This window comes from Dermacentor albipictus, chromosome 7, assembly GCF_038994185.2.
Source record: "Dermacentor albipictus isolate Rhodes 1998 colony chromosome 7, USDA_Dalb.pri_finalv2, whole genome shotgun sequence".
Lineage (NCBI taxonomy): Eukaryota > Metazoa > Arthropoda > Arachnida > Ixodida > Ixodidae > Dermacentor > Dermacentor albipictus.
In genome coordinates, this window is record NC_091827.1 from 79,239,667 (window position 1) to 79,311,755 (window position 72,089).

At 44.3% G+C, this 72,089-nt stretch overlaps 1 protein-coding gene and 1 long non-coding RNA gene across 2 annotated transcripts in view; one reads left to right on the plus strand and one right to left on the minus strand.

The window, feature by feature from the left end:
* The first annotated feature begins 5,357 nt into the window (after positions 1-5,357).
* LOC135898995 (protein obstructor-E-like) lies at positions 5,358-35,720 on the plus strand. Its single transcript, XM_065428250.2, has 4 exons — positions 5,358-5,483; positions 8,461-8,658; positions 27,982-28,190; positions 35,543-35,720. Exons 1-4 carry the CDS (start codon positions 5,441-5,443, stop codon positions 35,579-35,581), a joined length of 489 nt encoding a protein of 162 aa, XP_065284322.1. The 5' UTR covers positions 5,358-5,440; the 3' UTR covers positions 35,582-35,720.
* Positions 35,721-51,780: 16,060 nt separating this feature from the next.
* LOC139047515 (uncharacterized) overlaps positions 51,781-72,089 on the minus strand; it is a 28,056-nt gene continuing 7,747 nt past the window's right edge. Inside the window, exons 2-3 of the long non-coding RNA XR_011507186.1 lie at positions 61,515-61,623; positions 51,781-53,386 (exon numbers count right to left, since the gene is read on the minus strand). This is a non-coding gene — a long non-coding RNA (uncharacterized lncRNA). The remainder of the gene's footprint in view (positions 53,387-61,514; positions 61,624-72,089) is intronic.

Below are 72,089 nucleotides of genomic sequence, written 5' to 3' on the forward strand. Positions count from 1 at the left end.
CTGAGCGTGCCTCAAACCAGGAGCTTTGCATTGCTCACCGTAAAATGACGGTAAATTTTTGACATAATGCAGTCTAAAAATATGGACCGGTTCCGGGGATAGTGAGCCCGGAAGGTGTGTCGATCTCGAAAATGGCAGAGTCTAAAACGAAGAAAATAAAATAGATAATAGTAGACTTGATGTAAAGGCTCTGAGCAACATGAATGTACAGCATGTGCATAGGTGTGCAGCAGAGCCAGCAGGCGTAAACAAGCGCGAATCAAGAGCGGTTGACATTGAAGAAAGGAAGACAAGGTCTACTGGGGGAGACAGTGTTACCCAGCGGGGAAGAACAAACCACGTGATGCAGTCACCTGTCTTCCTAACTTGGCACTTGTGTGGTCTTCTTCACTTCTCTCTCTTAAATAGCTCATGGGTCTTCTTTGATCCGCGCAGCCGATTCTGAATCACGCTCACATTTTAACTAGACAGTTCGGCAAATTGAGTGCTTTGTCCGAAAATCCAGTGCTGTTTTCTGGATCACGTCACCCACTTTTCTATCACCTCTTTTACTCATCAGCTGTAGACAGTGGAGCGGAACAATGCAAACAGGTATTCGTTAGCCGCCATGTTCTTTATGATTTTGGCATACCAGGGTATGGAGTAATTGGTAGATAACGTTTCATTTGTAACTACATCTTGCTTTTACGTGCACCTACACTTCTAAAGCTACGTGCGGAAAGTGTTTTTTCCTTTTGCAACTACCGTTCTTCGGTGTAGCAGAAGTGAACATTCTTTAACGCAGAGGTGCGTTACAGTTATTGAGCCATCCTGCAGTGCAAGGCCTCAATATGCCTGAATAATTACGATTACGAGCGCTTTTTCTAGTCGCCCTTAAAAGTCGGGCTTTAACGCCAGCTTCACGTTTAGCAAGCAATCGCCTCTTACCTGGCTGATACCGGAATCGCTATCTCCCTCATGCCCATCAGCTCAGATGCTACCACCGCCACTGCCCGACTGTGGCCATTTCAACAAATATTTCATCCCTGCGCACCCGATGGAATCGCTCGCCTTCGGCCGTTCAACCCCATCGACGACTGCATCATCGCCCGCAAGGAATTTAAGCTGTGGCCACTCCGTCCTCGGATTCAGTGGGCACGGGAACATTGCAAGAAGCATGGCTCCTGATTTTCGCTTTGCTCCGATGCAGGTGTGTACGTTTTCCTTGTACGCTAAAAAAAGCGATGACATCTGCTTATTGCTGTTCCCGTGCCCAGGGGTGCTGTGTGAAACTGTGCATGATTGCTTTTCTATGGCTTTCCTACTCTTGTGTTCCGGCGACATAGAAACGAACCCTGGCCCCACCACTCGATCCGAATCCCTATTAGAAATTGAATCACTACCTGAAGACCCTGCAGAACAGATGACCGTAATTTTTCAACTGCTCAAAGATGTTCACTCCCGCTCATTACAAAGTTCGAAGGCACAACATGAGCTGACGACAGACATTAAATCCATTAAGGCTGGGCAGAAAAGCATCGAAACAAAAATAACTAACGTTCAGAAGCGTCTGGATGAACTAGAAGAGAAAGGGAAAGTTCTTGATACCTTCAGCCATAAGTTTGCAGGCATGCAAGAATGTATTAAAAACCTAACTGTACAAAATAAATTTTTACGAAAGCGTCTAGATGATATGGAGGACAGGTCACGCCGCGATAATTTGATTTTCCATGGACTAACAGATTCATCTGAAACTTGGCAACAAACTGAAAGCACACTGACCAATGCACTAACAAAGGTTCTTAACTCGCTACCAAACGACCCATTTGAGCGTGTTCATCGTTTAGGGATATTTTCCCCTAATAAATGCAGACCCATCATTGCGAAGTTTACCAACTACAAAATAAAAGAACTAATCCTATCACATCGCAATGATTTCAAGGAACAAAAAATTTCAATAAGCGAAGATTTTTCACCCGCCACTCGAACTGCGAGACGGAAACTTACGGAATTTGGAATTGGCCATCCGGGATCACCCAAATTTCGCCTTCGCTACAATAAGCTATACATACGCGGCAAATGCTTCATGTACAATCCTTCTAACGACACAATCGATGAAATCGAGCAGCCATCCGAACACGCGCCCCAAGGATCAAGCGCTTCGTCACATGGGGCGTCCTAGGGGCGCGAGAGGGGCAGTGGTCATTCATCGTCGCCATCTGATGTTACGATTCTGTATACTAACATCAGAAGTATCTTGAATAAGAAAACTTCTCTTTCTCTTTCATCGGCAATCGACACCTGTTCTGCGCATATCATCGCACTTACTGAAACTTGGCTATCATCTAAATTTCACGATAATGAACTCTTTCACAACGCACACCGCTTCGCAGTATATCGCAATGACCGAACTAATCAACGGGGAGGCGGCGTACTCCTTGCTATTTCGAAGGACTTACCGTCATCATGCATCTACACTAATAGCGTCTTGGAAAGTGTCTGGGCATCAGTTACTCTTGACCATCAGAAAATAATATTCGGCGTATGCTATCGTCCTCCTTCTTCTCCATGCTCGTTTATTAACAACCTTCATGACGAACTTAACATAATACACACCAGATTTCCATCGGCTTCCTTGTTTTTACTAGGTGATTTTAACTTTCCGAGTATTTCTTGGGTTACCCAGCCTCCCACGCTATCTCCATTTTCATCCGATGCCAGCGATTTTCTTGATTTATGCTCTGTTTTTTCACTTACCCAATTAGTCACTAATGCTACCAGAATCTCTGTCAACACAGCCAACACTTTAGATTTGATCCTAACCAATCGAGCCGACTTCGCTTCAGCCATCACCTATTTACCTAACATAAGTGATCACTCTTTGCTCATTTTCAACATTAACACTGCCTGTCCTAAACCTGCAAGAAAGAAAAAGACCATACTAGATTATATTAGAGCAGACTTCGATGCCATTAACAATGAATTATCAGTTTTCACTCAAACCTTCTTCAGAAACTTTAACGAACGCTCTGTGCAAACTAACTGGGATATGTTCACGGCCAAAGTTCACGAACTAACTCAAAAATATGTTCCAAGACGCACCATCACTTCTAATCCTCAAGCCCCATGGTATACCGCCCATATAAGACGCCTATCTAACAGAAAAAAGCGCCGTTATCGTACAGCCAGGCTATCACAATGTAACGCACACTGGGACGCATACAAGACTGCCGCTGATGCGTATATAACTGCGCTTAAGCAAGCAAAAGATAACTTCCTCTCTAACACTTTACCATCGATGCTATCTACCAACATTAAAAAATTTTGGCGCGTCATCAACCCGCATACCGAAGAATCTATTAACTTAACTGACGCGTCGGGTGACCCTATTCCGGCTCATTTATGCGCATCAGAACTTAACGAAACCTTTGTTCTCAACTTCTCGCGCACATCAAACACCAAACATCCCGTTCCACTCCGGTATAATTTCCCAACTATGCCTCAAATATTCATCGATTCATCTGGTGTTGCTAAACTTATTGATGCCCTTAAATTTCATTCATCGCCCGGTTTTGACAGCATACATGCTAAATTTTTAAAAAATACAATTGTCTACAGTTCCTTAATACTAACAAAGTTATTTCAGCAGACTCTCGATAGTTCCACTCTGCCAACACAATGGAAAGTCGGGAAGGTGGTTCCATTATTCAAGTCAGGAAGTAGAACATCCCCTATAAATTATCGCCCCATCTCGCTCACTAGTACTTGTTGCAAGCTATTAGAACATGTAATCTTCACTAACCTTGTGAACTTTCTCGAGTCTAATTCATTTTTTACACCCGCACAGCATGGTTTCCGTAAGTCATTTTCTTGCGAAACACAACTTGCCAGTTTCACTAACAAACTTCACCATATTTTAGATCGCGCATCAGAAGCTGACTGCATTTTCCTAGATTACTCGAAAGCATTCGACAAGGTATGTCACCGCTTATTATTTTTAAAGCTAACCCAACTGAATATCGACTACAATGTTCTGAAATGGATTGAATACTTTCTTCTTAACCGATCGCAGTTCGTTTACGCTAATAATTTTAACTCCACTTTCAGCGAAGTTTACTCGGGCGTGCCACAAGGGTCAGTGCTTGGACCCCTTTTATTTCTTATTTACATCAATGATCTCCCTTCCATTGTATCATCTAACATTCTTTTGTTTGCTGATGACTGTGTTGTTTTCCGCGAAATAAAATCCCCCGACGATGCTAACATTCTTCAGCGTGACCTCTCTAACATTTCTCGTTGGAGTAATGAATGGCTTATGGAACTTAATACTAATAAGTGCAAAATTATGCGAATATCAAGAAGTGCCAACTCTCCGCCTGTATACTACCTAAATAACGTTGCGTTAGAAGCGGTTACTTCATATAAATACCTGGGTGTTCATATTTCTACTGACCTTAACTGGACGCGCCATATTGAATACATTACTAACAAAGCTAACCGCATGTTGGGCTACGTGCGCCGTAACTTTTCCAAAACTCCATCTTCTTTGAAATTACTGCTTTATAAAACACTAATACGTTCTAATTTGGAATATGCCGCCGCGATATGGGATCCGCACCATGAAAAACTGATAACTTTACTTGAGCTGGTTCAAAATAACGCTGCTCGTTTTATCCTGTCCAACTTTAACCGTACCGCAAGTGTAACAAGCATGAAAGCTAATCTTTCTTTACCTTCTCTAGCATCCCGCCGGCAGACAATTCGTTTGAGCCTTTTTCATAAACTATACCACCACCCCATGCTACGCGATTCCCTCATTTCATTCCCCAGATACGTGTCGAATCGCATTGACCATCGTCACAAAGTTGGCATTGCAACATGTAACACTAAAACTGCATTTCAGTCCTTCTTGCCTCGCACATCACGCGAATGGAACCGCCTTCCCGCAGATATAGTCGACATAACTGATAACCAGCATTTTCGTTCTGCACTAGCTAACATTGTATAACAGGAAGATCATAATACTTGTTCTGTAATATGCATTGTATTTATTTATGTACTTCTGTTTTGTAACCACTCCCCTCTTTAATGCCTTTGGCCTTGAGGGTTCAATAAAATGAAATGAAATGAAATATGCGCCACGAAACGGGATTCTTCACTCCTTATTATTCAGTTCCCTCCCATCCTGCTGCAAACGTCTTCGTAGAGTTTACCCCTTGCCTGTATGAGTTTTCCGAAGCGCGTATCGCACACCGCCACCTCCTCTATGTGGAGACGTACACGAAAAGACTAGGTTGGTAAATGACAAAAAGCGGCCAGCATTCAAAGAAGGCTGGCTCGATTGAGCACAGGCTGCCCTGCGTGGCGGCTCACGCAAAACGGCATTCCTGATTTCCGGTTTCGGGCAAGGGGGACGGCGGGCGAAAACGTCTCTCATAGCGCTCCCGGCAACTACAGCGACATGAAGTGTGCCATCTTCTCTTTAGCCGCACTGCTAGGATGCGGTAAGTGACGACATTTATGTAGCAGAAGATCAGTTGAAAAAAAAATTTGATAAAAATAATTTTCAAAAGGCTGTTAAATTCTTTCTATGAAACAGGGGGTTAATATGTGGAACCTTACGTCTTCGCAATTTTCACAACTATGCAGGCAATACTGACATGCACAATTATTGTAGCTTCTACCATTATTAATATTTATCCATGTAACTTGCTTAGTTTCTATATTCGCGCGTGAATGTATTGTTTATTTCTCGATACAAGCGCTTTTGTCCTAGAACGTGATTTTTTTTTTGTCCAGTGTTTAGTCTGTAATATAAGGAACTGTAGCATGCTGTAAAAGATCTAATGATATTTTTGCGGTATATTATGCAGTATCATGTTTGTAGCCTATATTTCGAAAGTTTGTCACTTTGCGTGAATATCTTGGGCGGCAGTTCCACGCTGCTATGCCTTGTAATTGTAGGGAGCAGGGTGTTTTCCAAGCCGCATGCGCAGAAGTTTTGTCTGCCTTGCCCAACATGTTGCAATAAATATAAAGTTCTAACTGCAAAAGTGGGCGATCTGTGGTGCGTATGGGCATGGTATAGAGGGAGCTACAGACAAAACAAGCACGACGAGTACTGAAAGTTTACTTGAAAAAGAATAATCATAAGAGCAGTGGCAAGCGCAATTAGTGCAATCTGGTTCATATGGCTATTTACGGCTTCATTACAGCGGGCACGTTTTAAGATTTCTACTTAAATTTAATTTTTCAAATAAACCGGAAGTTTGTAGGGAGCGCTCGTCTGGTCTGTTCCTCTTTCTCTGCATCGTGTAGTCTTTACGGTTGTACCAACTACGACATCTTGCAGCAAGCATAAGCTTTTCTTTAGAAATAGTTTATGCACTGGCTGTCGTCCGCGCTATGGTAGCTGCTGAAAGAAAATAGGTAATGAATGGCCTTGATTGTTGGAATTGACCAAGTGTCAAAATGAAATCATATGAAAAGAATTCCCTACTGCATCGGAATTCGAAGAGTGCAGGTATTAGAAGCGGCCATCTATAAGACTGAGTACAGCTTAAGACATCTTTTTGTAATGCAGGCCCACAAGAAGGAAATAGGACGATAAAATGCATGGCCGGTTTTCGAATCCGGGAGGAGAAACTCGACAACAGCCAACGTGCTACAATATGTAGGACGTGAAATGTGACACACCAGAGAGAAACGCAGAAGCACATCCAACAAAATAATGAAAGGAATTTCAAGAGAGTCGAAAATCAGAAGCCCCTTAAGTTCACAATCATCATTCCATTCAGTTACACATACCTCCAGTTTTACTGATTATGTGCATGTAATTTGGTTAAAGCTAACTAAATGCAATAGGTAGAGTAGCCGTGCAGGCTTTTTCCCACTCGAATCAGACTAGCAAGGCACGTCATCATTTCTTTTAACCATAAATGCTCCACAAGAAGCTCATGCGCGATGCACGACTCGTATCGGTGTTTCAGCCTTTTGCCCCCATCTAAGTGCGGCCGCCACTGCAGAGTTTAGGCCCCGGGTCCTTGGGCTTACAGGTACAATGGCAGAGCCACCACGCCACCACGGCAGGCAATCACGCCTTAGAAAGCTTAGAAGCCTAATTTATGTCGCAGGTAGGGGGCTTTGTGGTCCAATTTTTAAGTCTTGCTCACTCCCTATTCGTAGTCGGCCCATTTGTTTTGCGGAGCGCGTTTGTGGTGTAAAATACACAAATGACTCTCCTCTCTCTATGATGCTGGTGCCCGAGACAAGCATCTACCGCGCAAGCCCACCGCACAGTGAGATGTTTGGGGCTACTATGCTTGCCTATATATCCTGAGTATGCGCTCTCTATGAATGCGGTCACGTTCAACCTTGGTCAAAAAAATCGAGTTACCCGATCAGCTTTTAAAAGTCTTTTTTAAATGTGTAGATTGTAAAACTCCCTGTACGAGGTTTCAACGAAAGAACGAGGCTTGCAAGGCGGAGTAAAATCATGTCCAGTGGCTTTTATACCCCCGCAGGTGGCGACCACAGTGTAATGACAGAATGCTTTAAGGGGAGCCTGAAAAGTTTTACACAATGTTGTACAAACGTACTGACTGGTTAAGTTAGGTGCTTCTGGTGAATAAGTGACGCATTTATGTCACCCGCGTAAAGCGTGTGCTAGTTATCAGGTTATAAAAAATGTACATCGTTACCCATCGTCGCGGTACCATTCTGCTGAGTTTTAAATCGCCAATCACCTGCTAAGTACGGGCGCCCCTGACACCAATTGTGCGGGCTATACGATTGCCTACCAAGGATGCCTCACTGAAACGTGGCGCTTCATTAAGCCTATTTTAATTAGCACACGTAGCACTGATGATTTGCGTGCCCCTAAAAATAAGTGCACACGCGCGACAAACCTACTTTCCTTGAAACCAGTGGCCCACTTCCGCCTGGCAACGCGGATCGCCTGCTACAGCTGTGGCAATGGGGCTGCTGGTAGGATGCGGAGGGGTTCTCCCATAAAGATAGCAGCAGAAATGTCTTTAGTGGTGGCAGTAACATGACCCACTGTATGACGCACGTCTTGCACTGCACGTGTAGGCAGTGAGTAAACTGCAGTGACTACACAGTGCAGACGCCAGCGTTGCCCACAAATTCACTGGTCAATGTCAACACCGAACTTATGTTCAACACACCGATTACTGGCAGTATTGAAAAGAAAGGCCCTTTCAGTGGTAACTGCTGGTTCTGCTTTTGTCTAGTCAATAGAAACGGTGGCCTGCAAAAGTGTTTCACAAGTCGTGACACAATAACTACCACTTCACATTTCAAGTTCATAAGCTGCAACAGCATAGATCTGATATATGCGACCTTATACGTGCATTGTTCACTGTGCGTTCTTATATTGGTACAGAGAATGTTCTAGATGTCGCAATATTTTCAGTGACTACTGGATAAGCTTCATAGATTAAGGAGCTGATCACGTTGCAGCCGCCGCGGAGTTCATCTGTCCGAGCGGAAACGGCTACTTCCCGGACCCGGAGCAATGCGACATGTACTACGAGTGCCGCCGAGGAGTGGCTACGCCAAAGCTGTGCGCTGACGGCATGGCATTCCACGACGGCAATCCGCTGTACGCCCGTTGCGACTTCCTCGGAGCAGTGGACTGTTCACGGAGGCCGTACCTGCGTGAGTTCCCGACGAGATTACTTGCAGCTTTTTAACGCGTTGGCAGTACCAGTGCCAAGGTGACAAAGTGTATGTGGGTGAAAAGTGCGAAATGGTAACCTGATACACACAGACACGCACGGGACCACTTCGCACTTTACACGCACATCCACTTCTGTCAAACGAAATATATACAGGGTGTTTCCGCGACCACTTTTATAAATGTTTAAAAGTTGCCTATGGTAGATATCACAATTCTAGTTCATGAGCTGGTCTACTCGAAGCGGCGGACAACACTGGCACAAGAAATTGAGATCCAAAATCGACTAATTAAAAAATATTCACTAAATTTTAACTAATTACATTATGGGCCATATTGCAATTTCAAATTGTAGCCGTGGAGGTAGCAAGGCGGATCCACTTGGAACGAATTTTCAAGACGACAGCAGTTTCGAGATATAAATTCCCGAACATTGCGTAGAAATGCATTGCCGTTCAAGTTAAACTGTTAAAGAACCGTTGTTCCATGCACTGGAGCACACAAGTAAAGCCTGTTTCACATGATGCGACTGCAACGACGAAAATCGGTGCTGTCGCACGCGTCGCAATGCGATTTTTTGAGGGCTCATTTCACATGATTGCGATTTCAACAATGCGACTGGTGCGACGCCCAGGGTTGCTTAGTGCCAGGTTTCGTGGCACACGCTGCATAATTCTTTTATTGTAGTGAATAAAACGTTTACACTATAATATTATTGACTTCTCTTGATTAAAAGCAAATAATATGTACGTTTACTAATTTAAAAACGTTAGTTAAGATTTGTTTTGGAGTGCGCGACGGCGGTTACTGTAGTTCAGTGCGGCATCGCACCCGTAAACAGCTGTTCGCAGGTGGTTCAGCGATTCTTTATTCTATGGTTCAGCGCTGTGTGTTGTCTTATCTACCTTCTATGACTGTTTCGTTCTGCCTGCGCTACAACAATCTACAAGATGACCTATCGACAAGTTCATATAGCTACCCTCACCGTATATGCAGTATTCGAAATTCGGCTGCCACGAAGTTGTCGTGTCAGCCCAACAAGGTCCTCGCGCTACCCGTGCTCGGCGTCAGCTTCTGAAGAAGTGATGCGTGTATATTGCCTGTCATTGCGCATATGTGGTGCTCCTAGCCATATTCTTACGCCAAACGCAACAAGAAGCACCAACCCGAACGCCCGTGTGTGCCCCTGAACGAAGCCTCAAACGATCTGTGTGATTACGACGTGGAATGAAAATTGTGTTGTGAAATTCAACCTTAGCGCTAGCCTGGTTCGTCCATCGCCGTGCTTGCGCTGCGAATATATATATGGGAGCCCTCTCTAAATATTTCTAAAGGAAATAAATATTATTATTATATTATTAATGTTATTAGATATCGTAGTTTCTTCACTGTAATTTATAGCAATCATCCAGATTTCTTAAGCTAGTCATGCATTTAACCTGTATTAGATCAACATTGTTACAACATGCTTGTGGGAGTCATTTCAAACTAGATTGCTCAGCCAGAGAAAGTACAAATGCAAGCCTCAATGTTTATTCCAATTTGGTATTCCTAAACAGATTATATTCGCAGAATTTTATGCCTGCTTGCATTTCCTGCAATTCAATGTTCAGATAGCCGAAAGCAAGCTGTAATTATTCATTTCGAAAGTGTTAAGCAATGACTATATGTCGAAGCTTATCAATGCGTTTTAGTTCCACGAACACAATTAGGTTTTCTCTCTCCCTCTCATTGACAGCCATGGAATGAAACCGTTCACTTTCATAAGTATCCGGATGCAAACATTCTGGAGTTTGTCCTGAGCATTTGTCTGCATCCTATAGTGTGCATGTTTGTATCAAGTTCTCGTGTTACAATCGCAGTGATCTACACATATTGTTATATTGCAACAAACAAATTTACTTCACTTCGTTTTCAAATCTGCAATGTGGCCATGCAGTAACGACTGCATTAATAAGCAAAAAAGAAAACTGCAAATTCAGTGTATGTGTTGGAATCTATGCGAAGTGAAGTTTTTGCCAAGTGGTCAGTTAAATGCTGTTAAAGTAACTGTGATATATACACTTTGTTTTATTTTCAACAATCCAACATGTCATCTTTTGCAAGGTTTGCTTATGCACCGCATAGGTCACAACCTTAATGTCATGTAATCTTTATGCATTACACTGTTCACAAACCATACCGAAATGCAAACGGCAGTTAATGTAGATGCATGCCGCGAGACATCAACGCAGTGACGTTTGTTGAGCAAGGAATGGTGCGAGGTGTATGCTGATGAATGAATGACGTGCTTATGTACTTATTTATTTATATACCTCGCAGGCTGCAATGTTGGAGTATTATGCAAGGGGGAATAAAAAAGTTGTTACAAAAGGAAGAAGGGCACTACATTAAGAAAAAAACCAGCAAAAAAAGCAGTACCAATACATTGCACCAACTAGCCCAACGTGTTTTACTGGCACAACATTATACAATACTTAACAAACAATAACAGAAAAAGTAACTGCCCATGCACCCTGTACAGACGGTAAACCAGCGAAGCTGAAATGTGCAGCCCCGGTGTTTATCACTGGGTTAATTGCAATGTTTTATTCAAGTCTTTCTATATTATTGGTTATCTCTGTGTTTCTTAATGAGGTTATGCACATGTTTGGATTGAGTTTATCACATTGTTTATTTGGAATGCCACACATTGCACTTCGCAAGATCACAATCATGGAAAGTGCAATGAGTAGTTCATTCTGTTAATCCAGCGGGTCCATCAAAGTCTTTCTGAATTATGTTACGCACTTGTGTTTTGCAATGTGTTAATCATAATGTCTATGACTCAGTTATGCACTGTAGTTACGAAGTGACACACCGGGGCTGCACATTTCATTTAATTAAATACAGGGACACATTTTCGAACCTATTGGGAAGTCGGAGAGAGACTGCTGCACGCGCGCTCTGCTGCTAGAGAGAAACGACGTCACTATCGGTCTAGCCAATGGCCCACCACACCTTTGCTGTGAGATAATAATGACATCATGATCTTGTCTTAACCAAGACGAATGCAATGGCTCACACCCCCTTAAGCAATGGCTCATACCACTACACTTGGGTTTTTGGGATCGGACCATGAGTGTTTCGCCTAGGCATACACAGCTTCACTGTAAAGAGAATGAACACCTTTCTGCTAGAGACCAATACAATCATGAGGTGTATTAACAAATGAAAGTTTATTGAACATGCCGAGTAAATGCTGTTCGACAAGCAATAAATCGAATTTACACAAAAAGCAGAAGCAAGATCTCATGTGTGTCCATACAGATCCCAACAGGAAATGCATCCATCTCTGAAAGTGTAACAGCGGCCATGCTGACACAAGATTCTCCCAGTGTATTTGCAACTACAGCATCCATAATTTCTCTAGGCAGCCGATCTCCACAGAATGCTAGCTTCTTCTTCTACAATGCACTCTCCACATTTGAGTGTGCATTGTAGAGGAAGAAGCTAGCATTCTGTGCAGATCGGCTGCCTAGATAAATTACGGAAGCTGTAGATCTAAAAATGCTGGGTTAATCTTGTCATCACGGCCTCCGTTAGAAATGGATGCATTTCCTGTCAGGAAACGCACATGAATTCTTGCTTCTCCTTTTTGTGTATGTTCAGTCTATTGCTTGTCAGCGAGCATTTACTCGGTGTGTACATTAAACTTTTGATTGTTAGATCATCTCGGTTTTCTTGTTTGTCCTATGTGTTCTCTGGTGCCATTTGCAGCCAGGCTATTCGTTTCTTTTTTTTTTCGTTAGACTGCAACAAGTCACTTTAATGGCCCTCATGATACCTTATAAAATCTTTTATTTGGCCAATGTAGCAAGAATGTACAGTGTGAAGCAGTAAGAACACGGTACGCTAATTTCTAATTAAAAGGTTTATTGTGAAAATGCAGTGATCTATAAAGGTTACCACAAAGTAGTACAGCAATAAAACCTGATAAAGACTAGTGCTTGATGAAACCAAACATAAAAGCAGGAAAGGGAGAAAATACATATAGATATACAAGTCCAGGGAAAAAAAACGTTATCACCAAGTGTGCATGTGGCTACCTTCCAGGAAATTCATTTTGTTCCCAATGGCATGGAACTGGAAGAATGTGCTTGCATAAGCAAGCTGTCAGTCCGTCTATTGGAATAACAACAGTGTTTCCTGAAAGGTGCTGGCATGCAGGATTGGCAATTGTAATGATTTTTTCCTGCACTTGGAATTTTTCTCTATTTTCATTATGTAGCATTTTTATTTATGTTTGGCTGCATCAAGCACCAATTTTTATCTAGCCTTCAAAGATGTCTTTCTTTTTCTGGGGAAAACTCGGGGAAGGCAGGAGATGGAAATTAAAGACGATGAGCAACATGAGAACAAGGTGAAAGTAGGAGCCAACGTTTCCACACGTGGACCTTGAAAAAGACAAGTCCATTTGTCGAAACGTTGGCTCCTGCTTTCACCTCGTTCTTGTTTTGCACATCGTCGTTTTTTTATGCGAAGCATATTACGAGAGCTCAACCCAGCTCCTCAGGCGCGGCGGTGTCGCCTTGAAACCACGTGACACCGTGACGTCACGACAGAGGAGAAGTGGCTTTGGCTCAACTCTTGCAAAACGGGCTGGGTGGGAATCGAACCAGGGTCTCCGAAGTGTGGGACGAAGACGCTACCACTGAGCCACGAGTACGATGCTTCAAAGCGGTACAAAAGCGCCTCTAGTGAATGCGGTGTTGCCTTAGAAACGAGCTGTTTCTAAGGCGCGCGTCTCTTGCTCAGGCGCACATTTCGTTGCCGCGCCGAACGCTGCTTTGCTCGACGCTCACCGCGTCCAATGTGGGGCGCGTAGTCGCTGCCCTGTAGCCCATTGTCTTACACCCCTTGGCGGGTCGACGGGAACGCTGTCGCGTTCCACTCTTGAAGGCGAAGCAGTAATGCATGAGTTGTTTCTTCGTCTAGCCGAACCAAATATAGCCAAGCAACAGCAGTTCACCAGGCTAAACAGTGGTTCAACAACTAAAATAAAGGCTAGTATGCTTCGCATCCTGGGCTTAACCTTACCTAAGCCACAGCCATTTTTTTCTGGTAATTTATATAACTCACCACATTTTTGCAAATGAACCTCATTTGAAAGTTAGTCCTCATCCATATCTAGTGACAACCTGTTGATACTGCTTCATGTTATGCACTCTTGCAACATTTGTGTGTGTGTGTGTGTTTGTGTGTGTGTATGTGTGTGTGTGTGTGCGTGCGTGCGCACGCATGGATTTGGATGTGAGATCAGGCCCTTGGGCAGAGGTATCATTCTTCTCCTGTGCAGCCTTATGAATTCATTAACTATAGTGCAACAGAAATGCGATGGACAGGAACGAAGTGAACACACGGAGCGCTTTGTTCTTGTTTGTTGTCTATCTGTTGCACTTTAGTTAATAATGAATACACACAAACTCATCTAGTTTTCAGTTATTATGTCAGGCTTATAAGCCCGCTTGTGTCCTGGAATATCTGCATGGCTATGTACCCTGTAATTTAATTTCTGGCCATGTCCTGACACGGCCCTAAATTAATCTCCTGATTTTCCTGACAATCTTGTGTGATGTGCAGGCCCAGACAGTTTCTGGTGAATCCATGCAGGTTGTTGTGCAGGGTGTAATCTGCACTACAAGTGCTGCTTTGATTGCTTTCAGTTCAGCTTTTATAGGTGTAGGATTACCTGGAATGGTACTCACTTATATGGGGTTTAGTTTTATGTAGTGTCATACTGCTGTTACACTGCTATTGCCAGATCAGTGTACTATATGTGCCTTATGTTTGCTTGCATCTTCATGATTAGCAACATCCTCTATGTGTTTTGCAGTTGCATATAGTCTCCTGGCCTAATTGTTTGCCCCCTGTATTCCACGGTATGGGCCTGTTGTGTTTCTGAAGGGAGGGGTAGTCGTCTTTGCATCTCATATGCTAGCTGGCATAGTATCTTGGGACGAGGTTCTGAGCTCTTGAGACAAACAATTTGTGCTGCAGGCTGCAACTCTACTCTGTCTAGGCGCTTTCTCATAGAGGTCTTCAAGCATGGTACAGTTGGAAAGACCTGTTATTACTGCCCGATGCCTGTATTCAATGAGTTGTCTTTTTTGTGTGCTGCTGGTAATTCATACCGTACCATACCTTGGACACAAGCACAGCATCTGCGATTTTCTGTAGTATCCACTCGTCCACCCCCATTATTTCGAGATTATTCTTTTCACCAGGTGTGGAAGTTGCGTCCAGGCATTGTATAATTGTTTCACCCACTTGCTGGCTCTGCTGTCATGGGCTTACACTAGCTGAGGATTTGTGGATGTTGACTTGCGGGCATATTTGTCCAGCTATGTGGATCACGATGTGCAATCTGGGGTAGTTCTTGATTCTAGTCTTTCTTTTTTTTCCGACGTCGATATGAGCTGACTTATCAGAAAGCGAGAGACCAGAGTGGCCAAGAAAGTCTGCAGTGTTGTCGAGGGCTTGTTGCATCATTCTTGATTTCTGTATAAGATAGCTTTCCGATAGACTGTAATACACCATAGGCTGTAGTGTTTCTTGTAGTATGCCCGTGTTGTTGGTGTGTGTGGGCCAAATGTACCTCCAACTCTCACCTGGAATTTTCTGTCTTTCAGAAAGTTACTGTTTAAGTGCTCTACCAGAAATGTTTTTGCTCATCGTTCCTCTTATTAGAGCAGCATGAGGTACTGCTGTTAAAAGCCTCTTCACTCTCTTCATTCTTTCATAAGCGGTATTACACAAAGTCCTGCAGTCAAGTTTCTGCTGCTTATGGCCCACTCATCTCTGCCAGAAGGGACAACTCTTGAAAAAGGTTTTCTTTGTGCTATGTGTGCGACGTAGTATGAGCATTCATACCTTGACATTTATACATCTGTAGAACCAGCTTCCTGACAGAGTACTTGCTATACCTGATCATGCTTGTTTGTGCAATGCTGTTGAACAATACATATTGATGCAATGAATATTTACACACTCGAATTATCACGAAAGATGGTTGTTTTACAATTCTGCCCTTTGCTTTCTTTTGGTGTTAGATTTTGCATAAGCATGCCCCCCCTCTATGCAATAGTATATTGAAGTGTAAGGGTTCAATAAAAGGTTATGAACTAAATCTAAGTGCAAGAGCTTTCTTCCTCACCTATGACTCCCATCGAAATGCGACTTCCATGGCTGGCAAATCAATCCCTCGCCTTGTGTTAGCAGCAGAATGCTATAGCCACAGTGGGGCAGGCGAACAAATTGAAGAACAATATTTCTGTCTATAATATTTTTTCTTGCCTGTATGCAAGTAAAGTTTGGAATAAGTTTATCATTGCAAGAAAGCCCAGTTTGTGGTCTTTTATTGAATAAACCACATATTGTGTATAGTTGAAATGCAGAAATTCGTTCTAAAATCCTCAGGTGATATATGTTCTTGCAAGTAGCATGGCATTTCATTACTTATAAAGATAGTAATCGCAGCGGATATCGTTATATGGGTTTACACACTAATATATGTGATCACAAACTTATTAGAAACTTACTAGAAACATGTAAGGCATGAATTTTCTGCACACTTGATCAGCTGTGAACGTGCAAGAACTGCTTGTACTGGCTGACTTCACTGCACAGTTTTGATTTACTTTTCTTCAGCGTGTCGTTTTATACTGTTTTCTCCCCACAAGAACACGCCGTTTGCCTGCTTTTCGCATTGTTGCACGAGTTGTACATAATTGTGCAGGAGGGTACGTTGTCACTGTGCCACTATAGCAAGCAATTTACTTAATCTACTAGCTGTACAGTTAATTACCTTGCAGAGCAAGTGTTCATACAGATGCATTAAGGATACAAAGTCCGCAACATAGTCAATGTTTATTGGTGTCTGTGCAAGAAAAAAAAATTTCTCCAGAGAAGAGGCGCAACTTAACGTGCATGTAATATTTTATTCAAGCCACGGATTCAATGCTATCATAGCAAATTCATTACGATAGCCTACGCTTTTGCTCTGTCAAATTTAATAAGAGGCAAGATAAGCTTTCAAGATGCATCGGGAAATTCATGCTTGAAAACCGACAAGAAAATGCGACTGAACGGTACCGCGTTCAGCGCAACGTTGAAACTTCGGGTACTTTGCTGTGTTGTCATTTGCCCTTGCCGAGGTTGAAATAATTCAAGCTGTTCCGTAAGCGCGATTTTTGCATGCTACTCAACAAAACATTGTAGCGACCTCGTCGTCTGCTGGGGATCCAACACCTCCTAGCACTGACAACTCGCAAAGGCGTACGAAGCAAACGTGAAAATGCACTTCATTTGCTGTGCAGAGTGTCAACAAACGCATAGAAATCGGAGAATGCAATCTGCGGTACAAGTTTTTTATTGTCCCTTCGCGTACGTACCTAATTCGACGATCCACGTCTCCGCGCATGTCGATCGAGACGCCATTTTCCAAAACAAACCAGCGAAATAGCTCCTTTGGCAGCTCTCCGCGCAATTTCGACGGAAAATCGCAGCGATCGGTGCGACGGTGCGACTGTGCGACCAACCGGTTGGTCGCAGCCGAAAATCGGGGGGTCGGCACTGCGACTGCGATTTTCATCGCAAACGACGGAAATCGCACTTCCGGTGCGACGAAAATCGCATCATGTGAAACAGGCTTAACGGGAACGTCAATGCATTTCTCTACAAAATTCGGGAATTTATATATCGAAACTAGTGTCGTCCTGAGAATTCGTTCCAAGTGGATCCGCCTTTTGAAGTCCTCTGCTAGAGCTTGTAAATTCCAATATGGCTCAGAAGAAATTAACTAATAAGTTAATTAATTATTTCTAGATAATTAGACAAGTTAGGATTTTCGTTTTTTGTGCAAGTAGTGTCCGTCGCTTCGAGTAGACCGGCTCATAAACTTTCATAAGCTTTCTGCCAAAGTCAACCTTTAAAAAATTTGAGCGCGCTCGCTGATACACCGTGTATACATATATATTGCTGCTGACAGTGGTTTGCTCCATACCACGCTCAGATGCACTTCGCTCCACGAAGAAGCAGGAGGTGTATCCAGTGAGCTTCTCAATTTGTTCAGGTTCCGCGACCTTAATATGTCCTACGTAATGATAACACATTTCACTCGAATTACCTGCCTAATCGGCACGGAATTTTCTTTGTTTGTGTAGTTATTCAGTACATAAAGCGCATCAATCAGGGTCCAAGGAGCAAAAGGAGCACAAAGCAATCAACGTTTACATGAAGTGTTTCACAAATATTGAAGTAAAAGGTCAAACAAAATTCACAATATTACTAAAGTGGGACAACATTTCAGTGTATACAATTCACTAAGAAGGCATAAGATATGCGAATATTTTCCTAACTTAGCCCACACGAATGCAACATTGCAGTATCACTCCATTATCACATCAATGCATTGATTATACATAATCGACAGCGCGTTATCACAAACTGCTGGCCTTCCGCAAAAGGATGTATCTAGTGGAATGCTGAGGTCATTCTCGAGCTTTATGGTGCTTGCTCGTTCAGTACAATGATAAAATTGAAACTAGCCTACGGCATCATACACCAACTTTAGCACTTAAACACACAATATATCACATGTGAAAGCTTGCAAATAGGCAGCATTCAGCCATATTTATTTCTTATTTTTCAAGGGAAGCCTTCTGCCAGAACGGCAACATGGAAAGCTAGCACGAATGTTGAAAATCTTAATGCCTTAATGAAGCCAGAGGTATGCGCAAGCAGTCTAGTTTCAAGTCTTCAAGGTACAGCGAATCGATCACGAGAAAGTTCGCCTAAAACTTCATTGGACATGCCGCCCCGACCGCCCTGTCGCGAAACAACCTCATTGTGTCGCGTATGGTTGGGCGCCACATTTACATATCCATCTTCATCCCTAACGGGAATGGCCAACAATGCGGTGTACACTTTGTACGGTAGTGAATACATATTTGAGCACCTTCTGTGCTACTGCCGTACCTTGCATGGTCAACGATGTGCTCTAAGAGCTAGACCCCGCCGACTGAATAATAGCGGAGTGCTCTCGGAAGAATCTGATATCACGCCCTAAGGCAATTTTGCATGTACCAGGGCAGAAAAACCCTGCTACTCTACTATGCTATATTTATGAATGACTGGACTCTACGATTCCTTGTAACAGCAGACATTACTTTGCGAACGACCTCACAATGACTGACTATTTTGACGTTCGTCTTTTTCCACCGTATCTTTGCACCCTTTACCCCTTCTAAAGTGCAGTGAAAGCTTTAATGATATGCTTATACATCCTTGCCTAATCTCTTTACGTTGCAGTCTTCGCTTCTTTCTGTTTCATTCTTCCGCGGCCGCATTCCGTGTAGCTTTACGTTGCATTAAGCGTAGAGTGTTATAATGCTTACCCCGCTGCATAGCGCACACGCATGCGTTTGTGTAGACAAATGTGCTTGGTTGAATCCTGCTCAGAGAAGCGGGATAATCAATGCTCCGTAGCACATTTCAGAGGTGATAAGTGCTATGGCGGCGGAGGGCTCGCTACTCTGACGGCATAGGCGTTTAAATTGGCTTTACTGGCTAAATGCGGTATAGCTAAAAGCTTAGAGCAGATCGTGCGTAAAGCGCACGAGAATGAGCCTTCTAAATAATAAAAGTGGCAAAAATAATATGCCAAACGTGCGAATATTTTTCAGGTAGCTGTAAAAGCAACTCCTCAAGCTGCAGTGGTGGCGCAGCGGTAGCTTTTCATCTCGCGACATTCCAGTTTTGGGACTAGGTCTCCTTTTTTTTTAATGCGTTATTATGCGGTCTCTAAAAGTGGAACAGATTGTTGAGGGTAAAGCCGTTCACATGGCGGATGTAAAGGGGTGATCAAAAAGCCTAAAAGGGGCGTATATATTGTATATATACCGTATATAGAGCGTATATATTGGCGACAACAGAAAGCGAATAGAAGCATCGATAACTTTCCAGAAACCGGATACATGCAGGCGCGGCCCGCGCTGTGCGATAACATGTGTTAGGCGGTGAAACGTGGTCGCCCGATAACGATAAGTACACGTGTCAATATATATATATATATATATATATATATATATATATATATATATATATATATATATATATATATATATATATATATATATATATATATATATATATATATATATATATATATATATATATATATATATACATGTGTGTGAAGGATATAGGTCTTGGGATCCGGTGTTTCATAAGTTCGATACAGTACAGGCGCGCGTAGCAAATCAACGAGAAATACTTCATTTCAGTGTCACGAAGCTCAATTTATACATCATCTTCTGAGGAGGATGAAAATTAAACACAAGAAAGACAGAAAGAAACAAAACGTTCGGCATCATGAATAGCGATGCGCTTACATTCACTCTAGTAAGAAAAAAAAGAAGAGAAAAGAAGACAGAGGGTACGTAGCCTATGGATAGCAACACGCGGGCATTCAGGGGTGCCCACAAGGCTTGAGCAATCGAACATGAAAAGAGGCAGCCAGTGGAATGAAGGAGAAAGAGGTCACATATTAGCAGCGATCATGCTAGGGGTCGCAGCTACTAGAAGTGTGATTCCGTTGTTCTTTGTTTGAAGTTACTGGAACATGTATGAGACCACGAAGACGATCAACACACCCCCACCTCCTTATATGACACTTTTACTGCGGTCTCCACTAGCCTCTCAGTTCCGTGAACTGCATGCTATTGCATTCTGCGCAGGTGGTATGTTTTGTGATTAAGGCAAAACTGTTCTTGATACAAAGTCTACGCGTGATTGAAAAATAAAATAAACAGTCGCGAAATACTATATCACACAGTCAATTAATAAACGTAATAAATATCAATATAGCTGAAGGGCGAGAAGAACCTTTAAATAATGATGCGTAAATAGACATATAGATTTCTAAACGTGCGATATACAGGGTGAATATTTTAAGTTTTGTGGAATTTAAGATTGTCCTGTTGCAGATAACATAATTGTAGTCGTTGAGGGGGAATATTCAGAGAGGCGGAGATTACTTGCACGAGAAATCGATACACTTAGCTAACTAATTAAAGAAAATTCACTAATTGTCTTCTTATTTATTTGCTTTGCGGTACATATTGCAATTTACGAATCGTAGCCAGCAAATGTGCAAGGCGTTCTCGCTTAGAATGAATCTTCAGAAAGACGCCAGTTTGGAGATTTACCTCATGAAACTCGCCGTATAACAATGTACTGCTGTTCCAGATCATTTTTTAAAAACACTCTGTTTTCTAAATTGAAGCACATAAGCAGCCGAAACGCCCAAGTATTTCGTCCCACACTTTCTAATATAATACATCGAAAGTGGTCTCATCACGGAACTCCATTTCAAGTGTATACGTCTAGCGATCTCACCGGCTACAATTCGTAAAGTGCAACATGTGCCGTAAAGAATTTGTTTAAAAAGTTAGTTGGTGAGTTTGTGGTAATCAATTGAATACGTGTTTTCATTTCTCATGCTAGTAATGTCCGCGTCTGCGAATAAACCCGCTCGAGGGCAAAAATTGCGTTTTCGGCAATAGGCGTTTTCCAAATTCTGCGAAACCCCCCAAATTATCCCCCTGTATTATATGCCAGATATAATCTATAGTAAATGCACAAATAAAGCATACAGAAAAATATTCATTGGTCCATCAAACTTGTTGGAAATCTTGGAAACATGCCTCTTGCTACTTGGTCATAAACATCAGCCTAAATATCCTTTCATTAGCTCCCCTAGAATGTGTGCTGCAATCGTGTGTTAGAAATGACTCGTGATCTTCTCGGTTGTAGTGAGTGCAGAACCCTCAAATGGAAATAGTAGCCTAAAAATTTTCAGCAGTGTGGCCTAACGTGTTCACGTGTTTGGAGAAGCGCAGCTGCGGTATAGATTTTATGCGTGAGTTGAGATTATTAGAGCTCAGCCCAAAAGATATCTCCATTTGTCCCATGTATAGTGCGCGGAAAATGTTGCATTCAAGGAGAAGTACAACTTTACAAGTCTTGCAGTTGTAGTCTACTTGCATTCTGAATGGAAATGAAGATGCGACGCTCATGGCAACATTCGCTCTACCCGTCACGTGGCTCAATTTGCAGAGAAGGTTTATGTATCGTGCGCAGCTTTCCAAGTGCTCCGTCTACACATAACCCACGGATGTACAGGAACAATTTGGTGCATTTTCTCCCTCTGTAAGGAGATGGTATGTTGTTTCCAGAGAATAAGGTTTATGTTAGGCGTTGATCCTGAAAACCTGAGGATAAGGTTCGTCCATGAACCTGGGGCAGTGGGTGTTCTGATGATGAGCGCAAGATGATCAAGTTTGTCTGCTTTTTTTTTTAGTCGCGCCGCTGATAACAGAGGCAGGATAACAATGACGTTGTAAGTCGTCACGGAGTTCACAGTTCAAAGAAAAGTCCTCTTGTAGAGCATATTTGCCTGAAACTAGCAGCGCGACTTTACGGGATTTCTGTTGCACATTGTGTTACACGGATGCTATGAAAATATGAGTACTTGTGCTTATCGGTTGCTCTTCTGTAATCTGATGTGCCATGCTTGTTGTGGTGAAAAGTTACAGTGACACTCGGAAATGTGATTGTGAAAGCCGAACATGTGTGTGTGTGGGGGGGGGGAGGGGAATGAGATTGTTGGACGGACTGCACTGAACTGAGAAATGAACTTCAATATTTGTTCCTCGCCGTGGGGCCAAAACTTGGAATACGTCGTGTGTGAACTTTTCGTAAAACATTTGTTTAGGGCGCCACTCTCGAGAAACTCTAAGTCAAATGTTCCCATGTATATGTTGCGGTAATCGCGACCTATCTTAGTGCCCATTGATCTGCCTTTGATCTCGGCGAAGTACTTTCGATTAAATGCAAAAACAAGTTAGGCCCAGTACCAATTTTATTTGGTTCTGAATTATGCGACAATCAATGAGTTTCTCAGAGGACGGCTATGAAAGCGCATACCGAAATGCGCCAATGCCATCCACATGCGCTATAATCTTATACAGGGTACAACATCCTGGGTCACTAAGAGGCTGCATGTGGGGATACAAAGGTCCATTATTTAGGATAGGAAGTGAGCGGTGGGTTTCATGCAAGAAGTGAATTAATGCGAAATTCCTATCATTAGGCCATCTACGTAACTCGACATTCTCCCCAGAGACAATCAGTCAGCCCGCATTGGTTTTGGTTTCTTTGTGCACTTTTGGTAGAGGAGGAAAGCTCCCTTGGGGTGGGGCATGGAAGAAGCATGGATTTGGTAACGGCATCACTAATTCTGCTTTCTTTTGGAAAGTCACGGAGAGTCCTCTGAACGACTTCTTCAAACGCCGAAGTGGGGTTTGTGTCTATCAGTTTCTAAAACATCTCGTTTTCTAGCAGGTGCCTCGGTATTTCTTATGTAGCCTTTGGTACTAATAATTACAATGGTGCCTCCTTTGTCCGCGGGCTTTATTGCTATACCAATCCCTACCGCATATGTTTCCTGATGCTTTTTGTTCTTCTTTAGTGAGGTTTCCGCGGAAGGGCTTTTGTTTTCTCATGTCCCAGATTACATCCTGCTGAACTGCCTTAATGAGCAGGTGAAGGCGTTTGTCACATGGCGGCAGCGGAGTCCAGCGCCTTGCTGACGACAGTAGTGGGCGTTCGCGTGGTGGCTCATGTGTGTCATGATGAAACTCACGAAGTCTAAGACGACCGGAAAAGTTGTCCAAGTCATTGTACAGCTGGACTTCATTCGACTATTTATTGGCGGGACAAAAATTTATACCTATGGACAAGACATCGCATTCGAAATCAGCAACATTTACATTGCACAGGTAAATTGTAGTTGACTGTGTGTGCGTCCTATTCAAACCAATGCAGCGACCCAACGAGACATCGTAATTTTGGGTGTAACTGAGGAGAAAGGGACCTATCGCATTAGCTGACGCCATCTGGCCTTTTAAAATAAATTGACTTCTCTCTCTCTCTCTCTCTCTCTCTCTCTCTCTCTATATATATATATATATATATATATATATATATATATATATATATATATATATTTGAATTGTGACAGGTGTGAGTTCTGTTTTCCAGCCACTAGTTTGTGTACGTCCACTTACATTAACCCTTCCCAATTTTGTGCGTTTCCATTGCAGCCATCGCTAATTAGGCCTATGCGTTCCTTAGCTTCATTGCCTGCTAGTATTATATATATATATATATATATGTATATATATATATATATATATATATATATATATATATACACACTGTATCTTCATTTCTTCAATTGCCTCTCTATCCAGTGACCGGCTTCGCACACTTCACACACGTACAATATTTCGCCTTTGGCAATCGTGAGGCAAGCGCATAAAAAGAAACACTAAAAACCAAAGCTAACTTAGGGCCCTAAAACGTAGAACTATTCCGATCATTTTTACGTTCGAAATTCCTGACATCGAATCTACACAACCACCAACGCAAGCACCGGGTGGTAACCTTCAGCATTGCCTGGAAAGCCCAATCAAACGCGCTTCTGCTTTAGAGGGTGTCACTTTCATTTGCGTTCATTACCTTAACTAATTGCGCCGACGGCACCATGCTCTGGACGTGTGAAGGGTCGGATGGCACAGTTCAAGAAATGCTCCAACATGCCACCGATATAGTCGTGCAACACGTGAACGCAGTTGGACTAGAACGTTACCAGCAAAAGTCCTCCTGATCTGGCCACCCGACTGAACGAAGCACAAATAACGCTCGCATCGCATCACAATAGGCGTAAACCGGCAACCAGTAACTGACGCCGAGCAAATGTGAGTACTGGGCATGATACTGCAGCAGACCCGACAGAACAGGATCACGACGACCGGCTTCAGATGACGGTGAACCAGACACGAAACTTCTGCACAGAGTGAGCGCGCGTGAGCAAGGTATGAAGGAGAAGAAACAGCACCAAGTCATCCAGACCTTTGGAACGAGCCGTCCCACCTGTGCACTTCCATACCTGCCTACATTTTGAGAAGACAGAACAAGCTCTCCTCCACTGTATACAAGGCAGCGCTTGGCTTACCAATGCACCGAGAAACTTCTTCAAATGGGGGTTCACAACACCATCGAAGATCTCATTGAAGCACACAGCACATCAAAGGCTCACCTTCTCTGAGGGAGCAAGTCCACCCGTTGGATCCTAGCTCGAGTAAGCCTCAGAGCGTCCCCGCCATCATCCCACCACACATAAACGTGTTCGTCATCAAACTGCTGCCCAAAAACACACTCGCCGGGCACCACGACGGCAGAAGTAGAGCGAGGGCCCAGAATCTACGCAAGACATACAGGACCAACTCCACCGTGGCGTACGTCGATGCAGCCTATATTTTGATTGGTACCACACCGGCGCCTTTTGCGCCATTCCAGGTCCAGAACTCAAAGCACAGACAACTTCAAGCTCTCTAATCGGTGCCACCCCCACCGAAGCAGAAGAAACTGCCATTGCGCTGGCCATGGCCTCAGAAGACACTTGAATAGGTATGAGCGAATGCAAAACTGCCATAGCAAACTTTGCACGAGGACTGGTGGCAAAGACCACAAAAAGCTCCCGCAGTCACTATACAACAGTAGAGTTGATGTGGGCCCCGCTCACGTGGGGAATCCAGCGAACGAAGCCGCCCACCAACATGCTCGAGGATTCGACAGCAGAGTGGTGAGCCTGCCGGAAACCGGAGACCTTAAACGAAGTCCTGGACTCATATCACGACATTGCCTAGTACTACCGTTTTAAACAACGCACTAGGTCCACAGCACACACTATGGTAAACAAGCGTCAGAAGATCACCTGGAGCAGGTTAGAGACACAGTCATACCCGTACCCCTACGTATAATAGTACATTTAGCCGGACAGAGTAAGTCCGTACTGTCAGTTGTGCGGCTAGCTAGCTACGCTTATTCACATTCTCTAGCACTAAGAAGGACGCGCTCCACGATCTTGTGACTTCTCCCCCACCTTCTTCGTGGGAGGAAGTGCTGCTTAGCTCCAGCCCGGACATGCAACTCGGAGCCATGGAGCAAGCCAAAGAGGTTGCCGTCAAGCATGGCATGGCGGCCACCTACCTTTCATAAAAAGGCGATAGACTAGCTCCCCACTCTGACACATAAACTTCTCTCTTTTTCTTATCTAACTGGCTGAGAAGAGGCGAGGATCACGATCCCGTGGAGAAAGATTCGATGGGGCCGAGCTAGCCAAATGAAAGTAGGTAACCGGATGAGTATGGTGGTGCCGGCCAATGTGACGGGTTCGCTTCCCCTTCCCTTACTTAGTTTGCGGTGGCTGGTCGAAAATTGCGGCAGCATTGAAAATTACCGTAAAACGGATCCTCAGCAAGGTAGAGTTGGCACAGTAATGTCGCATACATGCCGAAATGTATCGATAACGTTGTAATGTGACGTAAAATCTTTTATTTATACGGAAATAAATTCATCCTAACAGGTAGCTCCGAGTAGCTAGTGCCACAGAGCTTGGTGGCACTGGCACAGCCATATTCTATTCCTTTGGTAACGGGGCAGTCTCCAGTTATTCAGAAAATTTTTCAGTTTTGTTCGGCATATTATTGCGCCTTTAACGCCTACATGTAATTTCAGTGCGGTGAGTTCTCGCATTTTAGTGACGTCGCGTGACACATGGTCAAAGTGGGCGTAGCAGTAAAAACATTTACCACTAGGGTTTGGCTAAACGGCTCCTTTTTTGTTAGTGGCAAAAGAAAAGCATAGAATGAGAAATTGTTATTTTCCTTACGGCTGGTCTATTCATGTTTATCACTGTGCACATATCATATCAGATGGGTCGTTTTCGCGGTTTTCGTGATGCCGCGTGACAGACAGGCTGAGTGGGTGGTTCCTGGAAATATTTTGAGCGATGATGGAGGGATGATTGCAGAATTGTAATCGAAAAGTCTCCAATATCTTCATGTTATAACACTCCTAAAGACGCAAAAATAATAATAGTTTGATTAAGTTGGTGCACTAAGTACACCAAACTGTACGAACTGGCCTTGGAAACCAATACCGGCAAACGCTGAAAACAACAAGCATAATCACATCGGCGAAACCTTGTTTGAGTATTTGTTCATCCTTTCATTCATCCACCGCCCCGTTTCACCGGTATAGAAACGCTTGCATGAGAGAAGAATCTTATAAACCACACAGTCACAACAGTCAACAACAAGCTCCTGTCTGTGGTGCTTTTTGGAACTTTTTTATTCTTTTCGGTCACCCGACTGACTTGTCGGTACAGGCTTCCCAACTTATTTCGAGCAGTGAACAACAACCTAACGACTGCCATGCTAACAACTTTGTTGAGATTATGCGCGACCTGGTGAACGTATAGGATAACCGATACCGTTTGCCGTAAGTGATCCTACGATTGAGCGGCTCAACAAGCTTCACAAACAAACTAGGAATATTCAACGGCACTGCATTGGAATGATGGCGACAGCAAGCCGTCTTCTAAATATGTGACCTCCTTGCCAACATGCCACGATTACCGTGCACGTCTAATTACTGAAGCCTGTCACATCCATAATAGCGGCAAAGAATGTGTAAGCCTCCTCTCCGTTTCGCTCCTTCCGAAGGAGATAGACTTCGTGTCTCGTTGATTAAGATGGTTTGCCCAAGCGTATATATATATATATATATATATATATATATATATATATATATATATATATATATATATATATATATATATATATACGCTATAAAGGGACTGAACCAATAAAGGCACTTTGTTGTTAGCACTGTGGTCTGTGTCCTTGTCTTCGTCTTTTCGTTTAGCGCTATTTTCTGCACTGTACACACAATCCTTGATTTACATGCATGAGTCATAAAACAGAAATAAAAAATACCTTCCGTCAGGTTGTTACACGTAGTTTTCATTTTCCTTGTCGTTTATGATCGTGACTCTACAAAATACGACCCGTCTATGCTTACGTATATCTATAGCCAACATATCGCGTAAATATACGTAACAAAGCACTAATAAAAATGCAACATGTCACTGATTGCCCAAAAAGGTTAACCGTTACGCACAATAAATGATTCACTTTCACGTTTCACCACACATAAATATTAGAGATCCCAAGTGAGACGATCTGTGTGAGTTGATCAATTGAGGTGTGCAGTTCCGTCAACGCGAAACCGCTTGAAGAAAGACCCCTTACTATACTAGGAACAAATTAACACGGTGCAAAAAATTCGCGCAGAGAATGCCAAGTCTACTCGCAAGTGCCCCCGCGCCAACGGCTACTTCCCGCACGAAGATTACCCGCGGGTGTGCCAGCACTTCTACACCTGCAGTGCCGGCGTGCCATCCAAGCTCTCCTGCCAGAAGGGACTCGCATTCAGCATAAAGGCGGGCGGCTGTGAATGGGCCGGCAGGGTGCCGGGCTGCGAGCACGAGGCCGCCTCACAGGTAAGCCGCCGTCTTCTTTGTTTGCGTACACTCTTTGTTACCGATCTTCATCACCACCATGTACCATGCACTTCCGAAATCTTCGGGACTAGTCTGTTGGAATGCTCCTTTCTCAAACAAGGGTAACTTGGCATTGCGGGAGGACAACCGCTCAAGCAAAAACTACAGAAAACAACGCTCACCACCACAAATGTGAGCCGTGCCAAATTGAAACCCAACCATGCTACATTTATTGTAGCGGGGAACTTCACTTAAATAAATAAATAGATAGTAACTACTAGCTGAAGAAAACCTAAATTATCAAGATGTCTAAAATTCTGAAGATTCTACTCGCCCAAATTTGTAATAGTGGAGTAGTACAGCAGTTCGTTGCACAATTTTGCTTAGCACTGCCACTTCCGTCATGCGGACACGGAGTATACGTATTTTCATCGCGCCAACGTGCCCCTGCTGGTTGTCAGAACGCCTATTCAGAAGCTCCTGCGAAACGCTAATCTCTGTGAAACACGGCGGGTCTGAATACGCACTAAGAGCACTCCATCGGTTCAGATGCAGAAACAATGTGCGGCGCGTGCTGAGTCCGCTGGAGCTCAAAGATGGAGGCACCCTGGCGCGGCCCTGTGGGAACACACAGCCGAGGACTAAGAATCGTAACGGAACCTTGCAATTCTAAAGCGCGAGACGGGTGTGCATATCGTGCCTTCTGGGACCATGCAGCACTACGGGAACACGAGGTCAATACACAGTGCGAACAATGAGAAAAACACTAATTCTAATCGATGCTGCTCCCGGTCATTGAGATCTCTCTGTTCGCGTGCCAGCCCACGCCACGCTACACCACACGTGTTTCCTTAGCCTGTTTACTGCAATGCGTACTCCTACCTCCTATATGAACACAGCAATCAAACCCCGGCCCTCAGTCCCCAGCAGCTGCGCAGCAACTGACCACGGCGGCGGTCAGACCAGCGACGCAGCAGAGGGTGCTAAGAATCACTGGCTCCGGACAGGCCGCCATTGGAATATGAACCTGGCAACGTTTAACGCTAGAACGTTATCTAGTGAGTCGAGTTAAGCAGTGCTATTGGATGAATTAGAGGGCAGTAAATGGGATATAATAGGGCTTAGTGAAGTTAGGAGGCCAAAAGAAGCATATACAGTGCTAAAAAGCGGGGACGTCCTGTGCTACCGGGGCTTAGCGGAGAAAAGAGAGCTAGGAGTCGGATTCCTGATTAATAAGAATATAGCTGGTAATATACAGGAATTCTATAGCATTCACGAGAGGGTGGCAGGTCTTGTTGTGAAATTTCATAAGAGGTACAAAATGAAGCTTGCACAGGTCTACGCCCCTACATCAAGTCATGATGACCAGGAAGTCGAAAGCTTCTATGAAGACGTGGAATCAGCGATGGGTAGAGTGAAAACTAAATACAACATACTAATGGGCGACTTTAATGCCAAGGTGGGAAGAAGCAGGCTGGAGACAAGGCAGTGGGGGAATATGGCATAGGCACTAGGAATAGCAGGGGCGAGTTATTAGTAGAGTTTCCGGAACAGAATAATATGAGGATAATGAATACCTTCTTCCGCAAGCGGGATAGCCGAAAGTGGACGTGGAGGAGCCCGAACGGCGAGACTAGAAATGTAATAGACTTCATACTCTGCGCTAACCCTGGCATCATAATTATGTGGAAGTCCTCGGCAAGGTGCGCTGCAGTGACCACAGGATGGTAAGAACTCGAATTAGCCTAGACCTGAGGAGGGAATGGAAGAAGCTGGTACATAAGAAGCCGATCAATGAGTTAGCGGTAAGAGGGAAAACAGAGGAATTCCAGATCAAGCTACAGAACAGGTATTCGGCTTTAACTCAGGAAGCGGATCTTAGTGTTGAAGCAATGAACGACAATCTTGTGGGCATCATTAAGGAGTGTGCAATGGAAGTCGGTTGTAACTCCGTTAGGCAGGATACCAGTAAACTATCGCAGCAGACGAAAGATCTTATCAAGAAACGCCAATGTATGAAAGCCTCTAACCCTACAGCTAGAATAGAACTGGCAGAACTTTCGAAGTTAATAAATAAGCGTAAGACAGCTCACATAAGAAGGAATAATATGGATAGAATTGAACATGCTCTCAGGAACGGAGGAAGCCTAAAAACCGTGAAGAAGAAACTAGGAATTGGCAAGAATTAGATGTATGCGTTAGGAGACAAAGCCGGCAATATCATTACTAATATGGATGAGATAGTTCGAGTGGCTGAGAAGTTCCATAGAGATTTATACAGTACCACTGGCACCCACGACGATAATGGAAGAAAAAATAGTCTGGAGGAATTCGAAATCCCAAAGGTAACGCCGGAAGAAGTAAAGAAAGCCTTGGGAGATATGCAAAGGGGGAAGGCAGCTGGGAAGGATCAGGTAACAGCAGATTTGTTGAAGGATGGTGGGCAGATTGTTCTAGAGAAACTGGCCACCCTGTATACGCAATGCCTCATGACCTCGAGCGTACCGGAATCTTGGAAGAACGCTAACATAATCCTAATCCATAAGAAAGGGGACGCCAAAGACATGAAAAATTATAGACCGATCAGCTTACAGTCAGTTGCCTACAAACTATTTACTAAGGTAATCGCAAATAGAATAAGGAACACCTTAGACTTCTGTCAAACAAAGGACCAGGCAGGATTCCGTAAAGGCTACTCAACAATAGATCATATTCACACTATCAATCAGGTGATAAAGAAGTGTGCGGAATATAACCTACCCCAATATAGCTTTCATTGATTACGAGAAATCGTTTGATTCGGTCGAAACCTCAGCAGTCATGGAGGCATTACGGAATCAGGGTGTAGACGAGCCGTATGTAAAGATACTGAATGATATCTATAGCGGCACCACAGCCACCGTAGTCCTCCATAAAGAAAGCAACAAAATCCCAATAAAGAAAGGCGTCAGACAGGGCGATACGATCTCTCCAATGCTATTCACAGCGTGTTTACAGGAGGTATTCAGAGACCTGGATTGGGAAGAATTGGGGATAAAAGTTGATGGAGAATACCTTTGCAATTTGCGATTCGCTGATGATATCGCCTTGCTTAGTAACTCAGGAGACCAATTGCAATGCATGCTCACTGAACTGGAGAGGCAAAGCAGAAGGGTGGGTCTGAAAATAATCTGCAGAAAACTAAAGTAATGTTTAACAGTCTCGGAAGAGAACAGCAGTTTACGATAGTTAGCGAGGCACTGGAAGTGGTAAGGGAATACATCTACTTAGGGCAGGTAGTGACGGCGGATCCGAATCATGAGACGGAAATAATCAGAAGAATAAGAATGGGCTGGGGTGCGTTTGGCAGGCATGCTCAGATCATGAACAGAAGGTTGCCATTATCCCTCAAGAGAAAAGTGTATAATAGGTGTATCTTACCAGTACTCACCTACGGGGCAGAAACCTGGAGGCTTACGAAAAGGGTTCTACTCAAATTGAGGACGACGCAACGAGCTATGGAAAGCAGAATGATAGGTGTAACGTTAAGGGATAAGAAAAGAGCAGATTGGGTGAGGGAACAAACGCGAGTTAATGACATCTTAGTTGAAATCAAGAAAAAGAAATGGGCATGGGCAGGACATGTAATGAGGAGGGGCGATAACCGATGGTCATTAAGGGCTACGGACTGGATCCCAAGGGAAGGGAAGCGTAGCAGGGGGCGGCAGAAGGTTTGGTGGGCGGATGAGATTAAGAAGTTTGCCGGGAGGGCATGGCCACAATTAGTACATGACCGGGGTTGTTGGAGAAGTATGGGTGAGGCCGTTGCCCTGCAGTGGGCGTAACCAGGCTGATGATGACTGCTACTACAGATATGAGTCATACATATCAGTTAAAGTTAGAACAAGCTGTTATCCTATTAGTTTCTTCTTCCATAAATAAAGACTGAGATTTTTTTTTATATTTCACAGAAACACAATACTGCGCCCATTATGCCACTGACGTTTTTCCGCCACAACGGCGTGCCTCCGATACAGATCGTGTTTCTGGCAAACAAAACCTCGGACATTCTTTAAAGTATACAGCACGTCATCATACATGGAAATAAGGATTGACACTGCAAATACTGAAGTTTAATATTTTAACCCTATTCCGAGCATATTAAGGCCTAAAAATTTGTGCCGAACCCGAATATAGTTGAATAAACAAGATTTCGGCGTCCGCACTTGCTGGTCCCCTTAAGCGAGGAGGGAGCCGATAGAGCGTAGTGTACCGTGGTGGCGGCCCTATCTCACCCCTAACAACCCGGTGAGGAAGAAAGTGTCTTCCATCAACTTGAAATGGATATTGTGTCACTTTCCAACTTTATCGTTGTGTAGTTTGAAAAAGTAACACCAAATATGGTTAATAAATTGTTCATTGTCTACCAAAACATGGGGACGCTAGATTGCCTCAACCGAAAAAGCCCAGCTGCCATCCCCAAGTTCTCACAAGAGCGTCGACCGACACGACGGTCAGCGCGTTGAAACGGAGCGCAACTAGAAAGCAGCGATGACGGGCGCACGGTTCCTGTCCTCGAGCGTCATCTGTTCGGCTGCTCCAATAACCACCACACGGCGACGGGCGTCATTCGCTTCCAATGCCAACAGAAATCCGCACACGTGGGCCTGCAAATACAATAGTTACAATAATCAGCAGCAGCAGCCACGGCAGCCCATCTTTTAAAGCGACGCATTCCCTTCCCTCCATAACTCGACGGCGCTTCGTTTCGTCAGTGGGCGGTCGGGGTATGGCCTAGTATATTCTTCCTTAGCCTTAAAATAGTAGAGCTTGAACTCTCACAGGTGAGTTATCGTCATGTGAAACATCATACCGGGTGTCCCACATATTTTGCGCCAATGTGAAACAAATATGAAGTGCCTCGTAGCTGCACATAAGCAAGGTAATTTTGTTTGCCGTCTCCTTAAGCAAGGCAGACTATTCTTTCTATTTTTACTATTCATATAACAGGTGAATAACAATTGCTCATCTGATCAAATATTATATTAGAAGCATAACTTTAAGTGCGAAAATTGTAAACCATCTTCACAAGTTCCACATCTAGCTGGTTCTCGCTGAATGCGTTGTATATAGAAGATTTTTCCAAGCCCGAAAGAAAGCGCACGGAATACAACAAGTGCCGCACGGTTGCACCACATCGCTAGAATGCACGACGAGTAAGAAAAATTGCCGCAGAACCAACCTCACGATGAATGTCGACGTTCATTCGACTCGCAGGGAAGTAACCGTCGCGACAAACCGTATTATCCCCACAAAAACGCGTTATGCATAATCGATGCATTGAGCTGGATTTCTCTCTCGCCCATTCGTCTGGGCTCACGTGGATCGTTCAGAGCCGCCGCCAATAAGTTCGCGTGTGGGATCCTGTCGGAATACACATTGAGCTAAATTTGTCTGAATACGTATGAGGTGGGTTCGATTCCGCAAACACCAGAGAAATATTAATCATTTATTGCTTGCCATTGAAGAAAGGCACATACTGACTGTCACATGCTTGCCCCAGTTCGCGTGAAAGAGGCTCATTGAAGAGTGGGGCGTACACAGTTCCCCATACCCAGCGATCCATGTTGGCGCACTGAGTGTTAGAGGCAGAGTAGATAGCCCACAAAAACCGTGTCAATTAAGTGCACTAGGAATGCTAATCGCATATGAAGCCGATGCTTTTTGTCTGCACATCAAATTTCGATGACCGATGAGAGTGACGGCCGTAAAAGTTGTTATTTGAGTGTTTGTTATGTTCCTGGGCGCATTTTCACCTAATAAAGAGCATTTACTATAGCTTTAAATACTTAACAGTTGCTACAGCGTCACAACATTAACTTTCACTGACGCACTTGTGAAGTTCTTACAAATACAGCACAGAAAGCTTTAGTCACGAATATGTAGCTATCACAATACGCACTATGTACATGCTACTTACAATGTATGGCAATAATATCATTATCACGTCAAATTCAACAGTTAAGAAACTGTGGCACAGGACGGACGGCAGCATGCGTAGCTGTCGTGATGTTCAGTCGACTAATTTCGTCGATAACAGGTGGTTAACATGGCCACTCACAGTCCCAAAGGGGAAACGTGTGGTCCAGGCGCGTTTAGCTAACAGACAGTATCTCCTCTATTTTGAACAAATGAAGGATGTCACAGTGCGTAGAATGTAGCAGAACCGGAAGTGATGCTGGCAACATATTAGCACGGGACCACGTAGCCAGAAACGAGCTTCTCAGATAGATGGGCGCGTTATAACCAAGCAAAGCTCGAGGATAGCTTGCTTAAAGCGGGCTTCGCAATGGTGCTCGTCATAGTGCCAAGTGTGGCATGTCCACGAAGAGTCACTGCTTTGCAGTCATTGCTTTGCAGTGGCAAGCATGGTGAGGCAAGTAGTAAAGGCAAGGCGCAGAAGACCCGGACTCAAGAAGAAGAACACAAACGACAGGACCGGCGCCGGTCCTGTCGTTTGTGTTCTTCTTCTTGAGTCCGGGTCTTCTGCGCCTTGCCTTTACTACTTCAAGCATGAACCAACTAGCCCAAGCAAGAGTTTTACTTGAGAATGGTGAGGCAAGATGCTAGGAGGCATTCTTCTTTTTTTTCTAGTATAACTCAGCTAACTATTCACACTTTATTTGGTGTGAATACCTTGTTTTCTACTAAACTTGTGTGTACTTGCCTGCCACAGCTTAAAATAACGATGAAGCAACACCGAGGAAGCTATGATTTAATGTGTTGTATTAAGACAACGCATTAAATCGTGAAAGCAGAAAAAAAGTGTATGTGTGAGGAGTGCGGGAGGTTACCCCACACGCGGTCACGTGGTGGAAACAAAGGGCATTTTCGGATAGCTAAACAGACCATATATATATATATATATACATATGTGTGTGTGTGTGTGTGTGTGTGTGTGTGTGTGTGTGTGTGCGTGTGTGTGTGTGTGTGTGTGTGTGTGTGTGTGTGTGTGTGTGTGTGTGTGTGTGTGTGTGTGTGTGTGTGTGTGTGTGACAGTGGTAGGCTCTGGACCACCGGTACTTGCACTTCGCTCCTCGAAGAAGCCGAACGGGTGTGGAGTGAGCTGCAGAACGACAGTTTTCAAAGTGGTGCTAGCGGTTTAAATATCGTATCCAGGACATCGAGGAAGGTGCACCGTAATGATTACGCATTATTATCGCATTTGCCGCTTAATCGCCACTGAATTATAAAGCTATGCTTACATTCACAACGACGTCTACAGTTTTATATTTTAGCGCTTGTTCAAGTTATGGTCACTGCTGTGTAAAAAATGTCAAAGTATTGATGTTTTCTTCTTCTTTTTACCACAGGAATCAACGGACGCACCAGAGGGCCAGGTAGAAGAGTGAAATCGAAGCTCCCGTTTTGAACTTTTTTTCCAGTGGCATTCCCCGTTTCTGTTATGAATCAATCCAATACACTACACAGAATTTCTTCTATTACAGGCCCTGCATTAAAATGTGATAATAAAGAATGTTTATTTGTTTAGACGATGCATTTTCTTACGAATTCCATAATCTGCAGGCGTCGGGCTAAAAAAAATGTACCGGACACAGTCTACGAAGCGGGCCGGCTTCGGGTGTCTCATGCACGAGTTGGAACCTTGACATCCTAAGGTAAGAAGCATAAGCACAAAGCATACACGACCGTAAATCTGAGGTCACGATTGCTCATTTAGCGCTGGGGGCGAAATGTTGAACTTCATACATTGCGTGCACTCGCCCACGCCCGTTAGCCCGTTCTATCGCGCCTGGCCAGGAATAGCGGTTACCATCAACCAAGGACACTTGTCGGCGTGTTCTTACCCTTGGCTGGACGAGTTGGCAGATGTCGCTTTCTATTGGCATATGATGTAGCTTGAAACAACGCATTCTCGCTGGATCGGCCACCCGTCCGTGATGACGGTGTAGGAGAAAGCCAAATTGCGCCGATTAGCCAGCATTGCTCTCTACATGCAGCGGCAAGCCCAGTGAGCCATCTCGCCGTAGGAAGCGAGGAGAAAAAGGGTTAACCGAGTCATATCATAACAAGCCAACAAACACTGACACCAAGGACAAAATAGTAAAAAATTACTTGCGCCTAATATATGAAATGAAGAAATCACAAATAAACGGAAATGAATGTGGATGAAGAAACAACTTGCTGCAAGTGGGGAACGATCCCACAAACTTCGCATTACACGTGTGATGCTCTACCAATACCCGCCGTTGTTACTCAGTGGCTATGGTGTTGGGCTGCTGAGCACGAGGTCGCGGGATCGAAGGTGCATGTTAAAGAACCCCAGGTGGTCAAAATTTCCGGAGTCCCTCACTACGGCGTGCCTCATAATCAGAAAGTAGTTTTGGCACGTAAAACCGCATAATTTTTTTTTCGCTCTGCCAACTGAGCGACTGTGGCACCGTTTCCCCATCCACTTTTTTTTGTATTTATCTTACCTAGTAGAGCCCTCGGAGTGTTAACCAGCGCCACCACTCACAAACGTTGGCGGCGGATGTGAGTGGTTTCAACTTAGGAAAACACGACGGCCGTTTCATGCACACACCTATAAAATATTTTTTTTTTTATAATGCCCTAAAGGCCAAAGTATAGAAGAGCTGCTGATATGCGCAGTGACAGCTTCTGATCTACAATGTACTCACTGAGATAGTGCCCAAAACTGGACGACGTGCATGACATAGTCATGACAACTAAAAAAAGCGAAAATTCACTGGTTATGACAAAAAAGTGACACGCAAAATACCCAAAGAATAGAATAAACTGCTAAGATTGTCTTAGTGACAGTCATACCAAAAAAAAGAGCAAGAACTTGTAAACCTCTGCGAAAGTGAATTAAATGCGTGGCATGTTCATTACTACTGAACAAAAGGAAAAGTCATGGCAGAGCAAAATTAACAATCTACTAATGACGGAAATGAAGATTATCACATTATTTTACACCTGGCCGCCACTTGAGTAACGGTGGCAAGGGGGAATAGAAGTCAGTCAGCTTTTGCAGTAGCATATAGGAAACATTCGCAGAACGGCCTATTCCTCAATAAAATACAAGGTAAAATAAGCCAAGAACACGTCTTTGCTTTCGCCCCGAATGCAATGCTCAGCAGTAAAATTACGTCACTTAAACACAAAGTCATACCTCGTGGGCACTCCTTCGTGTAATAAACACGAACTGCACAAATCGGCATATAGGACACTTGGAATGCTCATGCTTTCCAGAAGAAAAAAAAAGCGTATCATGCCTGCACATGGAGGCTACTCACGCAGTTCTTCCATCTGTGATTACTTATGTAATACACAAACACGAACAGCAAAACGAGAACAAGGTGAAAGCAGGTGCTCTGGCTCCTGCTTTCACCTTGTTTCTCTGGACAAACACGAACAGTAATTTTTCAGCGGTTAGTATGTTGTTAGGACGGTTAAACAAAAAAAAGCACTGAGGGCAGAATGGAAAGCTCTGCGAGTTACTGAAGTAGCAGAATGAGACTTGGTAAAGAAAAACACAAGCCATAAACCAGGAGACAAAGAGGAGATACATCTGTAGCGGCAGCAGCATCGGCGTCGCACGAGGGATGACGTAGACGCTCGCGTCTACACGAGGCTCGAGCGGCTGGCACGCTCCGGCACGGGCTAGCGTTCCGAAGGACATTATTAAAAAGAATGCTACGCTAAGCGATCGAGTGTTGGTTCTTCCTCTCCTGCGAGAGCCCGACACTTTACCGGTCTACGTGGTCGCCTGCCGCCACAGTTTGGTGACCCGGACGTGATACTGCCATACGCTCCTGTGGTAGAGACGACCATGAACGAGAGGGACGCTACGAGAGCTCAAGGCCAGAACCCTTCCGAGGAACGCGGTGAGCCCTCCTGTTCCGCCATCGCTGTCCGCCTCCAACAGTACGGGGACCAGCATCCTTCGGCGTGGTTTCTTTAGGCCGAAGCGCAATTTCAAGTCACTGGTATACGCTCTCAAGCCTCGAAGTTCCATTACGCCGTCGCAGCGCTCTCGCCCGCCGCCATTGACGAGGTAGCAGATTTGTTGAACTCCCCATTGTCTGCCGCCACCATGACGATCTCAAGGCAGCACTGCTACAGCGCACAGCAGCTTCACAGCGTTCTCGCATCCAGCAGCTTCTGTCCGCTGAAGAACTCGGCGACCGACGCCCTAGCCAACTTCTTCGCCGAATGAGCCAGCTGAGCGGAAACAACGCGAGATCCATCGACAACACGCTGTTGCGCGAACTGTTTTTGCAATGACTCCCGGCTAACGTGCAGATGGTCCTGGCGACAGCCTCTACCATGGATCTTACCGGACTTGCCACTTTGGCCGACAAAGTCGTGGAAGTAGCCACCCCAACCATCGCAGCCACGTCACCGTCTCCGGGTGACAATACAACCACTCTGCAAACTCTTCCCTGCTCTTCCGCAGTGCAATCTCCGCTCGACTCCTTGTGTGAGCGCCTGGAACGCATCATCTGTGGAGCGGAACATCGCCGCGCGTCTCGTCGCCCACGCAGCCATAGTTCCAGCAGATCAAGACGCAAGGACACCCGCAATGAAACCTCAACTACAACGCCTGGCGTTTGCTACTACCACCGCCGTTTTCGAAACGACGCTCGTCACTGTCGGCGTCCCTGCGCTTGGCAGGGAAACAGGCCGGCCGACCTCTAACGGCGACGAGTGGTCTGGCCCAGCACACAAGTCACCTTTTCTACGTGACGGACAGAGTTACGGGACAACGATTCTTAGTCGACACAGGTGCTGACGTCAGCATTCTATACGCCCAGCACTCCGACCGAAAAGCGACACCTGTGTCGTTTTTGCAAGCCGTCAACAGCACCAGGATTCCAGTTTTCTCGTCACGCTCCGTCATGCTAAACCTTGGCCTTCGACGAACGTTCCGCTGGATTTTCCTGGTTGCAGACGTCCGTCATACAGTCATTGGAGCAGACTTCTTGCATAAATACAGACTCCTTGTGGACATCCAACGACGCCGTCTCATCGACTCCGTAACCCAGCTATCCGTTCCCGGCGTCCCATCATCAAGCACCTCGCCAATAACGCCTATTTCTGCCATGTTGGACGAACCTTTCCCCGCGCTTCTACGCGAGATTCCCACTTTGACGCGCCTGCCGGACTGGACGCAACCGGTACAACATGAAGTGTGCCATCACATCGTCACCTCCGCCCCACCGGTCTATTTCCGACCCCGGCGTTTGTCACAGGAGAAACTGAAGATCGCTCGCGCGGAGTTCGAACACATGCTGCAACTTGGCATCATCCGCCCTTCCTCCAGTAACTGGGCATCACCACTTCACATGGTGCCTAAGAAGGCGGGAGACTGGCGCCCATGCGGCGATTACCGGGCACTAAACAACGTCACAGTTCCTGATCGCTATCCTCTACCGAACATTCAGGACTTCACGGTAGCGTTGCACGGTGCGACGATCTTTTCTAAGATCGATCTCGTTCGCGCCTACCATCAACTACCGGTCGCTGAAGAAGACATTTCCAAGACCGCCATCACCACACCCTTCGGTCTTTTCGAATTTCTCCGCATGCCTTTCGGTTTACGGAACACAGGCCAATCCTTTCAGCGTTTCAACGATTCCGTCACCCGAGGTTTGGCTTTCATTTTTGCATACATTGACGACCTTCTCGTCGCAAGCTCTACGGCAGAAGAACATCTTCACCACTTGCGGTTGTTGTTTTCACGCCTTGCCAGTAAAGGAATTGTCATCAACGCCGCCAAGAGTGAATTCGGTCAGCCCGAACTCGAGTTCCTCGGTTATATCGTCGACGCTAACGGCATTCGACCACTGCCGTCCAAGATTCGCGTCATCGAAAACCTTCCTCGACCGACCACACTCACCAAGCTTCGCCAATTTCTCGGATTTGTCAATTTCTACCGCCGATTCATTCCCGAGTGCGCACGACTTATGGCTCCGCTAGACGCTCTCCTGGTAAACAAACGCAAACAAGTGCTTCAGTGGACTGAAGAGGCTACCGACGCTTTCACAAGAGTCAAGTCTGCCCTCGCCGACGCCACGCTGCTTAGACACCCAAAGCCAGACGCACCCACTGCCATCATGACCGACGCTTCAAACACCACCGTTGGTGCCGTTCTGCAGCAATTCATCGACAATGCGTGGCATCCACTCGCATTTTTCTCCAAGAAACTGAAGCCTGCGCAGTCGCGCTACAGCGTGTTCGGCCGGGAATTACTCGCTGTTTACCTGGCTATCAAGCATGTTCGCCATTTCCTTGAAGGCTGTGCATTCACTGTCTTGACGGACCACAAGCCCCTTGTGCACGCAACGAATCGTTCGGCGTCCTGTTACTCGCCCCGCGAGATTCGACACTTTTCCTACATCTTCGAGTTTACAGCAACGTTCCGCCACATCAAGGGCACGGACAACGTTCCAGCCGACGTCCTCAGTCGTGTTAATGTCGTTTCCACGTTGACATCGGAACCTTTCATCATCGAGGCCGACTTACTCGCCAGTCAACAGCGTGAAGACACTGAACTTCGTACACTCCAGAATGCTTCAACATCCCTGAAATTGGAAGACGTCGTTGTGACCCCAGATGGTACGTCCGTCGTCTGCGACACTTCTAACGACACACCCAGACCATACATTCCGGCATCCCTCCGAAGACGTCTATTCGAAACCGTGCACAACCTGTCGCACCCTGGCATACGCGCGACACAGAAGCTTCTTTCCAGCCGTTTCGTTTGGCCTCGGCTAAACGCGCAAGTTCGCGATTGGGTTCGCTGCTGTTTGTCGTGTCAACGTTCGAAGATCCAACGTCACCCCATTCCGCCTGCCAAATCTTTTCTTCCACCGGATGCTCGTTTTGACACCGTACACCTGGACCTCGTCGGCCCTCTTCCACCTTCAAAAGGTTAGTGCTACATACTGACATGCATCGACCGTTATACACGGTGGCCAGAAGCTACACCTATATCTGACATATCAGCGCCCAGAGTTGCAGCAGCTTTCATGTCTACGTGGATAGCAAGGTTCGGCTGCCCATCCGCAATAATCACAGATCGCGGTCGACAGTTTGACTCAGCACTATTCAACGAGCTACTCAAACTACTCGGAACGACACGTTTTCGCACGACTGCTTACCACCCGCAGTCCAATGGACTAGTTGAACGTTTTCACCGGCATCTAAAGGCCTCCCACCATGGCACATGAATCGCCGGAGAAGTGGGTCCTACATTTGCCTCTCGTTTTACGTGGCATCAGAGCCGCACTCAAGAGTGACATAGGTTGCTCCTGTGCTGAGCTAGTTTACGGCACTCACCTACGCCTTCCGTGAGATTTCTTTGTTGCCACCCCCAAAACGCCTATGCCATCACCTGCCGACTACGTTGCCGAACTGCAACATTTCTTCAGCCAGATGCGCCCCGTGCCTACACGTTCACAAGAAGCAAGGTCCCCGTACGTTTCTCCAGCACTCAGCTCTGCTACCCACGTTTTCGTGCGTAACTGTGCCGTACGGAAGCCTTTGCAACCACACTACTCCGGGCCATATTGTGTTCTAGAGCGTCGTCCGACGACGTTTGTTGTCAATGTCAACGGCCGATCAGACACAATTGCCCTGGAACGTCTCAAACCCGCCTACATCGAAGCACCCGCGCCATCAGCTCCACAAGTATGCGACGCGACCCTGCTGCATCCTTCGCCGCCGCCAGTGCACGTGACACCCAAGACCAACGCCAAGACACGCCGCGTCACGTGGGCTTTCCATCGTTCGTCGAACTTTCCTCCTCTCTAGGGGGGAAGCCCTCTGTAGCGCCAGCAGCATCGGCGTCGCACGAGGAATGACGTAGACGCTCGCGACTACTCGAGGCTGGAGCGGCTGGCACGCTCCGGCACGGGCTAGCGTTCCGAAGGAGATAAAAAGAATGCTACGCTAAGCGAAGGAGTGTCGGTTCTTCCTATCCTGCGAGAGCCCGACTTTACCGGTCTACGTGGTCGCTCATCGCCACAATTCTATTGAGGTGGCGATTGCAGTATCAATATGCAATGGTGGACTTAACGTTTAGGATGGCCAAGTAGTTACGTTGCCTGCGCATTTAAATCAGAGCTGCGTCCATTCATAAGTTTAGTACGCTTGAAATGGATCTACATGCTCTGCCGTGCTGAAGATATATATATATATATATATATATATATATATATATATATATATATATATATATATATATATATATATATATATATATATATATATATATGTGGGGGGGTAAGTGGGTGGGTGGGTGTGTGTGTGTGCGAGCGTGTGTCTTTAAATGATGTAGCGCTTCTTGTTTACACGTAACAGCTCTATTACTTGTGGCCTCTCATTTCTCTATGCGCACTTGTCCTGTTCGCAATTTATATCTGGAGGCAATGAGCTAGTGCAGCTCGGGACGCTTTTATCCTCTGGTAGTTTCATTGTTGTGACAAAATAAGTAAGTCCTGTGTGCCTGGCCAATCTGTTACATTCTCATTGACCAAAAAATAGGTGCGCAATAGCGTGTTTTAATCAAGAAGCTGTCAACAAGTAGCTTTGCTTGATATACCTGATTTTGACTATGTCTACGTTTCAAAGTAGTTGAAACAGTAAAAGCTGCATAGATCAAACATTGTCATCGAGCAATGATTTGCGCACTGTAGAACTGAAATGGAGTGCTAACGTAGAACTTTTTTTGCTTTATTTAGAAAAATGCGTATTTTCAGAGTGACCAAAGATGTTTATTTTCGTGTCGTTTCAGTTCTTGTGGGCAATGTCAATTGTAAATTTTGCTGCTCGCAGCTTGATAGACCACCATATTAAATAAAGCAAGTGATCTGCATTCGCCGTGGTAGCTCAATGGCTGTGATGTTGGGCAGCAGAGCACGAGGTCACGGGATCGAATCTCGGCAGGGCGGCCGCATTTGAATGGGAGCGAAATGCGAAAACACCTGTGTACTTAGATTTAGGTGCGCGTTAAAAAACCCCAGATGGTGGAACTTTCCGGAGCCCCCCACTACGGCATGCCTCATAATCAGAAAGTGGTTTTGGCACGTGAAACCCCATAATTTTGTTTAAGTGATCGGTGTTTAGGGGAGGTTCGTTTTATTACTTAGTTAATATATCCCTATTTTAGTTTTATATCTTTCCTTCTTATTGCAGGTGGCAACCTGAAGCTTCTAAGAAAACGTCGAAAAGCATACTTACAAAGAAGTTGAACGTTTTTGTGGATTCATCAAGGTGTGCCTCTAGCAGATCCAGCTCCGGCAATATTGAGGAATATAAGTTATGGAACGTTAATAGGAATAGGAATATAAATTTATATATAGGAATATAAATCATGGAATCATGGAATGTAATCATGGAAGATCTGTCAAGATAAATCACACTTCTTAACAACAGTGCAGCTCTGGTTTTCGCCGTGCTGTCAAGTATGCATTAGTTACATCGGTCTCTCGAAGGCCTTTGATGAAGTGAGTCACCGTTTTTGATGATAAAGATGAAAATTTATGTTGCCTGCCTGATTGTTGGTAAAGGGAGTTTGAGGTAGCTGTTATCGAGAAAAAATTACTTGCATATTGACCGCACTTTTTGTGAAACCTTCATTTCACTCTCCGGGTGTGCCTCAGGGTAACATTTCCGGGCCACTGCCCTTGTGTTTATAAACGCTGTTATAAATTGGGCACATCGGGAAGCATACTAGTGTATCCTAATAATCTGAATTCCTTTAGGCATATTTAGGGTTTAATAGACCGCGAAAAAGTTCAAAGTGATATTCTGAGCATTCTCGACTGGCGCAGCAGAAACCATTTGTCGACAAACACAAAAAACATGAAAGTTACCATTTTGTCGCATCAGAAAGTGACAATACACTTTATGTACAGATTGGAAAGTGCTATGATTTTGAGGTGTAATGTTTTTCTTGATTTGGGGGTGCAAACTGACTGCCATTTTTGCTTTAAAAATGTTGCTTCTATTTATCAGGCTGGTTCTAAACTCCTTGGAATTTTATCCCATCTAACGCAATATTTTCGGACACCCGGTGCATTACTCCGTCATTTTGTATCGCTAAGTTAATTTGTGTAAAATTCGCATCTGAGATTCGGAATCAATTCGGAGTAGGATGTATGGAGAAAATTGTGTTAGTACAAATATATCTTGTACAAGCTGTGTAGGACAAACATTTTCAGTGTAAGGCGTACTTTGACTACTACTGCTTTGTCAGTGAATGGAAATTTGGTACGCACAGCGTCTGAAGGCAGTTTCACATAAATTCCTGCATGAAATTATTAAAGGAAGTATTGGTGTGTGTCACCTACTATGTGGCAATACCTTGCACGTTCCGGTCACGCTGACGCATCATTTTGGGCTCTGCTCACTGCATTTAAGTGAAACGCTCGCATTTCTAGTAAATAAAGATAGCGCCCAACACCCAGTTTCTCGCTTCTTTTGATTTCTCTTCACGATCCGCGGTGCTTCCAAGCTATCTCGCCGATTAGCTATGTGCCTAACGCTTACTATTTGCATACTATCTTTAGTATATATATCACACGGTCTCGACATCTGTCTTAATTGACTTGTCGTTGACGTACCATTTCCGAGCGCAGTATATGCTCAACGCTGTGATGTTTTGTTGAATTTGTTGCTTAGGGATTATATCGAAGCAGTAGTCAGCAAATTGTATTCACGGCATCGGAAATTTCGTCAATCAACTGAACAGTGTATACAGATGTGCTAATAAGTGCTAATTTCTGGCGGTGAATGTTCTTTATGAATGTCTTGATTAATATTTTTTAGGCTGCTGGTTTTTTACCAGGAAGGGATACATACCCAGCGTTCAGCTGTGGAGTGTCAAATCTGAAAATACATATATTATAGATACTATCGCAACTGATATAAGTTTGACTAGCTATGGAATGTATCAAATGCGCACTCGATGAATCTTGAGATGTTATATTCAAATAAAGGTAAATCACGGATTAAGTCAAGATGCAGAGAGATTCCTTGTAGGCTGTAAAGCTTCCTGCTGCTCTGCCCTATGGTAAAATACATTGCGTATTACTTCTTTAACATTTTCTATCTTGCGCAAAATCAAGGTCCTGAACGCTAAATGCTAAATAGGGGCAATAATTAGAACTCCAGCAGTCACTTGTTATAACATTATTACGGGTACTTTTGGTGCCATTTCCCAGGAGATGCATGTGTCATGACACAGGCAGTCATGTGGCTATAGACCATCGTAATCTTCTGGCACTCGATCATCATCATCATCATCATCATCATCATCATCATCATCATCATCATCATCATCAGCCTGGTTACGCCCACTGCAGGGCAACGGCCTACTTCTCCAACATGCTTCTCCAACAACCCCGGTAATCTACTAACTGTGACCATGTTGTCCCTGCAAACTTCTTAATGTCATTCGCCCACCAAACTTTCTGCCACCCCCTGCTACGCTTCCCTTCCCATGGAATCCAGTCCGTAACCCTTAATGACCATCGGTTGTTTTTACTCCTCATTACATATCCTGCCCATGCCCATTTCTTTCCCTTAATTTACATTAAGATGTGATTAACGCGCGTTTGTTCCCTCACCCAATCTGCTCTTTTCTTATCCCTTAAAGTTACACCCGTCATTCTTCTTTCCATAGCTCATTGTGTCGTCCTCAATTAAAGCAGAACCTTTTCCGTATCCCTCCAGGTTTCTGCCCTATACGTGAGTAATGCTAATACACAGCTGTTATACGCTTTTTCTCTTGAGGGATAGTGGGAACCTGCTGTTCATGATTTGAGAATGCCTGCCGAACGTACCTCAGCCCATTCTTATTCTTCTCATTATTTCAATCTCATGATCCTGACCCTTGGTCACTACCAGCCCTAAGTAGATGTAGTCCCTTACAACTTCCAGTGCCTCGCTACCTATCGTAAAATCCTGTTCTCTTCTGAGATGGTTAAACATTACTTTAGTTTTCTGCAGACTAATTTTTAGACCCACCCTTCTGCATTGCCTCTCCAGGTCAGTGAGTATGCATTGCGATTGGTTCCCTGAGTTACAAAGCAAGACATATCATCAGCGAATCGCAAGTTACTAAGGCATTCTCTATTAACTTTTATCCCAATTCTTCCCACTCCAGGTCTCTGAATACCTCCTATAAACACGCTATGAATAGCATGGGAGAGATTGTATCTTCCTGTCCGACGCCTTCCTTTATCGGGATTTTGTTGCTTTCTTTATGCAGGACTACGATGGCAGTGGAGCCGCTATAGATATCTCAGTATTTTTACATATGGCTCGTCTACACCCTGATTCCGTAACGCATCCATGACTGCTGAGGTTTGCCTGAATCAAACGCTTTTTCGTAATCAATGAAAGCTATATATAAAGGTTGGTTATATTCCCCACATTTCTCTATCACCTGATTGACAGTGTGAATACGGTCTATTGTTGAGTTTGAGTTGCCTTTGCGGAATCCTGCCTGGTCCTTTGGTTGACAGATGTCTAAGGTGTTCCTGATTCTTTTGGCGATTACCTTAGGAAATACTTTGTAGGCAACGGACAGTAAGCTGATCGGTCTATAATTTTCCAAGTCTTTGGCATCCCCTTTCTAATGAGTTAGGATTATGTTAGCGTTCTTCCAAGATTCCGGTACGCTCGAGGTCATGAGGCATTGTGTATATAGGGTGGCCAGTCTTTCTAAAACAAAGTTCGTATTGTCCTTCAACAAATCTGCTGTTACCTGATCCTCCCCAGCTGCCTTCCCCCTTTGCATAGCTCCCAAGGCGTTCTTTACTTCTTCCGACGTTACTTGTGGGATTTGAAATTCCCCTAGACTAATCTCTCTCACAATATCGTCGTGGTTGCTTCTGGTACTCTATAAACATCTATAGAACTCCTCACCCACTAGAACTATCTCATCCATATTAGTGAGGATATTGCCGGCTTTGCCTCTTAACGCATACATCTGATTCTTGCCTATTCCTAGTTTCTTCTTCACTGCTTTTAGGCTTCCTCCATTCCTGAGAGCATGTTCAATTCTATCCGTATTATAGTTCCTTGTGTCAGCTGTCTTACGCTTGTTGATTAACTTAGAAAGCCCTGCCAGTTCTATTCTAGCTGTAGAGTTAGAGGCTTTCAAACATCAACTCGATTAGCTCGATCAAGCCAGAATTATTCGTGTATTATACTGATGCAGCAGCACAAAAAGTGGCAGGGCAGCAGATGACCAAGCAAGCCATTGCACGTGAGAAAACGTCACGATATTCCGCTTCAATGTTATGCCTGCGTCATGACACATACACTTCACGAGAAACGAAGGAAAATGTACTTCGCATAAAAGATGTGCCGAATTAGTGTGGTTCCCCTGAGACCTGTCATCACTTTTTTCTCTCAGAATTGTTCAGTGTCCGGTTCTTCCTACGGGCATACACGCGCTTCCCCGTGTGTGCATGCTCTTATTGAATTTACGAAGGTTTCAATGAATCCTCAGTTGGGCTGGCGATTGTTTTTCCTGGACAACTAACTTTTTTGTTCGTTAAAATTTTTTGCGCAACGCACTTATGAATATTGAACATCACATGAAACAACAATCTACACTCCTAGACAAGTTTTTTCTAGAGTTTTCTACCTAAAAAAAAGTACTTATAACGCAAAAAAGTGAAAGACAGAAATGTGGAGCGACCGTCCTATGGATGTCAGGAATAAAAGAAAGAAGGCCCCACAAACGTCCCACAGACCTCCCGTGTTCGAACACAAACAGCCGCGGACGTTCATCTAATGGTGCTATAACTGTTGCCAATTTTCGAACACCCACCGGACGTACGAATTTACGGGTTGGACGTGCGCGAGACGCTCCTTGTACCGCCAATTAGCGTACACGGAATGGTCGCATGGGCATCCGCAGATAATCCGTAGAACTATAAGAGACGTCCTACAGACATAGAAATCTTCAGCGGCGGACATCCGTATTGCATTGCTAAGACTTCTGTAAAATATTTTGCAACCTTAACACTTTGAAGGGTGTAAATAGGGCGTAAAGGTGTCAAGTCGAAACAAATTTACGGCTTCATTGATTTGAAGGGTGTAGACATTCTTACAGTATCTCATAGGTACTAATGTTAACGTTAATGCTAAATATTCCCGCGGCGTTATTTATCCCTTTGCACTCAGCAGTGTCATTGCATTCCTTTGTTTCGTGTGGACATTGTGATTCTTTCCAGGCACAGAAACAAGAACGTGCTTTTATTTCTTGAGCCACAACCCATCAGGCGGAAGTATGAAAGGTGCGTTAGCACTACGTACGTACATGCGCTTGAGAAAACAAGTTTTCTTGAAACGAACAAAATAATGTGTTTACCAGGAGTTGTGAGGTCAGGCATGGCGTACACACGTAAAAGTATTCCCAAGAATAGACTCTGGAAGTTAGCAGACCATGATGTCTACATCTCCGTTTTTGTTGTTTTGTTCTCATCAGCAGGCATTAAAATCTTATCCACACAGAGGCACATAAGACATGCAGATACGCACGCTGAGACAGTCCGCAAGCGTAGCAATAAAAAAGAACATGGAACTTGACGTAATAGCCCAATGCCTGAACATGAAATAAAAATTAAATATTCGGGCCAACAGAGGATAAAGCCACCACGTGGCTTCCGCTCGCGGACATAAAGTTGTACTTTTATTTATTTTTTGCCTGAGAGATACAGCTCCGCCTACACGGAAATTGTGTTGACTGCAACACGCCTCCATTTCCTGGTTATGTGAGCTTCGATTAAATATTCGCTAGCACTTTACATATATACACAGTAAACATTTTAACACTGTTAGTGTCGAAAGGAGGCTTGTTTGATCCACGGCTAATACCCTCAACTTTAAGGGGTTACACCTAATTGCTGATATGAACAAATGTGCTTTTTTAGTCCCTATCGGCGCAACCAAAAATTACAGTTGCAGCAAAGGACACATGTGCAACAAGTAATGCAATAATAGCTATTGCTATCGAATCTCTCAGGTCAAGTATTTCTGCGCATGGCTTAGCCAGGATACGACGCATTCGGTACATCTAGGCCTTTGCGGTTAGACAAAAATGCAGTCAATCCTTCCAAGTATGACTGAATTGACATCATTCGAATAATTGTTGCCCTAAATGACCGAAATACGAAGATCGTATTCGTTACAACAAATTTCTTTGCATGCTAGCATAGCTTTAGACGCCCGTTAAACAGGTTATCCGCTGGACGAGAAAAAGTCCTTTAAAAGTAATGTGTCTCCTCACTCTTTAAGGAATTGTGCGTTATCGCATGAACGAGAAACTCACAATGGGAACTGTGATTGCAATTTTATGCTTTTGCAAGAAGAATATATATATGCATGTATTCTCACTGTGGAACTTCGCGATCTCGCCGCTCAATTCCGCTCTTTAGTAATACCGTCATTACTAATGTGTGCCCTCCCGTCATTACGGGAGGGCACACATTGGTTACTCCCTCCTGTTAACCGAGAACGATCCCAAGAAATGAAATACAGGAATGACGCACCATGCGCTTCCGGTGACACTTTCCATATGAAATGACTTAGTGATTGGAACCTAAGTATGCGCCTCTCAACCGGTAGTTTCTTAGGCAGTGCGACCTGTGTTGGGTACCGTGACGTCTTCTAAATGCAGTGGCGCATTCGACAATTAGGTAACTTGTCTTCCTAAACATTGTCCTAGTGACTCATGGCACCCGTTATCCACTTCGTGACACTAAAAGGTCCGCCTAAAATGGGCACGCTGCTTTCGAACAAGGTGCTCGATTTTGTACAATTCCATAAAACATATCAAGTCGGTGTCGTCGAGGTGATAGACGGATATTTTTTTCATCCATGCAGCTGCTATTCCTTCAGAGTCAACTCACTCTCACATGCAGTCATCTTAAAACGTGGATAAAGCTTTTCGAGTCCGGAAAACATGATGCGGACTTTTCCACGGAAGAATGCGGATTCTCTCGATGTATCGCCTACAACTTGAACTCGTAAGCCTATAACGCTGAGCATGTAAAACCGACTAATATTTCGGCATAAAGAGCACCTGTAACAGGAAACATTTGATACAATAAAGTTTTTCTCGCTACCTCCTGCCATAATTGGTTGAATCGGCACGTACGTTTCATGCTACCCTCGCGAGCGGACACAGGTGACTGGCTCTTATTATTGTACGGGACAGATACTGAGGTGCACTCCTAAGAGTCTGGAGGAAAGAGGGGCAAGTTGTACGTGCACTTCAAACACCCTACCCACTATCTGGCAAATGGCCGGACCAACCCTGCTAGGTTTGCTAAGCTGACCCTACAAAGAATGGCCTGCTTTGACCACTTGCTAGTAGGCACTCATTGCGTCAGTAAATTGCACTAATAGTCGCTGTTCCAGTTAATGTACATATAGTAAATATTTCCCTTGAGGTATATTATCAGCATGCACTTTCTCTTACTTTTGTTCGCTTTTCATGGCACCCCCAACAACACCTTAAGACCGTCACAACAGTTGGTCACTCCTGGCCGTGCTTGAGGCGCCAGTGCGGCCAGATGTGTTCTTCTGCTCTTGCGAGTAGAAGCCGCCAACGTTAGTGCCCTTTTTTACAGTCACTGACAACAAAATTCTCGCGTGCCCTTCCCTGGCTACTCGTTTTGTTTCAGGGGATGAGGGCTCTCCGGCAAGACAGTTTCGGCGGTGGACGGGCAAGCTGAGCTGGAACCCCGTCAGGCACGTGCTCGCTACGTCACTTCCAAGCGGTAAAAATTATCCGGAAATTAGTTCAGCTGAATTCCTCAAGGTAGAGGAAAGTACAAGAAAGTCAAAAATGTTCATCCACAGTGAGAAACTTTCTAAAAGACCCGTACGGGTTTTCTTTGTAGCTTCACGCCACAAGTGAGGTGGATGACAAAATTATTCCTTTCAGATCACAATAACTGCGCAGTTTTCAACTTCGCGTTTTCCCCTCGCACGTAGTTGGAGTTCGCAGTCGTGTGCAATAAAATGTAAACACATCATGGTAAGGGCGGCAGCCATGGAACAATAGAACAGCCAAGAGGCTGTAAGCGTGTAAAATTTTCTAGCGCACACCTTGTACATTTGTATTTTCATACTTCGTGAGCAGTACATCAATCGAGTTGATTGTTTACCGCAGTGAGCTGCATTTCTTGCACTGCGCGGCAATGCGTCGTTTTTGTCCTGTCTCTTCGCAAGTATATTGTCAGACGGACACGTACATGGATACAGAGAGGGTGGGAGCTTTAAGCCTAAGCTCTCGCTATCAGTTAAGCTTGCGTATCTGTTTTAGATAATTCCGGGTCCTCGGAGTGAAACACAATAAAAGGCCCCTAGAAATATTGTGTTGGAGAAAAATACAAAACTTCATGTCCATTTTTATGTACACGCATCAAGGATAGCAAATATCACAGACCAAATCACAGATCCAGCTATTACATTTAGGCGATGTCTGTTGTACAGGAAAAATCATGAGGACGCTCACTTTTCTAGTCGCTGAAATCATTATCGTGAAGACAGCCACATTTTTCTGGGTATTGAGTTTCACAGCTAAAAAAAAAACCCTTCAACAACACTAGGCCTATAAGAGTATATCTAGAACCACATCCTGTGTATTTTTATGAGCTGTTAACAATTGTCTAGCACGCTGTAAAATACGCCTCTGGATGTGCCATCAGGTGCTTTCTAGCTCATTTGTGGTTGTTTTTGTAGACTTGATTCCCGTTTGCTGGCATTCTACCGTGCAGTGTGATCCTATATAATCAGGTTGATAGTGTCGTTTTATACAGGAACATACATGCTTTCGTTTAGCATTACAGAGACGGGGCAGTCGTAATTTTTCATTTGGTTGGATATTTGTGAAAGTTCTTGTTCCAATGTGGATAAAAAAGACATCTAAGTTCAAGAAACGTCGCTACAAACTTGCTAAAAGAGCATATATTTCTGTTATACGCTATATAAAAGCAGAAATCTAACGTGCAGTGAAGTGAAGTTTCTCCTGTCCATGCAGTAAAGATAAATAGTCAAAAGTCAAGTAGAGTGTAAAATGCTTGAACTCTTGTACAAGTGCTGCTCCAATATCACGAAAAGTGGAGCGGTACACTTCTGATGCTCTACAAAATGTCCCTAACCGTAGTGCTTTATGTTACTAAACCGTATTAGGAACTATTAATGTGATAACGTCCACTAGGTTACTAATCATAATCAGGCGAATACAGCGCTAAGGAGACATACAAAGGTGAGGTCACATAGAAAACGACATGTGGGGCGTTCAACCATACAACGTGAAAAAAGTAGTGAGTTGCCATCTCGGTTCACGTTGCCTTTCCCGGCGTGAATTAGACAGGTGGCAAGCGCTACCATAAAGCTTCAACCGAATTGCATGGCAAATAATCCAACTCAACAGAATATCACTGTTGAACGGGGGATGTGTGAGTGCACCATCTGTTTTGCTATTTGATGAGGAGATGAAATATTTCCCCGCTAACCTATGCCCAGGCGCATTTAGTTCGGGATTGCACCATTGTGCATGTATCAGCTACCCTTCCTCTTTTTATCATGTTTATTTATTGCGTTCGATGATCCTTTCTAGCGTATTCAAGTGTTTATCCTTCACAATAATAAAATGTGTTGTTGTCGACGTTCCTTCACCTTTGTCTGTTCCCGTCTGCATACGTATAGGAGCGCTCACGGTGCTAGACTTCTTGTACCTATTAGAACCCTAGGCTGACCAGCGCTACGCTTTGATGAAACTCGACGTCGCCTGCCCCATGGGCAATCCATCGCGGTAGATGCAGGCGACAGAAACACTCCTGCCCCGAGGTTCGGTGGGTTCTAGTGCCATGTGAGGGAGGCGCCCGTTTGGGATGTTTCTGGGGCAAGTGCGATCGGTGAACGCTGCGATGTCTGCAGACTTGGAGAAAGCAAAACACACCGCGAAACAGGGCGTTAGCAAGGCTACAATGCCGAATACAGTCAGGCAAATGCCCTTGATGGTGTCCACGTAAAAAATGAGCACTATTCCACCGGACACACTCGCAGCGCCCACGACGAAGAAGCTGCAGATGGCGCCTCGACCTTCCCCGGCCACCGAGGCGATAGTCACGGCCGGCATGCCTTCCACAAGGTGCCTGCGAGAGCAGAATAAGAATTTAGTGTCGGCATAGAGGTGAATGGGAATGGTGGCACAGCAATTTCGGATTCATGCTTTCGGATCCATGGTTTCGCATCCATGATTTAAACTCCGTTCACCACATTGCAAATTGCAGTTCAGGATCTCACTTGACCCCCGTTCTGCCTCTTCGACGAGCGAAGTGCAATGGACGATTGTCCAGAGCAGACCACCATCAGACTACCGTGTAGACCACCGTGCATGTGTATGTGTAGTTACACACACCTACACATGCACACTCTTAGCTTTACCGTCCTCTCTCTACCTCTAGAAAATACGCGACTTCGCCTACATCACACAAATACACATTTTTTCCACCTTGACACTCGTAATCCGCTGAGCTGAGTTGCCGTTTAGTGCGTGTGCTGGTCCTCATCGTTCATCATTGTGTGAACGTGTTCAGGAATGGAAGTGTTGCGGCAGTTCTCAATAACCCATCTTTAAGTGTCCTGTTTGATCTCCCTAAGAACAAATTTTAAAAAGACATCAAAAACGTCAGCACTGACTCAATATAATCTGCTTTTTACTTAGCGAAGCATCTCTTGTTTTTGTGTCAAGTTCTTTGCGTGTGTTTTTTTTCTTTTAGCGACCTCATGCCATGTTGATACACTGCGTTTGATTTATGGAACACTGTCTTTGTATCGAAAGTAATATTTCTCATGGTGATACTGTCGTTTGGTGCATTGTATTTTGTTCACTATCATACTCTCTTAATATTTATTTCCGTGTTGCTCACTGCTGTATCGACTGTTTTGAGGAACTGTGACCTCGTCAGGCTTACCGCGTTTTGTCGCAGTTTTCTGTTTCATCGTTGAAGGAAAATAAACTTCAACCTTTAAGCTTCAACCTTCAATTGCGTTATCAAGCTGCCCCAGCCTGCGCCAAAGCACCAATTTCAATTAGGTTACCAAATTTAGCAGGATGTGTGCATTGAGTGGCAACCACACAGTCATAGGCATGCGTTGGCTAGAGCTTAGCACTGCCGTCCAAGCCTAAGAAATGCGTTCCAGGGTCGGCGTCATTGGAGTGTGGTGTGTTTGGTGGCGTACTAGTAACTGAAGAAAATGAAAATGTTCTATTTAAGGCATTACGAATATTTTATAAAAGTGTTACCGATTGGCGTATACGCAGACCTGCTATAGATGATTTGATCTGGCGCTCATACCATGGCACAGTAGGGAAGGAAAGCCGCAGTTAATGAATAAGGTCATACAGTCGGCTCAGCGTGTATCTCATCGATTGCGTTATACACTTGAGCACTCGGTTTGGCGCCCTATCGGTGTACGTGCATCGATTAATGGGCGAACGCCATGCGTGTGAGGTTATAAATCTATTTCGTATATGCAACACGTCCGGTTACCAGGGTGATAGTGCGCGCGGCACACCGACAAACGACCTGCTTCCTTTCACGAAACTTCTCGGTCACAAATATCGAATGGCTACCGCAATCGTCATTAAAATGGGCGCTCAGGCTACACAAAGTTCTGCCCGACCATGCTGCACAAAATCAGGCTTTTGCCGTCGCAGAAAGCGATCCAAGGATGTAAATTTTAATATTTAGTCAACCTTAGTGGCCAAGTTACGGTCGTGATTAAGCCGTCGGAGAAACCGCAAAACTCCGAAATTGCGTTTGCGGCACCGATGCTCACGGCACGGTTTGAGCAGATTGAGTATTAAATTTTCATTTTCATAAGCCATTGTTCGTCGCCTGGAATATCGGTTGCCGTTTTACACTGGTTTTATCGAGCTTCTTGAAAATATTGGTCCACAACGCAGAGCGGAAAGCCAGTGAACATCATTGTCCCATTATTGTTTAAAAAAATGTTTTCGAGCTTTTTCTCCGCAAGCGCTGTGAAGTACTGGCAAAGTTCAATAACCAGTATGTCACTTTAAATTTATACTGTGGTCACCAAGAATTGAAAAAAAAAATAACTGGTGGCTGTAAAGAATTAAAAATTACCTATGGCATAACGCGAACGGCGTTCATTGTGCCTTGATGGGTGATGTTCATGGGAGCCACTGTGCATATTTCTAATTTATTTTGCACGAATACGTTTAATTACCTAAATTTATTAACTAACGCAATTGATGAAATCTCCATGAAAATGTTGTGGATGACCTTTGGAAATGGTCGATAACAGCATTTCAAACAACCTAGGATTCGTGAAGAGCTTTCTTAATGAGAACGAAAGCCCGTGAAAAAAAAAAAAAAACACCGCGGTTGCGACAACGCTGCTGCGCACCAAAGATTGCATCAATCTTTACGCGAACATCATCAAATAGGGGCATTGTGAACGAGTTTCCGCATTTCTTTCTCGCAGTGTGAGCAGTTTCTGGCGCGTGTATTTGGTCCCTATGAAACGCGAAGTAGCACGATCTTTCTGCGCTTTGCTTTCTGAACTGTTACAATACCATCGCCCAGATTTGCACACTCGTAATATACACAATGGACTAATTACGACGTCTTCGCCTGAGACCACTTATATTACTTGTGCCGATTAAATTAATTAAATTATGGGGTTTTACGTGCCAAAACCACTTTCTGATTATGAGGCACGCCGTAGTGGGGGACTCCGGAAATTTCGACCACCTGGGGTTCTTTAACGTGCACCTAAATCTAAATACACGGGTGTTTTCGCACTTCGCCCCCATCGAAATGCGGCCGTCGTGGCCGGGATTCGATCCCGCGTCCTCGTGCTCAGCAGCCTAACACCATAGCCACTGAGCAATACTTGTGCCGATACTCGTTGTCACATGGAATAAAAAAGAAGTGCAGGCTGTCTTTTCTTTTTTTTTCTTGTGTTATTTTTGTCTGGAAAATGGACCACACAAGACCTAGATTGAAATATATGCTGTTAACGATAATTTGTTGACTTATTACACAACCTTTGCATTGAAGCCTTATTAAATAAGCTAGGTTATAAATGTTAGTTCGTTAAACTAAATATTGCTTGCTTGTTCACAATGAATAAAAAACTCGACTAACATTAACGCAAGCTTGTCAACATAGAGTGGGCATTGTTCATGAAAAGCCCTAAATTATTATTTTTCTTAGCCAGATTTACTTGGCCCATCTAGTAAGTAATTTGATCGTGGTTTCTGAGAGACCTGTATGGGATTCCTTTGTAGCTTCATTCTACGGTCAGGCTGGATGACAATTTTTCGTCATGAATTTTGCTTGCCTTGAGGGCTTCCGCAGAACTGATCTGCCCTAACATAATAGTGTTCTGCAAAGTCAAATAAAAGAACGCCTTTTCATTTTATGCATATATGCCACTCATATGGACCCTTACCATGTTGCTCAAAAAGGCGTATTTACCGCTCCAAAACGGACAATTCATGCTGGAAACTTGCTCCCAAGTGCCAAATTTACTGCTACCGGATGTTCCCCAAAGCTTACTTGGCCGTTTCCATCTCTGGCGCGTTTCTTTTTGAAGTACACTGCTTCACCAAATTGATCTCAGGATATATGCCGACGTTAACATGGTTAGCACTGATGCAATTTCGAGAAACAGCCTATTACCACTGCCGAATCGGACACATATGACATGTGTACTGTAAGAGGTCTCCTCCCTTGCGCTTCAATATAGACACGTTGAGATATTAAGCGCCGCTACTGCCAAGTCGACGTGTGACACAGGTCCGAATATACAACTTTAAATAATGCCCAGCTCCTGACCAAGCAAGTCCCGCATGGATTGTGCACCTTCAAAAAGCGCTAGGATTGAACGCGGATGCAAGGATTAGTTTGCGGCAGTGGAGCTAAGTAAGACACCATTAGAGTATTGGTGCAAGAAAAGCTGAAAAGACATTGACAGAACCAGAGTCACTGCAAGTGTAGGTAATGTCACTTTCAAGTGACAGAGGTTTTAAACACGCGAATCAAGATCGAGATCAGATGTGAATAAACCTAGAGAGCAATGGATGTTACAAAACCTCAATAAATCAAGTAGGCTAAAGCTGTACTCGTCTTTGTCCTGTTTGAAACGCGATTCTGAAAAAAAAAACATCGTCCTTAGTGAAGCAGGCTGGATTTTGCCCAGCACCGGAGAAAAACTCAAAGGATCTTATTGGTTATCTAAACGCTGGCTTATATAGGCGTCGAAGAGGTTAATTTATTGGCGGCACATTCCCAATGGCACTTAGCCATTTACCAAAACTGACATGACAGGAAAACGGGTATATATCAATAGATATGGATACATACGGAAACGTGCATGAAGTAAATTAGCATAAATATTGAACAAGATCATGCACAAGCGGAGATGTAACACCTGCAGGCCACAATCACTTGTGCTGTCTTGATGTTCTGTCTCCAGTTCTTCGCGCTCCTTCAGAACATTTATATGCTGACTACATTAGCTGTACACTTTTTCGCAAAGTATCCTAAGAAAGCTTATCGCCGTAACATGTGTTCCTACTAGAAATGCGCTTCGTTCGTTTCATTGTTATACTGAATTAAAATGTGTGTTTGTCATCCAGGTTAGTCTAAGCTGGTACTTCTCATATGCGCAAGACTACGAAAAAAGGCCGGCCAATGCCACTCGCAACATGGCTGTAACTACTGCCAGAGTTGATTCTTGAGATTTCTCTTAAGTCACATCAGAGCACTTCACTCTTGAAAACTTAGTCAGAAAGGGAGTAAAATTTACTATAACGAAGGAGTTAATTTGAAACATTTCATTTCTAACAAAACATAAAAGAGAGCGTCAACACAAGATATAAGTGAAGTTATATGAAGTGTAAGAAACAGAAAGAGGAAAAAAATATCTGAAGGTATGTTGGTAAGCTTGGCATACTTTTCTTGCGTTTGTTTTCATGAAACGTGCCTTGAAAGTTTGTGGAGTTTGCAAGGCCTGACGGACCTTGGCGTCAATACAGTGAGATTGCTCTTAGGTCCCAGAAAATTCGCATGCTCCTCGGAATTGTTTTTTATTTACAATAGATTGCTGCCAACGCAGTGAATTGTTTGCATTACGATCTCGCGTCCATTTTATAGAGGAAACACAAACGTTTTTGCCAAGTTTCATGCTTACCTGCTGAGCGTTGACAATTTCTTGATACAATTCTTGTACTCCAGTGTTTTTCATTGTCGCAAATTGTTTAATTGTAAGCTTGAAAAGCATTGTAACGTTCAACAGCAAAGGAGCAATAGTAGGTCACGCTAATGATGCAATCGCTTTCAGAGTTCCCGAGTTTGGCGCTCTTTCCGTCGCCTCTTATTTATTCAGTATAATTTAACCTTGTGCAAGACATCATGGCTAAGAATTAATATGTTTGAGGTCCCAGATCCATGCTTGAAACCGATTTCACCACATTGGAAAGTGCTGCTCCGGAGCTAAGTCGACACGCGTCCTGCCTCTTCCGGGTGTGTAGTGCTACTGACGGTGAGTCGAAGCAGAGCTCGGGTTGTTGTAATATATATATAAATATATATATATATATATATATATATATATATATATATATATATATATATACACACACAGGTTGTCCCTGCTAAATGTTGTAAAACGACCCAGTGTGCTAGAGGGTTGAATCGAACTTAGTGGTGTTGTCGATTGCGGGAGCTACTCTGCCGTCTATTTTTCGCTTTGCAAAATCAAATACGCCACTGTCGCTTCTGTGACGACAGAAAGTCGTCTTTCTATTGCTGCAGCAGACCGTTGAGTTGTTTTTTTTTTCCATATCTGGTAAGACTCGGAATAATGTCCAAAACTGGTTCAGGAACGCAAACCGACGTTGTAGACTCCGCGGTCTGTGAGTGGAAAAGCACATCGCTGATGTCTATAACTTTTTGCATGTACGGAGATCTTTGCAACCTTCTTTAATTTTTCATATTCCTGGCTAAAGTTCATCATCATTGCTTGCACTTTTGCTGAGCGCAACGGAACGATTCCACTTGCGACACCAATTTCTGGGTCAAGCGGGAAGTGTTGGTAACTCTTCACTTTCATCTTTGATTCCGGTTGCTCCTTCTCTGACGGAAAGTATAATACTGGTGTGAAGAGGCATACGGATTTCATCTTGGAGCGCACTAATAGCGCGATGAATGAAAGTGCCATCCTGGGGCATTCCTTGCTCTGAGGACAGCGTTATCAACTTTGACTGTAGGTCGGTGAGTGCTTCATGTTCACTCAGCAAGACAATGCAGAGGATTGCATCCCTTGCGCACTGTGGCAGGATGATAAAGGTTGCAGGGGAGGTGCGGTCAAGAATGGCAACTATTGTCATGGAGGGTCCGGTCGGCGTTATCAGATGTCCCAAAGCGGCGTTGATTTGAGCCATACTATGGAGTCCTAACTTTTTTGAACGCGGTGGCGGAGGTTCAACTGAGGACGAAATGGTCGACTCCTGTTTCTGAAAGAATGGTGATTGGTGACGTAGTGACGATCGAGAAGCACGCGGAGGTCAGCGGTGCTTTTTCTTCCCTTTCAGGTAGGTCGCGGCGTTGGGTCACTGTTGAATGAACGTTACCTGAGGTTATGTCTCGCCATCAGGGCTACTTTCATGGTATTTTCATTGCTTCGAGTACTCGTCCGGCTGGTGATGCCAGAGCAACGTTGTTGAAGGAAGGTTTTTGGCATTTCGACCTAAAGCAACCGGACTTCCAGCGTTTGCATTTTCTAGTTTTCCCGTTAATGACTGACGGATCGTCCACGGATAGAGCCAGTGTGCAGTCGGCGCTTTGGTGAGAGCTATCCGCCTTGCGGCCGTGAACGGGAAAGTCATTGGTAGCTCTGCTTTTTCCCGGAGGTCAGCGGTGCTTTTTCTTCCCTTTCAGGTAGGTCGCGGCGTTGGGTCACTGTTGAATGAACGTTACCTGAGGTTATGTCTCGCCATCAGGGCTACTTTCATGGTATTTTCATTGCTTCGAGTACTCGTCCGGCTGGTGATGCCAGAGCAACGTTGTTGAAGGAAGGTTTTTGGCATTTCGACCTAAAGCAACCGGACTTCCAGCGTTTGCATTTTCTAGTTTTCCCGTTAATGACTGACGGATCGTCCACGGATAGAGCCAGTGTGCAGTCGGCGCTTTGGTGAGAGCTATCCGCCTTGCGGCCGTGAACGGGAAAGTCATTGGTAGCTCTGCTGCGTTGCCTCGAGACATCCGGTAATATTGCTTGGTAGTTCATCTATTCTGGACATAGTACTTCGACGAGGAAGCCCCATGAGCTGGTTTTGCAGTATTCGAATCGCCGGTACGCCTGGCCTATGTCTTTCTTGGGATCTTGCTCGGATCGAGAGGCGTGAGAGATGGCAGTGGCGACGATGGGGCCTCGAAACGGGACATCGGGGTTATCTGGCCCTAGTGGGGCCACAAAGGGCCGCATCACGCCCACCACTGAGGCCAAAGTGGAGTAAGTAATCTCTCCTGGCTTGGGTGGTGGAGGTGTGGGCTGCACTTCTGAATGCTCCATTGAGCGCTGAAGTTGCTCCTGGACTACGTAAGTGATCGAGGACACCTCAGACAGTTACGTTGAGAACAACCTCTGGAATTCCTCGCGTAGGAATGCTCTGAGGGTCCCACGCACATTCTGCGAGCCTATCGCTTGAGCTTCGGCGTAGTATGTCATCAGCGTACCGCTGTGGTATTCTTTGGTAACCATCGATGGTCTTGATGTTACTTCGATGTTCGTTGCATCAGTAAAAAACTGTTAAAATGTCCTGAAAGCTTTCCCGTTATGAGTAAACCATACCAACCAGCCCAAGAATCAGCCTTGTTTGGTGTTCTTCGACGAGTTAGGGGGGGAATCGTAGAGCTAGGCGCGCGGCTGCAATCAGGCAACATACCGCTGTGCAGAGAGCAGGACAAGCCGCAGCGAAACCTTTCGTTCGAAGAGCACGTATGCACTTCCTTTGTAGCACTTAGCTACAATCTAGTAATCCGTGAAGTTAGCTAACTCTCCGCCTCTTTGTTTAGACAAACATTTTCAGAGTACCACTATGAAGAGATTATTACATGGTTTTGGCAGTGGTACATAACCAAGAACACATGTGCCTTCCACGTTCTTGTCGGTACTGAAAAAAGGCTTAACTAAAGCAGTAGGTCCTGAACGGGAATAACAATCCACTGCAGTGCAGCTAACCTGGTTGGCAGGAACGTGTGGTACCACCGGTGTAGGCATTGGTCGTGGCGCGGTGGCGCAGTCAGTGCCTATGCTGTCCTCGTAATCCCCATGGTGTATGTGGTGGCACCTACAAAGAAACAGTAAGTCATAAAAGCGTTAGGTGTATCTTGGTAATGCATTATGAATAAGCTACTAGCGAAAAAAAGAACCAAAACATGCGAAGCGTATGTCGCCTCAAACAGCTGTAATTTGTGTGCCCCTAGTATCAGTCTTGGTCCCCACAATGCGTTAAAATTTCCAGAAACACTTATGCACACCTTTTATATCGTTATTATGGACCAGGGCCGTCCATTGCATTCCCACTCCATTCCGAAGAGTGAAAACACCCATTCATTCTAAGCTTCTTAATTATTCGGAATGGTGAGAGTTGGAACGTTGTCATCTCTCGAGCGGCTGAGCAGAACCACTCTATTCCTGCAATTCCAGTAAATGAAACATTCTCAATATCATTGTGTACTGCGTAGGCTTGCACGCCTCGTAACTAAGCTGTATTTATTTAGGTCTTAACTTTACGAACAACATAGGATAGATACCTTTTGAGAAAAAGCATGCTCTAGGTACACTACTTCAGCAGCTCATTGTTGCCTGTAATCTCTTTAATATCTGCTGTTTTGATGCGAAGCACTTCTTTTGGCGAGCACTCACGGACTTTCCTCACCATCGCTGGGTGCTGCTGCCTACGTAACAGTTCAGAGTTTAAACGAAATAACTGAATAAATTGTGGTTCATAGAGGTTCCATGCCCCAGTGAGACAGACTCATCAGACTCCTGCGTTTGAGAACCTCGGTTCTCAAACCCAGGAGCCTGAACTTCGTGCCATTAGGCCACAATTGCCCATGCGCATCCATCGTGGCAACGCCAGCTAGCTCTTTCGAGATGATCGCCGCATTGGTGACACTGCGTAGCACCGATACACGAGAGCACACGAATATGCTCACTCAAGGGCCACCGAAGATAGCGTCAGCCTTTCTATGTCACATCGAACGTCATCTTTATATAACATCGTCTTTATATAAAGAACGCAGGAATGAAATGGTCAAATTTATACCATGCCGTTGCAGCTTTTTGGAAGTGCTGCTTCACATACATTAGATTTCAAGATGTGCGTTGTGTGTGCATAAATAATTTATAAGAAGTATTTTGAGAATTTTTGTTTGTGGAAAAACATTTATGCGTGTGAGCTGTGAAAATGGCCCTTAGTTGGGAAAAGGAGCATTGCGCGGGCACTCGGATGGCAGGGCACTTGCTTGGTCATTACGGTACACCTACGGAACCTTATTTTGCTGCAAACTCTATGCAACATGTGTACTCAAGACAATCAAACGCGCAATACGACTTGACAAAGAGACGGATTAAACATTATTATATAAATTATATTGTTTCGCTTGTCAAACAGCGTCAACAAGAAAAAGTTAATTGCGCCGGTTAGGAGTCCATAATATGGTACCTGATTGCAAATTATATTTAATTCTTGCAATGAAAATATGTGCAAAATATGTCCATTTGTAGTGCAAGCATAAATTGGAATCTCGTCTTCCTAAACCCTCTTTCCTTACATAAAAGCTCCAAGAGATGTGATAAAGCCTCACTCTCTAAGCTTCTTGAAACCAACAAGTTAAATGCGGCCTCTAATGATCGAACCACAAGAAGACCACAAGCAAGGACACCAAAGAAAATATAGGGGAAAGGAATTGTACTTACTATTTAGGTTACGAAATGATATATTAATGGAAAAGAAAGTGGATGAAGCAATCTACTGGCAGCAGGTTGCTTACGAACGTATGTCTTCGCCATACGCGTGCGTTGCTATTGCCAACTGTGCTACCACAGCACTGTTATTCTATCCACTTTTGGGGTGTTTATGTTTTACTACTAGAACTAACACTGGCAATGTTAGCCAGCGCCACCACTCAAAAAACATTGGCTGCAAATGTGGAACATCATTTCTGCCGCAGGAGTCACAAGTACGTGATCTGCTTCTATGAAGGCAACTGGTCAATAAACCCGCACATGCTCCCTGAAGCCATGAGTGGCGCCAGATTCGGGACCCTCTTAATGTAATGGACGAGAGAAGAAAGGGAACCGAGGGGCCCAAATTTTATTATTCGTAACATAAGAATCCAACAAACAACGACTTCGAGGACCACATAGGGGAAATTACTTGTACTTACAAATTTAATTAAAGAAATGATAAATAAATAGCAATTAAAGTGGATTAAAAATATAACTTGCCGCAGCTAGGAAATGATACTTTGTTTTCGCATTACGCGTGCGATGCTCTAATCAGTTAAGCCGCCGTGGTGCCGTTTTCCGATCTTCTTTCTTGGGAATTTGCGTTTCGCTACTAGAACACCGGCCCCTCGGTTCCCTTTCTTCTCTGTTGCTATATTAATCGAGGTTTGTATAAGTGAAACTACGCCTGTTCATCTTCGCGTGGTCTTTTTCCGTTGTTTAGAATTAAGCAAGACATTGCACTAATTTTTGACATCATGGCCCACCAATTTTTCAAACGTATACTTATTATGCCGCCGCCTGCGTGTAAGTGCTGCTTAAAAAATGTTGCATAACTCATCTAAGGCTGCCCGTCGTTGGTACTGCGATTAGTATTCCAGCAATATAGTGACCCACTTTCCATCCGAACGCATGTTTCCTTAAATTCTGTACTGCTGATTCTTAGGCATCAATTGTCTCGGCTATATGCGAAATACTCCTGTATCGTCCCACTTTGCTGTGATGCTCGCTTGCCAAGGTGGCCAATGAGCCTGACATCAAGACGACGACTAATGACGCCGACGCAGTGACAAGAATGGAATGACGAAGAGGGATAATGTCGATGGAACGACGAAATCGGCATGACGACGACGAGATGTCGATTCCTAAATGATAACGATGAGATAACGACGACAATGTGACAACCACGAGATGAGTAGAATTGAATGACAATGAGTTCATCACAAAGATCTCATGGCGATGATGGTGTCACGACAACCGGATGACAAACCTGGAATGACGATGATGACACAACCACGACACAATCACGACGACTGCACGAGAAGAGATCTGTAAGAGCGACTGTGTGACGATGGCGAAATGGCAACCATGGCATTAAAACAGCGGTTTAATCACAAATGAATAGCGAGCCCATAGTTGCCATAGGATGATGAAGAAGGAATGATGTTGATAAGCCGACAAAGGCTCAATGACGAAGATAGCATGATAATGGGTTGATGTTTCTGAAGTGAATGCTGAAGGTAAAGCTACAGCCTGCCGACAATCACATGACAACAGTGGCATGACGATGATAAGACGAGAGCAAAATGTTAAAGTATGACGATATGACGACGGCTGTGTGATTATGACGCAATAAGGAAGATTGGATGATAACGGCATAAGAACAACGGGATGAAAGCAAGTGTATGAAGGCAGTGGCGTGGCGACTGTATAACTGCATCAGCGTGACGGCATGGCGAAAATTGGATTACAAAGCTGGAGTGAGGAAGATGGCATGGTCACGACACCGTGTCGATGATATTATGGCAACGGATGCATGATAGCGACTGTATGACTACGACTGGATGATAACAACGGCACGACAGTGGCAGCATAATCACAATTGAATTATGGCACAATCACCGACAGCCCGACGATAATGGCACGGCGTTACTGAAGTGAGGACAAAGGTAAAACGGCAAAGTGACAATGACGGTGGCATCATGACGACAGTAGGACAATGAATGAGGGCACCGTAATTATTATCAGCCTATGTTTATGTCCATTGCAGGACGAAGGCCTTTCCTAATAACACATTATGTTACAATGTAAACGATTGGCGTCATTGGAGTGACGAAAGCGTTATGAAGACGATAGTTGATGAAAATAGCATGACATTATTGAAGTGACGAGGACAGTAAAATTACAACGTGACGACCATGGTGAGATTACGAACGACAATATGACAACGTATGCATGAGGAGCGTGGGATGATGACGAATGTATAAAGGCAATGGAGTGACGATTACTCAATTACAGAGCATGTAAAACGATGATGGCGTCAAGACGCCGGCATAGCAAGGGTCGGATAGTGAAACTGGAGTAACAACGATGGAAATACTGCGTACACATTACGTCGATGGTGTTACACTGAATGTACGAATTCGATGGCGAAGATGGCATCTCTTCCATTCTTTTTAAAGTCACTTCACACACACGCACACACATCATGAGAGTCTGATGACAAAGCTAGAATTACGATTATGCAACTGCGATGTACATGCACAGGCTCAAAACGGCTGAAGTAGGCTGAATATAGTAATGACCTTAAAGAAACATGGGGCCAATGACGTATGGGTCAGGTGACCAGTCGGCTCCTGCATGGGAGAACGCAGGGAAGGAATTTCACTTGCAGAGGCTAGAAAAAGCAAGTGCAGGGAGCCTCATTGTTGGCAGTGAAGCTGGCCTTCAGAAACCATTGGTTCGCGATACTTAAGATTTATGTCTCTGCTATTATTGAGCCAATATAAAAAAAATCTACCCTAAAGGGCAGATAACACCTTCCACTGTAAAACCAAAACTTTCCCACGTAGACGGACTGGTGCGCGGCCCTTTAAATGTAGATTCACGAAATGTCATCAACAAAATTACCTACGTTGTAAGGCTGACACTAATACATCAGCGCGATCTGCATGCAGTAAAAGAAGCTTGGCTGTAGCACGATATTGGTGATGCGGATATTTTTTTCGCGAGCTCGTGTAATGTGCAAATGATAGGGCAACAAGAGGAAGAGGCGTAGCAATAATGATTAGGAAACCATTGACTTATATGCAGATTGAGAATCGACCTATGAAACTAGGGCGTTTAATTTTGAGATTAGCCTTCTTCAGAGTGGTGGCCACATTGGCTTATCTGATATGTAAATTGATCGTTGTATTGTGCACATGTCATCTTTGTCTGTTTTTCCGATGTATTTCTACGGAATGAAATGGTTTAAAGTTGCCGTGCCTGTTCGGGTTTATTTCGCTCACCTCATCTTTTTTTGAGTGGTTAAGACCTCACGCGCCCACGAAGGCATATTCAAACGTTTTTCTTAAAAATCGAAAAAAGTTATTGGGTTTTACGTGCCAAAACCGGCGTTTTCACATTTCGCCCCCATCGAAATGCGGCCGCTGTGGCCGGGATCGCAGCTACTAAACTTGCCTATTTACTGGAGGCAAAAACCATCTAATGGGCCACACAGCTGCCAACGAAAGTGACACTTAATGTCCGTTTACGCGTTCGTTACAAATGCAAATAAAGAACTTTTAATTTCTGGCGTTATAGGAGCTTATCTTAGCCACCATATACATATATAGTACATGTTCATCAATCACGAGGGGCTTTAAAAATAATGAATCTGTTTAGTCGAGTTTTTGAAATTAAATCAAAGTGACGCTGCAGAATTTTAGGCATCTTCTGCTCCAGGCAACGCGGTGCGGTGCATATGGAAGTCAGACGCAGATGTTGCTCATAGCGAATGTATCGCTACACAAAGCAAATGTACCAGTAAATGAACCCTTCTGTTGCGATAAGGCAAGCGTAAACACTCGAAAGTCATGAATAACAAAGTATTGCCTGATGGCAATACGGTATAAGACCACTATGTATCAACGCTTTTCTAAATATACAAATATAGCGGACCTGATTTCATTTAGAGAAAACCGAAACAAGGTGAACAGAATGAAAAAAAACAGTAGATATAAACAAAAACATGAATTAGAACAGCATAGTCCATTTTTAACCAGTTATGTACACATGGAGGCTTGGTAATGTTTTTGACAATCAATACACCGACATTCTCCTTCTTACTTTTGACCAAGCGCTTCCGAAAATATATATCTTGCCCCGCAGTTGCTGAAGAAGTTTTAAAGCGTGATTCACTCCTGTAGGTGTAGTAGTAAATGCGACGGTATTCACGGTGTTAGATTTCATTCTGCAATAGCGTCGCCCATGTTAACCCGGTTTAACACATCATAAGCCTTGTTTTTCTGCCGGAATCTTTCCTAACAATTCTCAAATGGCGCAAGTTTCTGTTATTTTTAAGGACAGGGATCGAAATAATTATCAAACTACATACCAACTTATGTCCTGTTCTTTACAAAGCGGATTGACAAGATGCTGCATGATCACGCGATAAATTTTGTAAATGAGCGCAATATTATGACAACCTCTGAGTTTGCCTTCGTCAAAGGAAAATTACACAAATGGATCTTCCAATGGAGAAAGAAATGCTTTTAGGCTCTTTTGAATAGCAGGCGAACAGTGTGGGAATTCGTGTTGATTTCTCAATAACATTCGATTGCCTTTACAGTAAAATGTCTTTGCAAGAACTTGACCACTATGGCTTAGGTGGTCAACATCTTAGAACGTATTCTGAAAAATCGGTTAATTAGTTCTAAAAGCAAGTAATATGTTTGATAGGCCGTGAGAGTAGAGTACCGATTCGTTGTTGAAGATAAACAATTAAAAACAAAAAATACGGAAGGTCATATGGCATCCAGTCTTCAAAATAAACCTGTTTTTTCGCTACCAAACCAAATACTGGGGTCCACAAAATCAGGTATTGTGCGATCTATAAACAGCAGACTTGTAGACCTCTTAGCACTCTACTAGAGTTTTTCAATTCTAAAAAAATTGTAAGACTTTGCATATCTTAGGAATACCTTGAGAGAGTCCTTTTCCTTTAACCTAATTATATTTACAGTATCTCATACTCATAATTTCTAACACTTCGTATGAGACTTTAAACGTCTTAGCAAGAAAGCAGAAGACCCGCCCAGGTCGATACTACAGGCACAATTATTTTGTTAAGCAAGAGCAGGCTGTAAGGCTGCGTGTGCAGAAACGTGTATGAAGTGAAAAGTTCTCCTGTATTGCGTATGCACAGATTTATTCCATGAAAAAATTAGAATATCTGTAGTTGTGTCCTACCACCTCTTAAAACTGCCTAGAATTTCTTTCGCCGGTTTCGCATCCTCACGCGTGTACCCATCTATGGTCGCCCAGTGCAGGCGTGAAATCCGCTGCTACAGAGGCGTAGCCCCGTGGTGGGCATGGAACCTTCTATGGAGCATGGTTTCGATGCAGCCCTCCGCCGTATGGTGAGGTGGCTTTCTCGCAGGGAGCTGATTATGGCTGAAAGTTTGCTGAGAGCTAAGCGCTGATGTGGCAGAGTTAGCCAAGCGTGAAGAGCACAGGTGGTCTTGAGCCGATTGTTGCGATTTCGCTGACAACGATAGACTGCGCGGTTGTAGTGTTTACCAACTGTGCGTCACGTCCGAACGTTGACAATTATGTGCAGTGGCTGGCTGCGGTAGCAGAATGTCTAAATCAATGGCCATTCCGCGTGGGCGTTTTTTGTTGTTACAGGCTGACTTAAACTTGCCAATACGACCGCAGTAGAAGCCCGTATTTTATTGTATGGGGCAGCGGGTTGTGCTTGCAGCTATCAGCATGCGAACCATTTTCGTTACGCTGACGAGGAAGTGAATGTGGCCGAGATTGATGGTCTCACAATAGCACATATTCTGACGCAACAGTTCTACATTCTGAAGCTCATTCGGAGAAGACTCTTGTATATCTGCGTTACTCTGCTCCATCTGTGTAGCTATCCTAACAGCGCGAGTAAAAGGGATTGATGAGTCTTCGAAAAGATGGTGTTAGGGAGTGACAGGTGACGTTACCTCTTGCACAAGCTAGTCAAGAGCATATTCAAGGGATGCAAAGTAACATACATCAGCAAACTCGCAATGCCGCAACGCACTCATAATTCGATTGGGCTGGTTTATGAACAGGCCTACTTAAATCTTTACTTTCAGCCATGACGTCACTTGCTACCTTGGTTAAGTGCTGCAGCAGAGCTGTGACCGCGATTTCATACGATGTCCGATTTGTGGTGACTTTTACCTGAGTGGAAGGCTTATCATCTGCTGAGAGATCATAGGGTGGACTGTCGTTGTCTTGTGAAAGCGGTCGTGTGAATACGTTGCCCCTCAATGGCAGGAATTTACAGAAGTAAAGCTTTGTGCCACTCTGGTGAAAACTCTGCCACTACGAATGCGTCAAAGCAATAATCTAATATTCGCATCCGATGTGACCATGGAACAGTTCCATGGTCTACTAATAAAAGAAAATCTACGTGATAGCGTAGCTTCCATTGAAGCCCGTACGTTGAAGACATGCAGTTGGTCTGTGTTTTATAGGACTTCGCGCCATCAGTGTGACCAGGAAAATCTTCTGGCGGAACAAAACAATAACCTGACACCATATCCGTCAAGAGCAGAAGTCATGTGAGTTTCGTTGTCAAAGGCGGCAAATTTGTCTTGCTGGACTGTCATGAAGCCGTATATTCATATTATCTGCAATTTGACACAGTGGGCGCTTGCAGCATTTAGTACGCAAAGCGGTGCAGCCAAGCGTCAGCCGTACGAGTGTGAAAATAGCACACTTACAGAACGTGGTTTCCTTGTGGGCCAAAGAGAGCTATGGGTGCTTGGTGCTTGTCACATCGTCAGTCGCAGCGAACGTTGGTCATTGCAGGCTCACCGAACAAGCTAACGTAAACGAATTTTTGGCTGTAGTAACTGATTACGTTACCACCTCCAAGAATGATGAAACAAACCTCTCATACACCATGTCACTGGAACTCAGACAAGCATTTACGATATAAACAATACCAGTAGCAGTTAAATTTTACGAGCACACCTTTCTGCCTACTTTAAGAGCGGCATTGTTTTGCAGTTTATATGAGCGTACTTCCCCCACGCTCTTTAGCGGGAGCTGAAAGAGTCATTTCTTGGTATTGATAAACTAAAGAGAATAATTTGCTTTAGTCTTCACAGGTATATAAAACTGATTAGAAAATTCGTTTTCCTTGAAAGAAAACAAACCGTGTTGCTGTATAGAGAAAAAAAGTTTTCTTTTTCTCACTATTGTTTTCCTTATAACAAAGTCGCGCTTCCATCACTGTTCCCTTGGCCACCTTTGCTAATGTTGGTGACAATTGCTTCTGAACTGCTTTTCACCTGAAGTTTTGCGGCCCATTTGGATTGACTTTGGCCATTATTTCGCGCATTAAGACAAGGACACATGCTTGGCAACTAACAGTCTGCAATATGCCGGGGTGGTACATAACGTTATTCTGCGTAACGCCTACATATGTACGTGCATAAAACTTTCTTGGTACCACGTTTGGCCATTAGGAGCGCACTGAGCGAACCTTTCCTACGAACCTCATACTCGCTTTACCGACATTACTGTGTCGGTAAGGCCAGTACCGTCGTCGAAGAAGGTCTGGACTAGATACGGCGGTTGAGTTTGCGGTGACAACAGTTTTTGTTTTGTGATCGGTAGTTTTAGCAGTGGGTTATTCTCGTGAACAGCGTGCGGCGGAGAAATTATGCTTTCTTTTTCTAAAGAAATGCAACAAGTACCCTTGACATGTAATGAACGGCTTACAAGGACGATGCGGTTGCAGAAACAAGTGTGTGAGTGGCTTTCCCGTTTCAAAAAGGGTGACATGTCAATTGATGACAAACGTCTTTCTAGTCGTACGTCTATGGCCCTAACACACAAAAATGTTGAAAATATTCCTGTAGTCATCAACAATGATCGACGATGGACCATTGAAGAAATTGTGGAGCTGTCGGGAGTGACTTGAGTTCAGTGCAGCGAATTTTGACAGAATATTTGGGCATGAAAAGGGTGGCTACCAAATTCATGCCACGGCTGCTGACTGCGGAGCAAAAACAAGGTCAAGTGGAAGCATGCTGTGCTTGGCAAGAAGAGTGCAGAAATTATCCAAACTTCTGCAAAAATTATCACAGGTTACGAAATTTGGTGCTGCGTTTACGATACTGAATCAAAGGAAAAGTCAAGTCAGTAGAGGATTTCACGTTTAATTCACATCAAGAAAGCTCGTCAGGTAAAATCAAAGAAAAAAACAATGCTGACTTGTTTTTTCGATATTAGAGGTGTCGTCCATAGAGAGTTTGTTCAGCAGGGTAAGACAGTTAACCAGGCTTTCTACTTGGAGGTGTTAAAAACATTGCGCAACAGTGTGCGGAACAACTGGCCCGATTTATGGCAGTTGGATAACAGGTTCTTTCATCCAGACAATGCCCCTCCTCACGCAGCCTTCTCTGTAGGACAATTCTTGACCAAAAATGGTATGACCCTTGTTCTTTACCCCTCACGCTCACCCGACCTTGCCCCATGGGACTATTCTTTTCCTTAAAATGAAAAGAGACATGAAATGGAATCGCCTTGTTGATTTCCCTGAGGTGAAGAAGAAAATGACGGAGGTGTTGTCAAGCATCAGAAAAGATGAATTTACACAATGTTTTGAAAACTGTAAGAAAACACTGGACAAGTGTATTCGTGCAAGTGGAGAGTACTCTGAAAGACATTGAAGGTTTGCGCGGAAAATGTGAAACAATCAGTTAAAAAATGTTTCGTTTTTTTGGGTGAGACTACCCCTTCGTATTGCAGGGACCACAGGTG

Excerpts from the sequence above, each read along its gene's own strand:
- LOC135898995 (XM_065428250.2), top strand. The coding sequence starts at position 5,441 with ATGAAGTGTGCCATCTTCTCTTTAGCCGCACTGCTAGGATGCG. Across the intron at positions 5,484-8,460 it reads AGCCGCACTGCTAGGATGCG|CCGCCGCGGAGTTCATCTGT; the intron begins GTAAGTGACGAC and ends ATCACGTTGCAG. Across the intron at positions 28,191-35,542 it reads AGCACGAGGCCGCCTCACAG|GAATCAACGGACGCACCAGA; the intron begins GTAAGCCGCCGT and ends TTTTTACCACAG.